This window comes from Pipra filicauda, unplaced genomic scaffold (genome assembly GCF_003945595.2).
Source record: "Pipra filicauda isolate LSUMZ 115617 unplaced genomic scaffold, ASM394559v2 scaffold201_size1378038_pilon, whole genome shotgun sequence".
Lineage (NCBI taxonomy): Eukaryota > Metazoa > Chordata > Aves > Passeriformes > Pipridae > Pipra > Pipra filicauda.
The window spans coordinates 940048-999838 of NW_024104312.1; the positions used below are offsets into that span (position 1 = coordinate 940048).

The 59791-nt window shown below is 42.5% G+C and overlaps 3 protein-coding genes and 1 long non-coding RNA gene across 5 annotated transcripts; 2 read left to right on the forward strand and 2 right to left on the reverse strand.

Annotated features, from left to right (window-relative positions):
- Positions 1-13806: 13806 nt before the first annotated feature.
- Positions 13807-14404, reverse strand: ASCL4 (achaete-scute family bHLH transcription factor 4). The gene has a single exon (XM_027715093.2). The coding sequence runs from the start codon at positions 14402-14404 to the stop codon at positions 13838-13840; it is 567 nt and encodes a 188-aa protein (XP_027570894.1). The 3' UTR covers positions 13807-13837.
- Positions 14405-14878: 474 nt separating this feature from the next.
- LOC120323162 lies at positions 14879-16927 on the forward strand. The gene is made up of 3 exons (XR_005563364.1): positions 14879-15049; positions 15687-15766; positions 16396-16927. It is a non-coding gene; the product is annotated as an uncharacterized LOC120323162 (long non-coding RNA).
- Positions 16928-20941: 4014 nt separating this feature from the next.
- PRDM4 (PR/SET domain 4) lies at positions 20942-39091 on the forward strand. Of its 2 annotated transcripts, none has more exons than XM_027715046.2 (11): positions 20942-21056; positions 22598-22731; positions 23428-23613; positions 25635-26429; positions 29526-29675; positions 30889-31007; positions 31753-31838; positions 33135-33262; positions 33823-34137; positions 36601-36769; positions 37837-39091. In XM_027715046.2, the coding sequence occupies exons 1-11, from the start codon at positions 21046-21048 to the stop codon at positions 38144-38146; spliced, it is 2403 nt and encodes an 800-aa protein (XP_027570847.1). In that variant the 5' UTR covers positions 20942-21045; the 3' UTR covers positions 38147-39091. The 2 variants fall into 2 exon arrangements, with proteins under 2 accessions (XP_027570847.1, XP_039236726.1); XM_039380792.1 differs by lacking the exon at positions 20942-21056 and adding an exon at positions 22087-22211 and having other exon boundaries at positions 37837-38146.
- Positions 39092-40628: 1537 nt separating this feature from the next.
- On the reverse strand, positions 40629-58710 carry PWP1 (PWP1 homolog, endonuclein). The gene is made up of 15 exons (XM_027715047.2): positions 58607-58710; positions 58463-58521; positions 55989-56143; positions 55471-55556; positions 53085-53181; positions 51420-51530; positions 50516-50646; positions 49848-49921; positions 47601-47697; positions 46658-46719; positions 44786-44897; positions 43419-43509; positions 42457-42578; positions 41892-41997; positions 40629-41153 (listed from the first exon to the last, which is right to left on the reverse strand). Exons 1-15 carry the CDS (start codon positions 58670-58672, stop codon positions 41038-41040), a joined length of 1485 nt encoding a protein of 494 aa, XP_027570848.1. The 5' UTR covers positions 58673-58710; the 3' UTR covers positions 40629-41037.
- Positions 58711-59791: the final 1081 nt, after the last annotated feature.

Consider the following 59791-nt stretch of genomic DNA (forward strand, 5'->3'; position numbering starts at 1 on the left):
GGCACTCACAAAACACCAATAATTATGTGGTTTCTGGTGGGGTTTTTGTTTTTTAATTGCAATATGTAACAGGACGATGAGGGTCATGCCAAGCGGGGTGCAAGGTGGGAAAGCAGAAGGCACAGAAATGCCCGTGGTCTTCCCAGGCAGATGTACAACTCAGTCTCCTCGGGCAATGACCAAGCATCTGCAGCCTGAGCTGCTGCTGAGCACATCCCCGTATCACTGCCCCCTTGTTCCCAAACCCCGGGACACTGCTTCAGGTCATGTTGTAGATATAAATTCAGAAACCAAAATAATCACTAGTCTTAATTGCAAAGATTACGACTGGGAAAGGGAAATGGAGTCATCTGCCAGCACTTAATCTAACATTTACTAGCTTAGTAAAGGACACGCAGGGGCTGGGCTGCCCTCACATGCTGAGGTGCTTGAGTCAGCCTAGTTTTGGAGTCTATTCCTAAAAAGAGGTGCTAGCAGAAGCCTGGATTGCTATTCCCCCCACTCTTTCACACCACCCACTGCCAGCGCCCTGCTTTTTCCTTGGGCTCTGCTTTATCCAGCAAGTGGTTGGAAGGGGGGAAACATTTTCCTCCCTTCTCCTCTTCCTCAGTGCCTGAGGAAACTGAGGCACTGACCCCTTTTTTTTGCCCTGTGCAAGCTGTGTCTCACTTCTGGGAGGTGATGTGGGAGCCCAGGCTCTTCCCCTCTGTTCTCAGCTGCCATGAGCCTGCATGGAGTGGGAAGTTGGGTACCTCAGGCTTTCTGCTCTTCCCTGTGAAACACAAATCTGGGGAACCAGTCCCCCTGCCATGTGTCAGGTGGGAAAGAAGAAACAGATGGGGAGGGGTCTACCCCGGGGCACCCGGTGGGGGGAGGGTTGCAGGTCCCGCAGGGAAAGATGTGCCAGTGGGTGTGTGCGATAAGGGCCCTGATGCGTTAGAGCAGCAGCCTAATTACCTGAGACAATTAAGTGGTTGGAGATTACCAAATCCGAGCACCCTCCTAGGGAAGAGCCCTCCAGGGAGAACAGCAGCCTGCTGGTGGTTGTGAATAGACACACTCAAGGATAAGACATTAGGGGTTTATGGCAAAATTTAAGGGGGAAAGGAGGGAAATGAAAAGTGATTAAATACAGTGCTGGAAATAACAGAGGAGGATCTGGATCTCTGACTCTGCCTATCCTGCAGTGTACAAGGGATTGTGTACAGCTTGGCCTTAGCTCTCCATCAGCATGAGCACTCCAGCGTGCTTCTGCCCCAGGTCATTGGTCTTTGCCCCCAAGACACAGAGAAGAACATAGACCAGCCACCAAAACCTCCCTGGGCCCCGTGGGCAGCAGCATCCCTATGTGGAAAGCAACCATGAGCCCTTCAGATTACAGCAGTTGGGTCTTGGGCTACCAGTGCTGTGTTTCCTGGGGTACAAGGAGATTACTGCCAGGTTGCATTGCCAAAAAATGTTAAAATTCCATAACTTTTCATTACCCTTTGTGCAGAAGGAAAAGGTGAGTTCCCAGCTGGAGGAATGCCTTGCCAATAAATCACCTAGTTACCTAGCTCTTCACTTTTAAAAATCATAACCTGTCTGCACTTTTAATCTTGCAACAAACAAACGAACAAATGCAAAGTGGTTGTTTTATTTTTGACTAACACTTATTATTTTTGGGCTTTATGGCATCCACTGTTTCCCTGCCAAATCCCTAACCACTTCTTGGATGAGGAAGAAAAAAGTATCACCGTAAATTATTTTTTTCCCTGGAAGGTATTTATACTGTAGCTGTTTATAAAGGGATTTTCTCCATTCACCTCTCATAGGAGTGTTTTTGTCAGGCAGATACAGAAAGGACTATGACAAGCATTTTCTCCTCCATTTTGAGTATTTTGAGTATATGTGTATTTTGAGTCAGGCCCAGAAAGGACTTTGTCCATCTTCTTCCTGACAGAAGCTGTGAGTGTCTGCAGGGCTGGAGCCCCTCCGTGGTGGGGGGACTGAGCCCAGCGGAGGAGGGGAAACCATCTGTGGAAACCTCTTTACCTATTCCAGGATGCTGTGCTGGCAGGAGGGTGTCTTTGGGTGCAGGCAGTGCTGTGCAGGCAGCGCTGGGTGCTCTCCTCCCCCAGCAGCCCCAGTGGGCACATCCATGGCACAGAAACCTTCCCCAGGAAAGGGGTCTCAGAGGGACTGCTGTGCCCATAGGGCAGCTGATCAGGCCTCAGAGGGGCAAGCAGGGAGGGAGAACCCTGCTCACAGGCACGTGATGTGCCAAGGCCTGTTCCCCACTTCAGTCTCAGGGCTGTGGGGTGACCTGGGCAAGGTGACCTGACTGACCATTAGGTTAGTTCAGGAGACTCAGAGATTGCTGGCTGCTCTTCCTGCCAGGCCCTGTGAGCTCTTCTATTAATGGTCAGTGGGTGAGGCAGAAGTTTTTTATCTTGGTTGAGAAACATGAAGCCTTGTTTGTGAGACAAATATTCATTGATGATTATCAATAGCAGCCAAAAGCACCATTGCTGTCTCCTTTCCCCCTTGCTTCTCTGGCAGAAAGTGAATCCTCCATCAAAGATTGGTTCCTGGAAAGAAAAGTTCAGCTTAAGGCTGAGGCATTCAGGTGCGTCTGCAGAGAGCAGCTTCCAGTGCCCTTATCCACCATGGATTTGTCCAGCCTGTACCAAATCACTTCATCTTCCAACGTCTTGGTGCTCTATCTGCAAAATGCAAATAAAAATCACTTCCTTTAATCTCCCTTTTTATCAGCCTTTCCTATTTAAATACCAATCTGTGATTCAGGGACCATTTCCTTCTGCTCCTATGAGTGCTCTGATCACAGCAGTACCTCTCTGTAAAGGATGGCCTCAGCTGTCTCATGCTCAGTGCCAATCCTGCAAGTGTGACATAGCCCTGCATGTTGCCTTCTTCTGTGGCTTCTGGCACTGCTGGAGGAATGGGGTCACTCCTGTCACAACCTAAACTGAAAGAAGAGCTTGTAAGCTGTTCAAAGTTTCAAGTAGTCACTGCAAAACTTAGAATAATTTTTTCATAGTCTTCTGTCTAGAAAGCAGAGCCTCTGAGCCAGATCCTCACCTTGAGTCAGTGAGGTGCCTAAATTCCTCTGTGCTCACACGAAGTGCTAAACACACCACCTTGCTTTTGCCATCTATATGCATTCATGTGCTAAGGGACAGAAGCTGAGAAAGCACCAGGTTGCTTTCTCAGAGTGGACCAGGGAAAGGGACAGTGTTTGACTGATGCTTTCAGTCAGGAAATGCTCATCAATGCATGTCAGCATGTGGGGTTTCATTTCACTTTACTTTACACTTCACACTCCTACTTGAAGGACTTCAAAAATCTGTAGATCAAACCAAAATTCTGCATGTCAGGGAGGAAAACGTTTAAGAGGAAGCTTTTGATTCCAGTGGGAAAACAAACAAAAAAAACCAAAACAAAACCCAAGCAAAACCCTTATCAATCAACTGGAAATTATTTTTTTTTCAGCTACTCATGTTTGCCATGGAACCAAACCATTAGTATTGTGCCATAAGGAGTGAAGAGCCCTGAGGCTTCCCCAGCCCTGAGACAGCTCTGCCCTATGAGGTGAAGAAGCCTCTCTGCAGCACTCAGGGCCCCTTGTGTCAGTGTCCCCTCAGCTCTGCCCTCACTGCCTGCATCCACCATCCTCCTCAGCCTCCACGGTACTGCCAGGGATGAAAGGCTGGATTCAGTTTGTTTTGTGGTTAACCTGCCTTTCACAGCGCCTGGTGGACCCATCTCCCCCCTCCCCATCTTTGATGATGCAGCCAAAGAATTTCAATCTCCACGATCTGTAGTTGTAAAATGTAATACCAATGGTTGGGCTTATTTATCCCGAAGCCATGAAACTGTTGTCAGAAGAAATTGATATACACTAGTGAAGGGAGAAAAGTGCTGCTGGGGAGGATTTCACTCAAGAAGGCACTTCAAATGGAAATTTCCCTGTTTGAAGTGGATACATTCATTCTTCATCCCTACATCTTTCATTTCTGTTACGCTGCTGGAGTGAGGGCTCGGAGCGTCTGTTCGCGGGAGAGTTGGTTACTGCTGTGGCTCTTGTCTGCAGTAGGTTTCCACCACCTGGCTGTAGGGAGTCCTCTCCCCTCAGGGGAGCCCTGGGGAAATGGTTGCCTGGGGTGAAGGGGCTCCTGCAGCTTGGATTGGGAAGCACCTCAGCCACTGCCCTCTGGCCCCACCAGGTCTACAAGCTGGGAGCTCTCCACACCTGACCAGCTCTGGGAACCACATAAACACCGAGCCTATCCTAGGCACTGCAGATCAAATAACAGGGTCTTCCCCCTCCTTCAAAGACATTTGAAGCCTAAAAGAAATAGATCAAACATGTAAATTTGAACTGGGATTAATTATAGATTAATTATACATTTGCAACTGGAGGGGAAATAAAAAAAAGCCATTAAGGTTTCTCTGCATTAACTATGCCTGTGGGGGTGTTTCTTTGTATTTGCACATGATGATACTCCATGAGATAACAGGTCTGGTTCCACCAGATCTCTGGAAAAGCCTTAGAGGCTTCAGGAAACTCTGCAAATGTGTTTCAGCAGGAGGCAGACAAGGAGAAGGGAAGTGTCGGCATTGCTTCCTCAGAGTGCTGGAGGAGCCTTTGTTGAGTGGCTGGAGGCTACTTCTCAGCTCATGGATTTCAAACAGGTATAATTATCACTTGGATAGGGTTCAGGACATGGAGGGAGCTGCCAGATCTTTCATAAGGGCGTGACTTTGTCCCACTGAATCAAGGATAAAAAAAAATTAAGAAAGAAAGGAGGGATATGATTTAACCATGTAAGTGTTGTCTCACATCCATAATTTGCCAGGTAGAATATACTCCTAGTTCTGTCTGATAGCCTGCCTTATACACACTTTGCCTTTGGACCATCTGTACTGCAATATTTTTATATATGTAACCTGGTTGAAACAAAAAGGTACTGGAGATTTCTCTATAAAACCTATTCTCCAAAGAGCTCAATCCCAAGGAGTCTTATTAAAAATTAGCACCTGATCTTCCAGGAATCTCACCGACTCTCCAAGTTTTTGAGCTTTTTTTACTCTGCCCTATAAACTACCTTTTCTTAAACTTCTCCAAATAAATTTTAAGTCCAATGAATTTCTATTCACACTTTTCATGGTGTGAATGCCTTAAGCCTTCAGATCTGCCAAGTCACGTTCCTAATTGTTGCAATCGAGTCACTGTCAATACCTGAGCATATGCTTGTGGACTTTGTTCTCAGAATTAAAAGTCAGGGCTAGCTGAAAAGAAGGGAATACTTGCAGGAAAAAATAAAGCCAAAGCTGCCTCTGTTTCATGGGCATGGCATATGTGGGCATATGTTTTTACAGTATTTCCAGTTATATTCTTTCAAACTGAAAACACTTGCAGAATTATTTACAGAATAAAAATTTTCTTACCTGCAAAACTTATTTCAGGTAGAAAATAAAACACATCATCCTGATGTGCTGCCATTGTCACACCTGACTCACACATTATACCAAGACACTGATGCCAGATGCCTCGCTGCCCTGCCCCATGCTCCAAGCCCCTGGTCTCCAACCCTTGGTGCCTGCTGTAGTAGGTGCTCTGTGGCATTTGCCCCATGCATGTCTGTGCCCACATTTGCATGCCAGGCTTTATTACTAAACTCTTACTTTACTCCTTGCAATTAAGAACTGTGTAGAAAACTCACCAGTGACTTTCCTAGGGGGAATCAACCTAAACTCTTTTTTCCAACTGTCCCTGTTCAGCTTCTCTCTGCAAATGCTTGCTCTGCACAATGCCACATTGGCTTCACCTATTCCTCACTCTGCATAACAATCTCCTGCCCAGACACACCATCTGCTACCCATCACTCCACATATGCAATAGTTTTATAGGTTTTGTGGTGATTTCTAGGTCATGAAATTACCTAAACTGTGACTTTTTCACCAAAGATGCAAATGCGAAACGTGCTCTTTAAGACAGTGACCTCAGTAAAATTCCAGTAAAGTTTGAAGAAAATAACCAATGCTAAAGCAGTTTTACCAAAAATAAATTTTAAAATGTTTAAATACAACATGTTTTTCAATCAGAGAGCCAACTAATTTAATTCATCTCTGAAAACCACTCATACTACAGAGCAACTCAGCCATTGTGTGGCGATGGCACTGTCGCTGTTTTGTCCTTTCAACACAAGCTCCCCCAACACATGCAGCTCCAACTTGGCGCCCTCATGAAACTTGCTGTTAGTAACAATTGAACCAGCTGGTAACCGAATGAGCTTCTCAGAGAGGGTAATATAAACACCATTTAATAACCTTATGCTTTATGGGCTCGTTAACGTAAATGGAAATTTTAAAGCTTTCGTAGCACTGCAAAATGCAAAGCTATGGAGCACGCGGCACATAAACAGAGGCAAATGCCTTGCATTTGCACAGCTTGTCATGCTGACATGCTGTAGGTGCTCAGCTTTGATCTGTCCTCACAGGCTCCTTGGGATGTGCCACCACTGCTTGCATGGGGGACTAGCCCTGCGAACTGGGGGTGCAGCATTACCCAGGTGTGCTGGGAGCAAACTGCGGGGGTCAGGGCATGGAGGGAGGCAACAGTGGAACTGGGCAGGGCTTTTCATGGCTTTTTGCCTGGCTTCAGCAATGGTTTGCATTAGTCAGCAGTGGGGTGCTCATGGCAAGGAGGATGCCAGTAACATCATTGTCCTGAGAGATTGGCAGGGAGATTTATTTTGACCCCACCACCCTCGCTGTAACTGTAATATATGGGAATGGGATGGAATGGAATGGAATGGAATGGAATGGAATGGAATGGAATGGAATGGAATGGAATGGAATGGAAGAGGGGAGGCAAGGTGAGGCGAGCTACAGATGCCAGCTCTGCAATACCAGAGCTGGGTAATGTGCAAGGTCGAATTTACCTACGAGCACAGGGGACTCGTGTGCTTCCACTCACACAGGAGACAAGCAGCCCAGTGAGATCCTGGCAGCACCACAGCTGCAACCAGCTCCTGATAAAGCATTACAGGGTCAGTCTGGTGATATTTTCCAGTGAGATGGGGCAGGATCTACTGGTGTTCCCAGCACAGAGGGCAAGAGGTGGGCCATGCTGTTATTGAAAGAGAGGCAAAACCCATGGCTGAAGTGATCTGGGTTTATCACTTGGCTGCTGACAGCAGATGGGCTCAGCACTGTAATTTTCCCCTCTGTTCCCCAGCTAGAGCACAGGCTGCTCACAACTGCTCAGCACTTTGATAAGAAATATGCTCAGAGGTATTTTGCAATGATGAACAAGAAAAGATGAACAAGAAGCCAAGGCAGGCAAATAAATGTGATGTGTCTGAGATTCAGGCAGACAGACTTACAGTCATGCAAATGCTGTGGTCTCAGCCATTTTTGTACAATGGTTGGTAGTAAAATCATATTGCCCCTTCTTCTGTTACACAGGTTGGGCTTTTTTTTTTTAAATTTTGCTTATCGAGCAGTTCCCTGCACACTTTCCACCCAGCTGCTGCAAGGCACGTCCATCTTCATCAAGGGACGCATGTAGTGTGATCAGCAGAGAGGCAGTAGCAGGAAGAGATGCTAAAATCAGGCTGCTGTATGAGAAGGACACAAAATACACAGCCAGGAGATGTCCCTATACCCTTGCATCTATAGCAATAGCCAGGGCTACAAGGTCAGGCAGGAGGGAGGAGATAGCAAATGGCAAAAGGTAAAGAAGGTGGGCATTATCACCATGATGTAAACACATATCTACCCTGTGAAAAACACTAGCAGCAGGGAATAGCCTTTCTTACAGTCCTCAGCTTGGTGAGGCTTTCCATTATGACCACTGGAAAGTGCCCAGCCTACAGCTCCAATTCCTCTTTCCTCTGTGTTGGGGCGAATGTTCACACAACAGACTCTGTCCCTGACCCCTCACCCCCGTTCACCCAGACAGTGCTCTCCCTTTCCCCTGTGATACCCAGCACAATGTCTCCACACTTTCCAGCAGCACTCCTAGTGTGGGGGATGGAGGAGGAGGGAAGCAGAGTGATTCCTCTCTTAAGAGAGACACCTCCTGTGCTTGGCTTTTGCCCAAAGCCCAGACTCCAGACTCCTTGTTTCATCATGGTGCTGGGTTCCTCTTACTCTTCCCACTATTCCGTTTTACTCCTTCAGGATTAAGGCTCACCCTGTAGTTCAGCCCTAGCCTGCTGCACCTCTTGTTTCTGCTTTGTGACAGATGTATCTGGCCATGGCCAAGCTTGTGAGGGATGCCCGAAGTGAGCAAAGCCTAAAGAGGCAAAGCTGAGTCCTCCCTTAACTCATGGCATCCCTGGGTCAAAAGTGCAAAATGCAAAGCCAGCCAGGGTGGGGACAGGACCACGCCTTCCTCCCAGTGGAGGAGAATAAATACATCAGGGGAAGGAGGAAAGCACTCTAAATGGTGGAAAACACCCGCAGGGTCTGACAGTGGGGCCAGGGAGGGAATCATGCCTCTCTCCAGCCCTGCCTATGGCTCCCTCTAAGTCCCGATCTGTAAAAGTCACTGCTTTGCTTGCTCTCATTTCTGCAATGCAAAATCTCACAGGTTTTTTATATCTCCGCAAGGTTTGTCTGCAAATATATTAACTTTAAGTTTTGGGTTGGGTTGGGTTGGTTTCCAGGAATTAATCCTTCCCAAAGGTGTCATATCTCATTTCTTGCTTTTTCCCTTGTTTCAGCCATGCAGCCGATACGATATCAAGCAGTGTGCTGCATGTCAAAACCCCTTTCTTCTCTCCCTTTCCCTCTACCATCCTTCTTTCTTTTCCCATGCACAAACACTGCAACACACACTCCTGTGTTTGTACATCTGGCTTATTTCATTTATACATTACACAGTTTATTATCAGTTTCATTCATTAAGCACCGGAGAGCTTTAATGCCTCTGGATGTGATGGCACATCACCTCCACGTGAGGGATCCCTTGGGATAAACCCTCAGCAGCTGAACCTGGGACTTCTTCAGTGCTTTTTACATTTAAAAAGGTACATCAACAGAGCAGCCTAGCATACCATAATGCTAACAGTAAAGTGAATACATGAAAAAATGTGAAAATTCCATTTCTTTGTAACTACTTGTTCTCTTTGTGATCTCAGTGCAGATAGAAGAGATTGGTTAGGATTCAGTGCTGATGGCTTACAGCCATGGAACACAAAAATCTGCTATATATGCCCAGAACCACACCATATCAAAATAAAATCATGAGGACAAGGAAGGTGAGCATCACAGCAAATGCAGCTTGGCTGGGCTTTGTGCTATATATGCTCCCAGGCTTCACTGTCCACATTTTCAACCTTTCAGCCTCCCACAGACCAGTCATTCAGCTTCCCCCTCTCAAATAAAAAAATCCCTCAAAATACTCATTTTTTAATCCCCTGGTCCCAGTAGAACAGGCAAGAAGCAGTGCAAAGCACACGTGCCTGCTGATGGCTGGCTGGTGCCCATGGGCTGGCTGACCACCACATGGGTCAAACTGAAAAGACAAGTCAGTGTTAGCTTTCCCCTTTGTAAGGACTTTAAATTGGCATATTTTTCTACACTGATGCCACCAGAGTTCATGGACCATGTAGTAATTTCATGTCTTTGAGACTATATCTCCAGTAATATCTGAAGTGAGCCAAGGGGTCTCCAAAATTTTCAAGGGGGCCGTCACTCCTCTAAGTTTGTCCTCTCAGCAAGGGCAACTTGAAGAACTTTTCCACTGCTCTGTTAGTGGATATATTCACAATTAGGCAGAAAAAAAAATGTGTAAGAATCATGTGGGAATTACACAAGTGAGCATTTATAGTGGATTTTTACTTACAAGCACACCTTCAGGTTAATGGAGAAAGATGCTCATCCTGTGTTACCAGAGCTTCCAGATCTGTAGCAGGACAGCCCCATGGAAATCTAGGTGCAGCTGCAGTCTTACCATTTGTCTAGAACAAATTTATTTCTTTCTCTGCAGACATTTATCTGTATGCTGAGGGTTACTAGTGAGAAGCACCCACTGAAGTTATATTTGCTTAGACTCTATTTTGGAGAGCCTTACTAAGACCTTGCTTAGCTATAGCAATTACCTCAGCTAACTTCAGCAGGGCTCTCCTGTTGGTACCACTTGAGGATCTCTCTTCAAAATGTTTTGGATCTTGCTTTGCCTCCTGCCTAAGTATGCTGGAGACAAATGTTTTCGAAGACACTTTATTTTTCTGTGGACATTCCGTGTTTATTTATTGCAGTGAGGTAGATTGGCCCTGATTGCTTTATAGTCTGAATGTGAATTTTCTATGGTGCCTTCTGGTTTTCTTTGGCCACATTATTGACACTGGGTAATATAACATGAAAGGATTGTGGATAGGCTTTTACAAAAAAGTCAGCTAAATAGCTATTAGAGGATTAAAAGCAATCTCATGGCCAGGATTACACATCTTTAAAATGCTGATAATATCAAGAAGCAAATGGATTTGTAATTTAACAGCAGAAGAGAGATGACTTCAGATGTCTGGTTTTTTCACATTTGATAGAAAGATTAAAGTGTCTGCATTTGGTGTGCAAGAGTTGGATAAAGCTGTAGCATGGCTGCCTACAGATATCAGTGTTCACCTTTCTTGTAAATAGTAATTGTTCCACATGGAGAGATTTCTTCTGGTCAACACTTTTATTAAAACTTTAATTTTCATGGTGACAAGTTGAATCATTGTCTGCTTTAAAAGTCTGATAATGATACACTTTGGAAGCTTTGAAGAAAATCTTTGTCTAGACAGAAACAGCTTAATAAAGCTTTTGAAATACAGCATTCACTTTAAACCTTTATTGATGCCTGTAAGGAAGCACCAATCCATATTTGGGAAATCTTGTTTTCTACTTCCTTGTGCTGAAATTGTGCAAGAGGTTTGCAAGACAACATGAACTGTGAGAAATAAAAAGTTACAACTTTCCTCAGGAGAGTGGCTCAATCTGTGACAGATTTTTCCCACAGAAAGAATTTCTTTTTCATCCAGAAATTAATTTTTCTATAAAATTAAATTAAAATACATGTGACATTGTGGTTTTGCGTCTCCGGTGTTGAGGTTGTATTGGGAGGTATTTTAAGGACATCTCCAGAGCCATTAAAGATGTATAATCTAAAAAAAAAGAAGCTAAAAAAGTTGAAATGTAGACTTTTAACCAGTCTCCTTGACTTGAGGTCCAGAGGCCTTTTCCAGAATATTATTTCACAAAATCCAGGTTTGATTCTGACTGCAGAATATTAAGGATATGCAACAAATAAACCAGTCCCATGTAGCTGTGCAGCAGATCAGCCTGTGCCTCACACAGGAAGAGACACCCTAATGCCGAGATGGCCAAGCACAGACCCAGGGGTTGGATGCTTTCCACTCCCTTAGACTCATATGGGGGAACATTCCACATGAGAGATAAAGCTGAAAGGGGGCAGAGTCACGGCCTACTTCACTTCCCCAGCCAGCTGATCACAGAAAAGATGGCACACCATCTCTCCAAGATTTGGGAATCAGAGGACTGAGGCTCTGTAGGGGTCACACCTCTGTGATAACAATCTGACCTAAAAATGTATTTGTGGCATTATCTGATGTATCATGCCCATGAAGTAACAGTCATTCTGACAATTTTTATTTTTAGTGGTTTGGTTTGATTTGGCTGTTTATTTTCGTTATATGTATATTAACTGCTTTTCATCTTCGGAGTGCTTTCAAAACAACTGTGTTTCACAGAATTTGCCTCTGGTACTCTGAGGAAGTGTATGTTTTTCATAGATAACAAAGATTTAATCTCTGCTCTGAGGGAGCAATTCAATTCAGGTTTGTGGACAGAATTACCAGCAGCAATACAACATTTCCAGAAATCTCAAAACTGAGTAAGAGGGAGAGAAAGGTTAAATCTTTTGCCAGAAATCACAAGGAAAATAAAAAAAGACAAAAACCAATGGAATCCAATCAGACATTCAGACCTTGTCATTCTCTCCTTTCTTGCGCGCTCAGAAATGAGTGCATTGGCTCTGGATCTGAACTGTCCAGGTAATTAGAACTCTACATTTTTTAGTCTTGGAAGCAGTCTCTACAAAAGTAACAGCCCTTAGAAAAACAAAACAGTTATTAGAAAAGGGAGCTGGCTACCATGTAAAGAATAAAGAACAATGCCCATGACTGCCACGGACACAGCAGCTAAAAGCGTACAAATGTTGAGAGTAGTCTTCTAGAAAGCAGCAGAGTATTTTTATATCAAATAATTCTTATTAGATGCCCACAACATAAACCTGCTCTTTATCTAGATTTAAAAATCTAGATTAAAAATTTAGGTACAAAAGTAGCAGTTCATATTTACTTCCTTTCCGTTTTCTCTATTCCATCCTGAGAATTCATTACTCTTGCAGCCAGCACTGTCCCGTTTATTATCAACTGAAAGTGAAAAAGACACAGCCAGGATTAATTAAATTTTTTATTTAAATGAAATACATGCACACATTTTGAGGTATTTGATCAGTATTTGTTCTTATTTATACAGGAGTATTTTTCCAGGTGTTCAGTCAGCATGACATGAAGGAAAGACAAAAAAATACAAAACCATTTCATCAAGATGAGGCTAAAAAAGCAAAAGTTGGAAAGATCTGTGGGAAGTGCACAGGTAAGAAGTTTACTCCCTATTCAAAATAGGATTTAAGGACATAGCTAAATGTTATTGAAATCTGGCTTCAGAGAAAGGAAGATTTTAGAGCAATTTGGAGACAAATTCTTATTTTAAGTAGACACAGTCCAAATTAAAGGCATTCCACAGATTTTGACACATTAATTTTAAAAAGTGTATTCTTCGAAAAAGTAATACCATATTCTAAATAAAAGGAGAAATACCTACATTTTCATACAGATGTAAACTGATATCTTCAATGTTTCCCTTTTTGTACACACCATTGTCTAACCACAACAGGTTATATTTCTAAGCATATAATTTCTGACCTGCCAAAAAGACACAATCAAGACCATTTTGTCCATGAACTCAGATTTCAGAAAAGCAGAAAAAAGGCATTTTTTCAGTATCATGAGTGAAGCTTTGCTTTTGAAGGTGCAGTTTTACAGAACTCTGATTCCCTCTTCCTAGCATTTATTAGAATGAAAGTTTCCAATTTCTTTTCCTGAAAATTATCCTTAGAATAATCACCAAATAGCCAGTGTCCAATGTATGAGCTACTTCTTTCACTTTAGAAGATGCTGTAAGAGAAATTCATTCCCAAATTTAGCCTTATTTTTATTTTTTAAACTGTTGTTTCGGAAATAGAAGTATTTCTGTGAGTTTTCTAAAATATTTAGGGAAAGACATTTTATCTAAATCTTATCTTTCCCCATCCAAGTGTTTGCAATGCAGTGCATCACAGGTTAGCAGTCAGGAAAAACAGACAATAAAACTTACTGGGCAGAGCAGGAGGAAGGGGAGGGGAATTTCCTGAAATGGATTTATCTGGTTTTACTGTCTCAAGTGAAAGGTAAAAGAAAGTAGAACAGAATAAAAGCTGAAGAAAAGTAGAATGCCAGCGTTGGTCTAGTTTAACAGTCCAAGGGAAGCTTAGTAACACAGCTGAAGCAACCTAAGAGATATCTCTTTGCTTACAAGTCATCTTTAAGTTTTGTATGGTAAACAGTTAAAGTCCTTTGACAGACTGAAAATACCTTTTTTTTTCCTTTTCCTAGTTGCTTTTTCTTTCCCTGGGATTAATTTTCATCTGTAGAAAAATCCCCAGGGTTTTCAATTTTTTTCAGCTGAACTTGAAGCTTTCTGTCTCCAGAGAAGAGACCTAGCTGCCCGTCTCCTCAAATTCACTGTAGGGGGATGAAGCTGAAGAAGTTTTAGACTCTCCATCACTGTTGCACTCCCGTGGGGGACCAGGACTGGGAACTTCTGGGAGCTCCTTGGCAGAGAGCGTTTCCTTGCTGTTAGAGCCTAAGGAATGGCAGTCCAGCAAGCTCTGCAGGTGTTTGATGTAGCTTATTGCAGCTCTCAGGGTCTCCACTTTGCTGAGGCGCTTGTCAGTGAATTCCTTGGGCAGGTGCTCTCTCAGGCGTGTGTATCCCTCGTTCACGCAGCGCACCCGCTGCCTTTCCCTCTCGTTCCTCTTTCGAATGAAGGCAGGCTCAAAGGAATAGTCATAGATGCCCATGTAGCCAGGGAATGGGATGTAGGAGATACGACCTGTGTGCCCACTATAGGCTTGCTCCCAGTAAGATGGGTCCAGATGGAAAGGAACCCCAAAGGGCTCTCTCAGGGGTATCCCGTGGGAATGCACATGGCCGTTAGCCAGAGACATAGCTCCTGGAAATGCAATCCTGTTCAATAGTCTGTCATCATCTTTAGTGTTGTCCATGCTTCTTTTTTTTCTCACCAGTGGAATGTTAGTTCCCGAATTTGGCTTCCAGTGTATTAATCCAACATTTGTATAGGTACTGTGCCCCGCAGGCTGCAGTTTCTTCCTGTGTTGTATAAAAACTCAGATCTGAAAGCACAGCTAACAACTCATGAGGTCCACTCTGTGCCTGGAAATCAGCTCTAAGCCCTGTTGTTTTTATACATGTAGGATGCCAGCTAATGTACAGACAGGTTTCGAGGACCATCACTCCACACTTTAAACCCTTCTTTTCCTCTGATCTTCATATTTCAAAAGATAATAAGAGGGTTCCTGTGTATTCCTTTTCTCTCCACTTGAAATTATGACCATAAGAGTTAATGCCAAACATAAATAATCTTCCAGGCTCTAAACACTTCTCATGTATTGTAATCCATGATATCGTTTGATATAATTGCCTCCAAAAGATGGGTAATTTGCAAAGTTTACAGAGATCTTCAAAGTTTTGGCAGAACTCCTCCCTTTCAGGAACCAAGGATCTTCTGTCATCTGAAAACTACCCAAAGGCTTTTCACAATGAAATCCAAAAGACAACTGCAAGCTTTGTTGTTTTGGCTGCTCTGGTCTAACTGAAACAGCTCACAAGCAGTTTGCAGAACTTATATGGTAAGTCTCTAGCTTTCTGGGAAAGCCGAGAAATCTTCAAAGGGAAGAGTGCTCTCTTGTGGTTGCAAGTCATGTCAGATCAAGAATGCAATATGTGCAAGTGTAAGAGGAAAACTGCTTTCTTTGCCCTAAGAGAGGCTTTTTCAACAAATGTGAGTTTCACAAATTGAACATGAGCATTTTCAAAAAATCTTCAACATTTTGAGAGTTTCTGCTCACTGTAAGAATGTCTTGGTCATCACTGTGAGCACCTGCTTCAGATAAACAAAAAAAAGGTGATGCCTTGATAGCCCCACGTGCAGCTATTAGTAGATGTTTACATAGATTTAACTCACCTGATGGACCCTACACACTGCTTTAGTGGGGGAGCAGAAAATCCCTCGACTCTGCCAGATTTATGCTGTGTCCTCCAGTTTGCCTGCAGCTTGCCCATGAAAAGAGGTGGACAAAAGGACTTTTGACAGTGTAAGGTCATAATGTCCTTGTCTGTGCCTTTCCTCTGAGATATCCTGCTGTGTTAGGATCTTCTTCTGCAGCAATTTGAGGGTCTTTGACTTTTCCCACATTTTTGTTCAAGAGCTCCATAGTTACATTTTTTTGTTGAAAACACATCTTAACAGTTTTATCATCTTAACAGAATTTCCAGACTATCAGTCTGGAAAGTGGAACATTTGGTGTGGGAGAGCTGTGGGAAGGGACGGACATGAAAAGATACAGGTATGTAGGCTCTATTAAAACTGTTCTTTTGCTCAAAATGAAAGTTTCCACCCTGTTTAGTCTCTCATGCCAAACTGCCTCAGTAGTGTGAGTAACTGAAACAACATCCTCCACTCTGATAAACACATTTGTGTTTCTGCTGAGTTAGAAACCAGCAGCAATGATGTTAGCATACATTTTCAAGTCAGCCATTGTGTCTTTGCTGGCCTATTCTGCAGCTTCAAAAAACAATGGTAATCTTCAAAGCATGATGAACGTACAGGCAGACTGTTCCAGACAGGCATGAGTGAGAAGAATCCTGGACTCTGGTTTATGTTGGGGCAGAATCAGCACCAAAATGGCTCAAAAGCCAGGACAACCACCCATTTACTTTCACCTCCATCACTGACATGGACTAGCAAGAACTGGTGTTTGAAGCTGAAGGCTTTGTAGCATCACCTAAGAGATAGCCAGTGGTTTTCATGAGGGGTTGAGATCTTTTCCAGTCACAACCAAGTATCTTTCCAAAATATGTGCCATAGCTCAGATGGAATGTATAGGTGTGAGGTAAAAATTACCGAAGAATGCCCCATGGCATGTACAATTAATTTCATAACCAAATAATTGAGAGACTTTCTGCCTTTTAAAAGGTCTTCAGAAACGGTTGATCAGGATGGATTCTTCAATATCACTTACACTATAAACTCTGTTGTCCAGAAGAAACGTTTTCAGAAATGAATGATTAAAAGAAAATAACTCCTTCACTGTAGCGCTAAGGTAGGCCAGGACTTTAAGGTTTCCTAAAACAAAGAGGATGTTGACCTCTAAGCAAATACCTGAAGTAGGAAAAGGACATTCAATCTCTGTCATCATTTGACTGAAAACGTTGCTTTCTGGCAGTATTCCTGAAGCATGCCTCTTGGGGGGTCTCAGCTGCCAGATGATTTCACAGCTCTCCATGACCTTGCCAGCAGTCTAGCCATGTTCAAAAGGCAGGGTTACGTTTCAGTTCTGTCATGCAAATGCACTATGCCCTGCTGCCAGACCTCTTTTCTATGTTTACTGTAAATGCAGGCCACCGGCACTTCCCAGAGTGTCACAATTGCACCTGTGCCAAACAGACATCTGCTCTTCTGACAGAAAATCCACATTGCTAATCCTTTAGGGAAATACATGAAGAAAAATTACAGGTAGATGTTAATTGTTAAGCTGAATGATTGAAGCTGATCTCGCATCAAATGGACTCTGAAGTCTGAATTTGTTTGTGTGCGACAAATAAGAAAATACGCCACAGACTTCTGATGAATGTGGTATCTTGTTTACAATCTAATGTCACTTGCTCGGAAAGGGATTTGCCCCTGGGAAGAGAGCCAGAGCAAGGCCAACGCACCTTATTTCTCACTGAAGGTCCTTGTTAATAGTGCTAGCAGGATTAAAGCAATGTCTCCTTCCTGCACTGACTTCTGCAGAAAGAAGACCCTTCTCAACATGTCTGCACATGCAGACACAGTGAAAGTAGCAGGTCTGGTCCACCAAAGGGAAAGGCTAATACACGTTCTTTTCAGTTTTAAGAGTAGGTTAAGACTACATGGATAATGTTCCTCTTCTAAGATAAGCCCTTGATCTTCTTTCTTACACTGTTTCTCCAATTAACTCCTCTTCACACATTTGTCTGGACGATCCTTTGACTCCAGAATGCAATATCCTCCATGCTGATACAAAGCAGATGGCCTGATTTGCTTTCCAGGTGGTAGAAATGAGATGTTGTTCACTGCTCTACAATGGCAGAGGTCGTACTGTTTGCGTACATATTGTATGTTTCGGTTTGGTTTGGTTTGCTTGGTTTGTTTGTGATCTTGTTGTCGGTTTTTTGTTTTGTTTTGCTTTTATAATACAAAGTCTGGGAGATTCCTTAAAGACTCCATTGTCTATGGCATTTGAACAGGTTTCCTTCCTTCTCTCTTTCCTTTTACTTCACTATAAACACTTAATTACCCAGCCACAATGAACAGAAAATATTTCTGACATATCTAAAAATAAAACATTAAGGCATTTTCCTTCCAGATATAACTTAGTTGTGATTTTAATTGCATATATCCTAAAACAATATTTATAAGTATGTAATCTTTGTACAAAAGAACCGTCAACATGATCACACTCTCACATGGATAACACTATTGACACTACATAGTGATTGCTTTGAACTACTTTGAATTATTCAAAGAAAGAGATTTTCCTTGGCCCTGTGTCCCTCTGTGTGTGAAAAAAAAGTCATCAGTTGAAATATTGTAGTAGAAACACAAGAGTCAGTTGAACACAGGCAAGTCCACCTATTTCCCAAAAGATGATGTCTGAACTGTTTTATCAGTAGATACATTACTGAGAAGGAAGAAGAAGAAAATCCGTGGGGAGTTTAAAAAGAAACTCTCACAACATCGTGCACTTCCTATATTTTAATTGGCTGTAATTATATTAAATTGTAGTATTTATTATACATATCATAGTTTGTCTAGGCTGCTGCAATTTATTAACAGACATAAAAATATGCAATTAACAGATTTTCTTGTTAACTGTATGCCACAGAATGACAGTAATAACTTCACTTGACACTGAGACACAGGAATACAAGATTCAATAGGTTTGTGTCTCTCTAATCCTGTTCTGTCATTAAGCATGGGCCATCTCTTTCCAGCTTTATAGCTAGAAGTGAGAGCTGCACATAAACTACCCAGGTTTCATAGTGTGACTATCACCAAAATACAGGCCTGCAAAGTGCTGACAAGGATACCTGAAAAGGTGGTGAGAAATTTGGATTTTTGATGTTAAAAAAGTTGGCTTCAGCCATTGCTTTTTGCATAATCTTCATTCCAATGTAATTCTGCTTGCTCTGAGAAAGAACCCAAGGGCAGATTTGCAGTAGCAGAAGAGAACTGATTGTACGGAGATGTGGGCGTGGTCCAGCAGGGACTTTGGCTCATGCTACAGGGAAGGACTGAAGCATGCTCACTGCATTTCTTTCCTCTCTGGTTTCATGAGTCTCCCTTATCTTTTTAGTGTCTCCAGGATCTGAAGACAACTTGAAAAATAGCTTGACAATTTGTTCCTCACGCAGCAAGTACTGCTATAAATGTCAATAAACCAAGCTTTCAGGACACATAGTGCAGTCGTCTTATCAAAACCCTTCACATATAATAAAAGTGTTTGGTATATAAAAAATATCTTTCCTTGGAGAAGAAACAGTCCCCAAATGTGTTTTATCACAATACCTTGGGCATGCAGCATACATCTCTGTAGACACAGATTAATTTCTCATTCAGTGACACTTCATATTATCACTGGCTTCCTTTGATACTTGTGCTTTAAACTGGTAGTTAAGATTTAAGATATTCTGTGTTCAATGGAGTAAAGTGACTACAAAAAAAGCTGGAATCTCAGAGGACTCACATTTGACAGTAGGAAAAAAACCACTCTTATCTGTGTATGATTACATCCAATCTGGCTCATAGGCTCAAAGTATTACTTTCAGCTCAGATAGCTGAAATAGCACAAGGATTTCAGCACCAGGGCACTTCTGCGGTAGAATTACACTATCATAATTGGCATTAAGACAAGCTGAGGGCTTGGGATAACCTAGCATTTCAGGACAGAACTGAGATGTACTGAGCATAACTGCAGAGTTGTAAAGATGAGAACAGAAAATTGAAGGTCTCCTGTCATCTCCTATGTATTAGGGAATGCAAAGTGAAGAGAGAGATTTTTGGGCTTGTAAGAATTTGCTGCAATTTCTAAGAAAGATGTGAAGTATTAGCACCATGTGAATATGTGGTACTACATACACAAAAATGAAACACACATAAAGCCCCTATCAGAAGATTATCAGCCCCTAAAAACCTGAGGACTCGATGAGTTCATTCTTGACTTGATGAAATAATGTTTGTGGGCCAATTCAGCTACAGTCAGTCATGGTTAGGGTAAGGATTATCTGGCTTAGTGGATGAGATGTTGTGGGATATGTGGTAAACTAAATGAGGTCATTCTTTTTGTCATGAGTGACAGAGGCCTGGATTTACTTTGCCTAAATGTACTCCTTTAGATGTTACATATTTAGACTAAAGCAATTACACAGGTCCCAGTTAAAGGCCATAGCTATAGAAAGGCAGATACAAAGGAAATTCTCACACATCTCAGACAACAACTTCAGGATGGAATGAAGCACTCTGCAACAGACTGTTTTCTCTCCTTCAGCTACAGAGAGAGCTTGAAGAACTAGTGTATACAAGGTGTTTAACTTTCTGACAGGTATAGCCAAATGAGGAGAGCATGTTTCCACCCCTAGAAGAACTGATAGGTTTGTACTGAACTGGAATGACTCTCTCAGATCCTACATTTTAGGCCCTTTAGATCATGGAATGACTCTTATGGATCCTACATTTATGTTCTTCAGATCAAAAGAGAGAAGACAGAAAAATACTGAGAGTTTCCTCCTGTGCAGACAGACATCTTATCAAGGGATGTCTCATTTAATGAGGCATCATTTACGTGTCAGGCACAATCAAATTACCAAACCACATTACGGTGTTTCAGGAAACAGCTGTTCACCCCGGCACTTAAGGAACATGTAGATTGACTTGAGCTGCATATGTGATGATTATCCACGTGTCAGGCGAAAGCAAGCTACAAAACTACTCGCAGGCATCAAGAGATTCCTTTGCAATGTCGCCTCAACCGAAATGCTACATATGAGCCATAAATCAGTTCATAACTGAACGATAATGTGCAGAAGGTAGCTGGTGATGGTTCCAGACGACACGAGACACAACCCTCTAATGACAGCAGACATATACGGATGTAACGGGCAGGCAGTGAGACAGCTGGGAGAATTGTGTGGGAATATTGTGTGGAACCACTGTGTGGAAAACCAGAGCACGCATCGCTCCCTTCCGAAAGGCGCGGCACGGGGAACGCTGGGCACGGGCTCTCGGTCAGCCGGCGGAGCCGGGGCGGGCGGTGAGGGGCCGAGTCCCGGGGCGGTGGCGCCGCTTCCGCCGCCGAGCGCCACAGCCAGGAAGCGGCGCCGTCCCCTCCCGCCGCCATCACCGCCGCCCGCTCCCGCCTCCCCCGCCCGCCCGCGCCGGGCCCGCGCCGCCCGGGGCCCGCCCATGAGACGGCGGCGGCGGCGCTGGGGGTTGCGGCCGGGCCGTGCCTGGGGCCGGAACCGGGGCCGGGGGCAGGCGGCGGGCCGGGGCCGAGGGCCCTGATGCGGCTGCGGGCGCTCCGCCGCCGGAGAGGCGCCGGGCTCCATGCACCCCAGGTGAGCACCTCGGAGAGGCGGGCGGGACCCCGGCCGATGGGGCGGGCAGGGGAGGGTGTCCCTAAAGCGTTCAGCGCCTCCCGCAGGCCCCGAGGCTCGGTCCCGGGTCGAAGGTGGTGGTTCCCTCCCTTGGGCATCGCCATCCTCAGCAGCCGCTTGGGCCGAGGGATAAATGCCCTGCCCCGGCGTGCAGCCGGAGCCCTCGGCACCGTCCCTGGAGGCAGGTGGCAGGGTAGGGCAGTGCGTGTGCGGAGCTGGGTGGACGCGGTGTGAAAGTCGGCGACGCCGTTCGTGCGGCTCAGCCCTCCGGGTGTCAGGTGCTGTGCGGGGGGCTGGGGGCGGACTCGATGGTCCCTGTGGGCCCCTTCCGAGATCTTCCGCTGTTAACTCGCTAGAGTTCGGTGTATTTGGCTGTTTTCCTGGGTGAGCGGTATACCTTTCCTTACTGGAATGGCAGTCTAAGGTCCAGCTCTCCATCAGTACTGCAGCACCTGGGCCTGCTGCTCGCAAGGGCCATGTGACAGGCTGGACCAGCGGGGAGGGTGTTGGGTCTCCTTGCCTGAGTTGTGGCTGCTGTGGGGTAGCTGGTCTGTCCGGCCCTATGAGCTGCTGGTTAGAGCTGCTGTGTGGGCAGGAGGGCCAGGGTGGGCAGAGCATAGGCCAGGCAGAGCTTGTGAAGTTCCGACAAGCATGAGTTGACCGTGTCTCCTTGGTGTCCCCATCCCTATGGACTGGTTTGGGCTGCATGTGCAGCCTGAGACCCCAGAGGATAGATGTGCCTGGAGCTGACATGGTTTGGCGATTTCAGGTGTTGGGCAGCGCATTGGCTCCTGCAGCTCTACGACCACTGATGTGGTGTGTGCTCACCTGAGCCATGCAGGCACTCAGGAACCAGTATTTGCTTACTCTGAAATAACGTGTCACCCATGGTGCCAATTTGTAATGGAATAGGAGCATGTAGAACCAGACTGAGGCAGCCTATTAAAATTCTGTACTATGACTGTTTTGCAGTGGTAACTCTTGTCACTGTTGGCCTGGTTTGAACTGATGGTGAACTAGAGATTTTGTGTCCATTACCAGTGGGAAGTGATCTCTCCCCCGACTTTGGTTTTCAAACGTGAATGTGGTGTCCAGAAGTCATGAAATTTAAATCAGGTGCTGTTGTCTGAGTATTTGTAACATTCAGCTTGCAAATTGATCTGTGTTCACAATACTTTAATCACAGTGGCTTTGACTGCTAGGAGCGAGACTGTGTTTTCTGAATGGTGAGGAAAAAGCTATGGTCTGATTGTCTTTTTGAACTAGTTTTAAATCCTTATTATTGCTATGTAATCTGGTCAATACGTATTGATCGTGATGTGATGACGATGTGAGTGGCTGATGTGCTTTATGCTTAGCTTTCTAAGGCAAAGTTTTTATGCGCCAATGTCTGAGTTTTTTTGCTCAGCCCTTCCTCACCACAGTACAGTCAGTAATCAGGAATGCTCTTGCATCTGTTTCTTTGTCTTTTTCCCCCTCCCCTCTCTGTTCCCTGGCTCCAGAATGAATGAAATGAACCTGAGTCCTGTAGGGATGGACCAGCTGACCTCATCCTCTGTGAGCAATGCCCTGCCGGTCTCGGGGAGTCACTTGGGGTTGGCGGCGTCCCCCACTCACAATGCCATACCAGCACCAGGTAACGGGGAAAGGCCCCACAAAGGGTATTGCAGCTCATGCTCTGTGTTTTACTGTCACAGGAATGGTCATAACTGAGTAGCAAGGCTTGCTCTGATAGCAAGTCATATCTTTAGCAGGTGGTGAGGTGATGTAGAGTTGGGGAAGGGGAGACCATAAATCGTTGCTGATGTGGGCAAAGCAAAAGGCATGAGTCTTATCAGGCTTACACCTTAGTGGCAGCCTTGTTTTGTTCGGGGTGGGGGGGTGGGGGGTGGGGGTGGTGGGGGTGGTGGTGTCGGTGTCGTTGGTTTGCACTGTAGGGGAGTAGTAGCAGAATCCTTTGAAATACAAACTATAGCTGAAGATCTGCCTCCATCTGAGTCTAATCTCTCTCAGGTGAAAATAATGATTTTTCACCTGTGAAGCAAAATTGTTTTCCTAGCTCTTTTTTTTCAGGGGATTGCACAGACAGAAGTCCATTACAATTGTAAAGTAGAAGCGAGCCCTACAAAACGTATCCAGAAAAGATCTGGCTGTATTCAGGCATACCTCTCAGTGCTGTGATAACTGATCCTTTCTTTGAAGCTTGCCACCTTACTTTGACAGTACCATGCTGTATTTCCATAGGGAGAGAGCTCCTGAGGAGCTTCATTAGTTTGTGTGTTCCTAAACTTAAGTAGTTCTGTTGAGTTTAAATTGGCATTTTCTCTTGCAGGCTTGCCTGTTGCAATTCCAAACTTGGGCCCCTCCTTGAGTTCCTTGCCCTCTGCTCTATCTCTGATGCTCCCAATGGGTATTGGGGATCGAGGAGTGATGTGTGGTATACCAGAGAGAAACTACACCCTACCTCCGCCACCATACCCTCACCTGGAGAGCAGCTATTTCAGACACATTCTACCTGGTAAGTTGTCTGGTGGTGATGGAGGGGAAAAGAAAGAGAAACTGTTTTAAGAGCCACCTGTTTCTGTCCTGAAGCCGGCAAGACTGACTGTTTTGCAGAGCTGTTATTTCCATGCCTTTGTCTGGAGGCTGTTGTGTCATTTACACACCTTTATTTTCAGGTATCTTTTGCTGTACTTGTGAATGAAGAGAATTGCAGGGCATTTTCTATTTAAACCAAACCTTTGATTGCTACTCCTGCTTTGGTTTTTAAGATTAACAGAAAACAAAGCATGCCTGGGTTCTGTCTCCAGTGTCTTACAGTTTGAAAGCTGCTTCTATTTTTCTTCTCCTATAGGCTGAAGCAGTACTTAATATGTGCATAACAGTAGGTCACAACAGTTCAAAGCTCAAAAAGGGCAAACCATCAGCTGAGGAGTTTGGGCTCTTTCCCAATGGCACATTTTTTCTTCGTTGTTGTTCAAGGTTGATTTTCAAAGGCCTAACATACTGACTTGTATCTTGATTCCTCTCTCATGTGTGCTTTAGATATAAATGTAGAATTTAACATGTTAGTATGTGAAGACACAGAAATCGGAGCTTTAAATATAGTCCTTGTTTTGTTTTGTAGCTAAGATTGGCAGGGTGGAAGGGTAGTTAAACTTCTTCAGGGTGACCCAGTGGGTGTTGTTGGTTCAACCTAGGTTAGGGAAAAAAGCTATAGCAGCCCAGATCTCATCCAGCTTCCTGTTGACTAATGGCTGAATTTTCCAGCTGCTTAGGAGTAGCCTTTCCTACTGCGTAACCTGCCTGCCTGTTTAGTGAGCAAAGAGTACATGAAGAGAGTGCATTAGGACCAAAAGTATTTCCCATTCTTCTGAGCTGGAATAATCTTTCTAGTTCCTGTGATGTTTAGTCTGATGTTTCACAGGGCTCTTCCATGAGTCATCTTGCTGCTTTCAGGGCTCCTCTTTGTTCAAGCCACAAGGCAGCATTGCATGCAGAAATATTTGATCCAGCTGATTAAATTAAACTGTCCATTTCTTGGCTTAGTCATTTTTAATGGGGTTATGCTGCAGAAAGAATATCCGTGTTTGCATCCTTGTAATAACAGACATATTTGAATGGAACACACTTACAGATCAAATGGCTCATAGGGTTGAAGGCCAAAAAGAAACATGCTGACTCAGATCTTCCAGAATCTGGAAAATCTGCCCCTCTCTCTGCTGAAAATACTGTTTACTTGAATGTGCAGATGTATTTCTTCCAAAGATTTTGTTTTTGTTTTAGTGTGTAAATACAGGTGTTTCTTCATATCGTAAGTTTGAAGGTTGTTTGATTTTTTTGAGAGACTTTCCAGAACTACCAGAAAAGATGTTAGGGTTTCTGATTTAAATTTAACCAAGCTATTGTTTTAGGAGAAACAACGTATTTTTCATGTAAGGAAAGAGAGCAGATGAGTCATGATATCTGTGAGAGACCTTATCTGTGTCCTTCAGAACTGCAATTGATGATCTCTGAGGTGGACAGTTGTGCCACTTAGTCTTAGAGGAAGGAAGTAGTCATTGTTAAAACTTAAATACCTAAGCAAAAATGATGTATCCTGGAGAATTGTTTTTTCTTCTAGTGAAGATGAACCAGGGTTATCAAATTATAGATTCCTCTAGCAGTCCTTCATCCTTTGTGAGCTAGTTCTTGAGAATGAAAAATTAAGCCTAAAATGTGAAGAACCTCTTTCTGATTGAGTCTTTGTGCTGAGGAGCTAAGGTTACATTCTGCCAAAAACTTGGCTGTTCAGAGTTTGAGAAATAACTAGAGACTTGCTCTGTTGAATTTGTTGTCAAATGATATTTTGACAAGAGTGTTGGGTTCATGTATGTTTGTGAGGCATGTTTTAGATGTAATGGATTTTAATTGGAGATAATGTAGAGAACGCCTTCAGGGATCTGGGTCTCAAGGTGCTCTGCTGGGATTGATTTTTGTTCGAGATTTGAAAACTGATGTAACCTCACTGTCTTCTTTTTCTCCCTCTCTTCCTATCAGGTATCTTATCTTACTTGGCGGACAGACCACCACCTCAGTACATCCATCCCAACACTATAAATGTTGACAGCAATCCAGCATTGTCAGTCTCCAACAATCCATCGGCTCTGGATCCCTACCAGCCCAGTGGAACCGTGGGGCTGGAACCAGGGATTGTCTCCATGGACTCCCGCACAGTGAACACACATGGTCCTCAAAATCTGCATCCTAGTGACAGCCATGAGGTAGCACTGGATACTACAATCACCATGGAGAGCGTTTCGAGGGTAACCAGCCCTATCTCCACAGATGGGATGACAGAGGAGCTCACGATGGATGATGTAGCCGGGGATCATTCACAGATCCCAAATGGCTCCCGGAGCCATGAACCTTTATCCGTAGACACAGTGGGGAGTAACTTGACATCGGACGCTGTGGGACACGGCGGTGTCATTCCCATTCACGGTAGCACTTTGGAACTCCCTGTCGTCATGGAGCCCGACCACATTGGCGGGCGAGTGACAGGGATATCGGACAGCACACTAAATGACTCCATTCATACTGTGGCCATGAGCACCAACTCCGTGAGTGTGGCGCTCTCTACCTCACACAACCTCGCTTCCCTGGACTCAGTAGCCTTGCATGAAGTGGGCCTCAGCCTTGAGCCAGTGGCGGTGTCTTCCATCAATCAGGAAGTAGCCATGGGGCCAAGTCATGTGGATGTGTCTGCAGACAATCTTGCCTTTGTACCACCCTCTCTGCAAATGGAAGACTCCAATTCGAACAAGGAGAATATGGCAACCTTGTTTACCATATGTGAGTGGACATTTCCTGCTTTCTTGGGGTAGGGTTTGTCATGCAGCTATTGTCGAGTGGGATGACAGGACTCTTGTTGCTAGTCTTACAGATTAATGGTAAAAGAAATGCTGTTTAACAAGTCCACAAAAGTTGGAACATTTGCAGTGCCAGATTAACTGTGCTGAAATGACAATATTTGGAAGTAGACATAGTAGGATGTTTTAGCATAATTCTCTTTGTATCCATCTCCCATGTTGCCTTGAGGTTGAAAGCTGAGTCTTTATGAACCTCTTGCCTTCTGTGGATATGCAAATATTATCGTTTGAAATGAGAGATTTTTGTTTTTAAAGTCACATCACAAGTGCATGAAAAATACACAACAAATACCACCACAAACCGTACATTCAGTCAAGTGGGTATAATTGTTGAGTATGACATTGTGTGATTTTGCAAAATTTTTATTAAAACATGAGCAATCATCATGAAAATGTTATTCTCAACAGGACCTGCTGGAAAAAAAGAGCAGAGAGAGAAGGAACATTTTAATATTTCTAATTATTCTCATCAAAGCACTTTAGTCCAGAGGTTAGTTGATCTCATAGGGAGAGAGGAGCACTGAGTACTGCACTCTCAATCCTGTTATCATTCAAGGAGTGGTGTTTGAGAACTGTGAAGTTCTCATTTGCTGGGACAGAGATTTGAACTTTCACCTGCAGCATGTCTGGATTCTCGCCTCTAAAGCATAAGGTCAGCTTTTATAATCATTTTTATTAGCTGTGGTAGCATTGCTGAGGGCTGCTCTTTATGCAGCCTGGCCCTACAACTGCCAGGACCTTATGGCTAGCTTTGCCTGCAGAGCATACTTTAAGAAATTGGAAGACGGAGCGCCTTGGTTAAAATTGGGAGAGGTGCAGTTTGGTGCAAAGTGTCTAGTCAGACAATTGAATTAAACTTTTTGTTCTGTGGGATAAAATATAACTTAAAATCAGGTGGGCATAGAACTGTGATGAATTTACCACTCCTAAAGGAAGAGTTTTGCAGTTAATGCACTCAGAAGTTCCTACAGGCATCTGTTGCGTGTTGAGCAAATAATGATCAAAATACTGTGGAATCCAACATGCTTGTGGTGAAATCACTTCTCTTATTCAAAGTGGGATTGGAAGTGCCAGTTTATTGTTGCTATACTTAACACAGTCCTAAGCTGTTTCCCAGATGATGCTCCCCTTTGGTAGGATAATAAAATGGCTGTTGCATGCCTAGTGCTTTCATGTGATTTGCAAAACAGATTCTTGACTTGGGAAGGTTTAAATTTTAACTTTGTATTGTTGTTTCTAAACTTCTCGTGAATAAAACATGAATTTGTGTCCAGACAGGTGACAGCAAGGACAAGGAGTTGGTTTAGAGCCCCTTGGTGGTTTTTCCTCACTGAGAAGACAGGAGTCAGGGCCTTTTTCAGAAAACTTTTTACACTGTTCTTAAGCAGGAAATAAGAAGTGTGCCTTTGCTACAGTCTTGAATGTTTGTGAAACTTCTAAGTAGCCCCTTTTGTGGTCATCTTTGTTGACAGTTCTGGGTATCCAAATCAGTGAAGTAATGACTGGGTATTTTTGTTTGGTTGTTTTTTTGGGCATTATTTGGAAAGGACAGGCATGGAAAGTGTATTTGACTTTCTGTAGAATGTGAGATTTTTTTTTTTCAACTTCTTAAAAATATATGAATCCCTGAACCTTTCCAAGTGGAAGTGTCTCATGCCTAGAACTTTTCTTCCCTGCCTCTCCTTGGAGCTGTAGTTGGTGTGTGCTAGGCAATGCTTAAAAGCAGCTGTTCCAGATAGTGGTTCTCATACTCAGATCTGGCTGTTGTCATTGCTTTACTCCTGCATATCACCTGTGCACATGAAGCAATGCTTATATAGACTCTACCTAATCATTTTTTGAATACCTTGCTGTCTGTAACTGTGTAGTTGCTCAAACTGTACTTTTTGGGGGTCCGATTCTGGTACTCTGATGTATGAAGGGAATGTCTGAAAATTATCTTTAAACATGTAAGAATGGAGCTGCTGTTTAGGCCTGCCGAAGACTAGTTCTGCGATAGGTCTTTTATACTGGAGTTGGGTCATCAACAGGCCAAAGAAGGTCTTTGTGGAGATCCTGATTAGTTAGCTGAGCATCTTTCTTCTTCAGAATAGTGATTCATCAGGAGAGTGGTTGCTGAGTAGGTGTTGGTTGCTCCATCTGTAGAGAATTAAAATTACATAGTTTTTCTAGATGAAATAATAATGCTGTAGAGAGCATTTTATGATGTACCTTTTCTCAGAGTTATTAGACTGAAGACTTTCAGTGGTTTCTTTTTCAGCAGTACTTCTGCTGAATGATAGATTGGGAAAGCGATGGTACTGATTCTTCTTGGGCTTTTGTTTTTGTTCCATTCAGTGACATACTCATACTGTATGAGTTTATTGCAGTGAGTCCTTCAAAAGTAACAGTAAAGTGAGGTTTTTGCTGCTGTAAAGATTTACACAGTCTGAATTCAAATGAAGGTAAAGGGATATCTGAGTTCAAATTAGAAACATTTTAGAAAGAAGACCTTTCTGTCCCCTTGCATGGATATCCTTGAGGTTCTACGTGCAAGAAGTGTTTCCGGTAAATTCCAAAAATGTATCCAGTTAGAAAGTGTTTGGTTTGGTATGTCTTAGATTTTTCTGCCAATAAAGTTCATTGCACTCGTGATCAGAGTAAAAATGGCTCTCACATCATCAGCGTTGCTGCCAGCTCTGGGGAGACTACTATCCATTTTGCAGTAAGGTTGATGAAGAGTGGACTCTGTCCCATTGCTAGATTCCCCTGCAGGGATACTCTGGAGTCTAGGAAGGTAGGTAGAGATTCTCACATTTGATCTGAATTGGACAGGAACAGTGACATCTATGTCAGTGCCCATCTGACTGTAATAATATGGTCTGTATTCTTCTGAGTAAAACATATTTAGTGGACAAGTTGAACCTGATAGAACCAGACTTTGTCAGGAACTGAGCCGAAGCATATTGGTAGAGAGCTGATTGCACCATGGGAGCTGTTGCATCTTTTTAATCCCTGTTGTCCTTCTCCCTCTCCGCAGGGTGCACACTGTGTGACAAGGCGTATCCGTCGGACTGCCCAGACCACGGGCCCGTCACCTTTGTCCCTGACACCCCGATAGAGAGCCGAGCCCGGCTTTCCCTCCCTAAGCAGCTCGTCCTCCGGCAGTCTATCATGGGAGCTGAGGCGGGTAAGAATCATGTTACTGTGTGTTTCTCTGCAGCAGTTTAAAATACACTCACTGCCTGAAATCCAAAACCATGGGGATATTAATGTGGGAAAGAAACACTGGAGAAGAGAGGTGCTTCCCTCATCCGTAATCACCCTGACTTACATTATCCAAGAGCTTCTTGTGCTCTGGTTACTGCGTAGACTTCAACTATACTGTAGGGCTGTTGCCGTAGTGTGGCACATCGTAAGGTCAAGCACAAGCAAGATACGGTGTTTATTTTTATCGTGTTGGACAACTCAGGCACAGCTTTGATAAGAAAACATTGCAGCAGTTGCAGTTTGGGAGAAGGCAACAATTAGAAATAATAGAGGAGATTTCTGTCTGCTCGTTCATCAGCTTGGTTTGCTACCTGTGGGTCTTCTGGACTTCTGCACTCTCATTGGAGTATTGATCATAAGTGCCTCTATTTTTTTCCCTCCCTTCATTTACATTTGGCATGTAGGCTGTGACCTTGTCACTGGATGTGGACCTTGTTACTGTATTTCACGCCATTGTCACCTGGAAATCGAAGAGTACAATGCAATACCCTAAGGATCTGAAGGCTAGAGAAGAATGTGATTATTGGCTTGCTTAGTGATGCTGCTTGTTGAGAGTAGATTACATCTGTTCTTTTCAAGCTGCACTAGTTTCCAGTTTATTCCTAAAAGCTACTCAGTGTATTCATGTAGACCTATATATATAAATGTTTAATAATAAATAATATACATGCAGGAATCCCTCTGCCCATGACAGAAATACAGCTGCCTCTGGGGAGAAATGCAGAAGCTGCTTAACAATGCCCAGCAACAATTCTGGAAATTCCTGGGGATTAGGTAGGCAAAATGTAGTTAATGAAACTAGTATTTTCTGCTTCTGCAGAAAGTGCCATGAAAACTTTAATTGGTAGAAGTGGCTAGGATGTTAGTTTTATAGCTTACTGAAAAGTAAATTACTTGCTTCTGACAAAATAAATATTTATAATTAGAACAAAGCGGCTCCCAATGGTGTCATGTGGTGGTGGTGGTTCTTGTCTCCGCCTTAGGTGTGTTTCACATGTGAAGTAGAAGCTTTGATGATCTTATGCCTAGATATTATCCCTGGAGCATTATCTCATAAACCTTCCACTTCCTTATTATGCATGATTAGTTGTTTAAACCATTGAGTTCTTCAGATTTGGGTCTTCTCCTGATAGGTGTGTGGACACGAGAAACCATTCCTGTGCGGACTTGTTTTGGACCTTTGATTGGACAGCAGAGCCATTCTCTGGAGGTGGCCGACTGGACAGACAAAGCAGCCAGTCACATCTGGAAGGTCAGTGGGTGTTCTGGCTCGTAGATCTGCCAACATGCCTTTATCTGGTGAAACTTGCCACATGACACAGCAACTTCAACGTTATCATCCTTGCCAAAAGTCAAAAGTAAAGCAATTTGATTGTTTAATGCTTAATATCGGCATAACAGAGCTGTATACCATGTAATATGCTGGTAATCAATTTTGAAGTACAAAAATCTTCTTTAATGCCTTTTTTTTATAGGGCTATATGTGGTTTCCACTGTTTGTGTGGAGTTGCAGCAGAGATTATATATGATTCACTAGGCAGCACTTGTTTGTTTCGTATCACTGTTTATTGAAAGTTCCCCTAGGTGATGAATGATTTGTTTTAGGAAAGATGCTTTAAAGCTTTCTTTTCCCCATCGTTTCATGTTCAGAAAATAAACTTGATTTATATAAATAAAACATGTACTGTTTGCCCAGATATTATTATTCACAAAACTTGGTTTGTAAGAAAAGCAGTCAAATGCATTTCTGGTGGGAGCTAAAGGTGATGTGTGGGAAAGATGCTGATAAACAGGTTTTCTAGCCTCCCGGGTAGCAGAGAAGTCAAGATTGCCGTGTGAAGAGGAAAATAAGGAGTAAAAACAGGGCTGTGGTCTTGGCAATGGCAATGGAGACTTCTCAGCTTGTTCTAGGTAAACACGTCCTCTCTTAAAGAAGCTGGCTTTGACTGCATTTATTGCTGTACTTTATCCTAAGATTGCATTTGTTTTCCTGATAGATCTATCACAGTGGTGTCCTGGAGTTCTGCCTCATTACAACTGATGAAAATGAATGTAACTGGATGATGTTTGTACGCAAAGCCAGGTGAGAACCACCTGTACTGTGCTAAGTAGCTTTGAGTCTTGAGCTGCAGGCTCATGAAGGCTGTACAGAAAAGAGAAAGATAATGATCACAGAATATTCTGAGTGGGAAGGAACCCACAAGAATCATCGAGTCCAGCCCTTAAGTGAATGGTCCATAGGGGGATCAAACCCAGACCTTGGCAATATTAGCACCACGCTCTAACCACCTGAGCTGATCTTGGGGTGTACTGGAGAGTGTGTCCACTGCTGCACTGCCTGCCCAGAGGGGGGTGAGCTTGGGGCCAAGGGACCTTCAAGAGTTACCTGGGCATCTTGAACTGGTGGGGAGAATGAAACAGAAGACACAGTGGAGAATGTTACAGGAGAACTGGTACACAAGCTGTCTTAAAATAGCCCCAGACTTGCCCCCATACTTTGTTTCCCTTGTTCTAAAGCTTTAAACCAGGTTCTTTTTATGGTAACTTATTGTGTATTAGGTTGTTACTGCTTTCCCTCCCTATTCCTTTTGGATATGTCTGTGAAGGTGATGTTGATTGTCTTTTTGATTTTAATACTTTATTAGCAAAGTGTGCCTGAGTTCTTTTGGCCAAGTTCCAAGCTCTTACAGCTTGCAAAAGCTGTCCTTTTCAGTCTTTCCAGAGCCTGCAGTGAAAACTGTCTGGACTGGCTTAAGTATTGCTCCATCCATAGTCCACTGAGAAGGCTTTGCTCTGTGACACAAAGTAGGTTTCTCCTAGAGTTCACTTCATTGCTCCCATATGCAAGAGTCAAGAAATGTAATGCTTGATCTCCCACTGCAGTGGGGCAGTTTGCTGGTTTCAAACACTGGGAACAAACATATGCAAGATACTGCTTCAAAAGATCAATGACCACATCTTGGAAATGGAAATCAAGAGGATTTTTTTTAAGATAATTTTGCTTTAAGGCATTACTGATGTTTTCTCCCTCATGCATTCTCTTTTTCTTGAGGGAGTTAATATGAAAAATACATAGATTTCTGTAGTTTCTTAGGAGATCATAAACTCTCTTCTCTCAGCCCACTCCAATGTGTATTAATAATATTCTCAGCAGTAGTGTGAAAAATGCATCATTTGGTGGAGCAGATTGGCTCTCAAGGTCCAGTTTTCCTTTCCCTTAATAAAGAAGGACAGAAGTGACAGACATGAAAGTTTTTATAATGTGCTGAGAAGCACTGAGGTTCTCTCACTACCTATTTATAGGAATCTCCATCTTTTCTCTCTCAAAAAGTCAATACTTCTGGAGGGCTTTTATTCATACCTCTTGTTATTGCTATAGGAACCGGGAAGAGCAGAATCTGGTAGCTTATCCTCACGATGGAAAAATTTACTTCTGCACCTCTCGGGACATCCCACCTGAACATGAGCTTCTCTTTTATTACAGTCGGGACTATGCACGACAGCTTGGTAAGTAAGCACTCGTTTTTGTTGGCTTTGCAGGGAGTACCCACCTTGAATTCCCTTTTAGTGCCATCCCTGGGTGCTGTGACTTGGGAGTGCATTATGTTCCTTCTCAATTCCTATTTGTGCATGTCATAGTTTCCTTTTACATTTCATGACTACAGAGTACCATCTTTTAAAAGAAACATTCCCCTATCTAATTCCACTGATCAGGAGTAAAAGATCACAGTTTTGAAGAAAGAGCGTTGTTTTTCTTCTGTTCATCCACTAAGGGATGCTAAGGGAGTTTTGCTAGCTGAAGATGTTCCTATCCTCCCTCACCTGTGGTTGTGATAATTTTGATTTGGTGGAGCTGTGCTCAAAACTGTTTCAAAGTTTGGCCCCTCAAAACATTTGAAATGACCTACCTAAAAGTGTTGAAAAGCAAGCACTGTAGCTGAAAGGAACAAAGGTGAAAAAACCTCTGCAGCTGGCTTTGCTACCACAGACAAAGTGTTTACATGGATCTTGCTCATGCTGTTAGGCCTTACCGTGCCTCATTAAAAGTGATGCTTTTGTGCTCACAGGTGTCCCTGAACATCCAGACGTGCACATCTGCCACTGTGGAAAGGAATGCGCTTCCTATGTGGACTTCAAGGCCCATTTGAGCAGCCATATTCACAACCACCTCCCCAGTCAGGGGCACAGCAGCAACCATGGGCCAGGCCATGGAAAGGAAAGGAAGTGGAAGTGCTCCATGTGCCCCCAGGCTTTCATCTCCCCTTCCAAGCTCCATGTCCACTTCATGGGGCACATGGGCATGAAGCCGCACAAGTGCGATTTCTGTAGCAAAGCTTTCAGTGATCCCAGCAACTTACGGACACACCTCAAGATACACACAGGTGAGGGTTGGGGGCTTTGTAGAGATGCCTCTGCTAGGAAATCATTGGGGCAGGGTCTGTTTTCTCTGATTCCATGGCCAGTTGGCAGAACAGAGCTTGCGTCCGTAAATATAAGCTCTTAGAAACACAGAATCATAGAATATTTTGGATTGAAAGGGACCTTTAAAAATAATACTCCAAAACCCCCCACCATGGACAGGGACATCTGCTAGATCAGTCACTCCGAGCCCCATCCAGCCTACCCTCGAACAGTTCCAATGGTGGGGCATCTGCAACTTCTCTGGGCAACCTGTTCCAGTGCCTCACCATCCCCATTGTAAAAAAAAAAAAGTCTTCTTTATGTCCGATTTAAATCTGTTTTCTTTCAGTTTAAAAGCATTGCTCCTTGCCCTTGTTACTACAGGCCTTGGTAAAAAGTCTCTCTTTCTTGAAATCCCCCTTTAAGTATTGAAAGGCTGCAATAAGGTCTCCCTGGAACCTTCTATTCTGCAGGCTAAACAGCCCTAACTCTCAGCCTGTTTTCACAGAAGAGGTGCTTCAGCCCTCTGACTATCTTCATGGCCCTCCTTCAGACCTGCCCTAACATCCCCATGTCTTTCTTGTACTGGGGACCTTAGAACTGGATGCAGTACTCCAGGTGGAGTCTCAAAAGAGCAGATAAGAGGAGGAGAATCGCCTCCCTCAACCTGCCTTTCTAAGAATGGATTCTTAGATTCATGTCTGTCTACAGGAATGATCTCCAGTCCATGTTGACCCCACTTAATGCCTGAGCAGTGCCTGAGAGAGCGCCGGTTGGGTGGGATAGGAGTGAGCTGGATTCAGTGGTGTGGGTGCTTATAGAACAGTATGTAGACCTGTGATTTGGTTGATTGTGCCACGTCTAAAAACATTTGATGATTGCATCTAATTGGCCTTCATCTGGGAGACAGAAAACCTTTGTTCCCACACAGCAGGTCCAGCGCTGGTAGCTGCGATAAAACAAGGGTTCCCTTCTGCTCGCAAGAAGGACACCGGGTTTGAGAGCTATTAATGTGGCCAGTTGTCCACTTAAATACAGGCCTGAGATCTTTCCTACTTGAATTGTTTTTTGTCTTAAGGAAATGGCACAAAACTGAAATTGGCAACTGTAGCATCAGACTGTTATGGATTAGGCTCAGCTGTGTCACTCATCAAAAGTAAAGTCTGAACATGCTGTTGACTTCTGTGGGCATTGGGGTATCACTAGAGACTTTGGGGATAAAGGGGGAATTGCCAGCAGATCAGGGAATGAGCACTAACAGAGGAAAACAAAATAGAGATTTTTCAGCTGTGTAAGAAGAGAGGAAATATGAAAAGGCATGGATTTAACACTGAGGGAGGACAGGGGAGAGGGTGAAGGTCAGGTTACAGGCCAGCAATTGACAGTTGGATATTTTTGCCTATTGGGAATCAAAGAATGGAAGTCACTGAACTGGAAAAGGAATAAAACTGGGGGTTTGGTGCCTCAAGTCAAGCATAGAAAGCTGTAGGCTTAGTAGTCAGGAGTTTTAATAAACTGATCAACTACAAATGTGATATACACAACCTCAGAACACTCAGTGGGGTGGGATTCAAATGGTATTCAAACTTAGTGTGAATTCAGTAGTGTGCAGGGCTTTTGAACTATTTCTGGCAAAGAATAGTGGAAGAACTACAGATAAGTGCAAAAATGGGATAAAACATAGGAGTTATCAAAGGGCCAGTGAGCTTTGTACCTGTGTGTTTGTTAGATAAGAGAACTTGTTTTTGTAGACAAAGGCAATGCAGTGCTTCAAATGTGGCTGGGCTCTGGTAAGGCATCAGATACGGTTCCTGTGGGAAATGGGATGTGGAGATGGGGATGTACTAATGTACAGTAACTAGATGGTTACCATGGTTACTATTACAAAAGAAGCTAACATTGTTTTTACTGAAGAATTCATCTTGGATAAGACTAGTCCTGTTAAGTGTTTGCCTGAATTTCTTCACTCAAAAATTTACAGACCTGCTGGGGCTGTTCTGATGTACAGAACAGGGAGGCACAGTTGGTGTGGAAGAAGCAGAAAGCTGATCGCACAGGAAAGACTGACTGACCATGAGCAGTGGAGGAAGAGGAATCAATGGTGTTTAGAAGGACAAAGTGCAGAAACGTGCATCACACAAGGGGCTCGGTGGTTTGAAACAGTATCATGAAGTTTTTTTGGCTTGGAGGCATGGGCGATTGAAAAGCTTTGGGAATGTTGAAGTCAAATGCCTGTTTTTCCCATAGCTAAATCTAGACTGTAGAACTAAGTAGGCCTTTATGCTGAGTCTGAAGGAACTGCAGGAGGAAACAGGTCCTCTTCACAAAGAAAGTGCCTTTCTTCGGGGTAACATTTTATTTTTCAGCAGTGGTTAGGCTTGTTTGCTTCCTGTATTTCTTGGGACACTGACTGTCAACTTGTGGGTGTATGTGTGTAATCCCAGGTCAGAAGAACTACCGCTGTACCCTCTGTGACAAGTCGTTCACCCAGAAGGCCCACCTGGAATCGCACATGGTCATCCACACCGGGGAGAAGAACCTCAAGTGCGATTACTGCGAGAAGCTGTTCATGCGGAGGCAGGACCTCAAGCAGCACGTACTCACTCACACGCAGTAAGTGATCTCACAGGGTGAGTGCAGTAAATGAAGCTGAACAGCCCAAGAGAGAAGCTCCAGTTTGCAAATAGTTTGGCCTAGGGAGTACAGATCAGTTCACTCTCTAAAATGACAGAGAAGTCAGTCTGGACAAAGTCCTTGTTGTACTGGCTGCAGTTGTCCAGTTCTAATGTTTGCAATGTTTTAATGACACAGTAAATTCCAAGCATGCTACTTGTCTTGTGAAATGGCTGTCTGAAGTGTTCATCATTTTGAACAGAGAGGGGGTTGTTTGACTTACACTTCATTCTCTGCTGAGAACTGCTTACACATCCCAACATGACCACAGAAAGACCATAAACTCCTCACTGCTATTCTCGTCAAGTAGCTTGTTAGTGAACTCTGCCTCTATGCACTAGGGATGGGGTGCTGCAATTCCCAGCCCTTTCTTCCCTGCAGGTCTCACTCAAGCACTTGGTCTCCTGCTCCTCCTGTAGGCAGATCCCTACCCACAGCCCTGTGCCAGGCCAGGTCTTTTGCTCTGAGAATCTCTCCATCCTGTATATTTACTCCCAATCAGAAAAAAAAAAAAAAAAAGAAAAGCCTAGTCTCAAAAACTTACTTCCCCAAAGCTAGTTCCTTTGCTTATTTCATTTTTAGCATCTGGTTCTTGTACTCACTTGGAATCCATTGCTGCTTCTGTCATGCTGCCTAGGAGACAGTGTATTGTAGTGAGCATGAGTGAGAGAGGCAGACAGACTTGCCTGGTTGCTTGTTCCTACAGCCTGAGCCAGGAGCACTACTGCTGGGAGGTATTTTGCACTGTCATCTGCAGAATTTGTTGCAGTCTAGTAAGGTCCTCAAGCTTAGCATTTATGGCTGAGGATTGTTAACACTCAGCAACTTTGTTGTCTTATTTCTTCCCTGTTCCCCCTGCTCCCCATTTACGAAGGGTGGGAAGGAGCGAGACTGACCTTTCCATCAGGGCAACATCTTTGCTCTTGCCAAAACATGTGCCTTAACCAGTATTTTAATATTATATCAGCTGCCTTGCAGGAGCAAACTCACTTTTTTATGTCTTGCAGAGAACGGCAGATCAAGTGCCCCAAGTGTGACAAGCTGTTTCTGAGGACAAATCACCTGAAGAAGCATCTCAATTCACATGAAGGAAAGAGGGACTATGTCTGTGAAAAATGTTCCAAGGCTTATTTAACCAAATATCACCTCACTCGCCACCTAAAAATATGTAAAGGCCCCACATCCAGCTTGTCAGCCCCAGACGAAGAAGAGGAGGAGGATTCAGAGGAAGAATTAATAGACTCTATGAGGACTGAAGACTGTAGGATGAACAATGGAGTCTATTCAACAGGTGATGCCCTCTCTGGACACAAATGAAGAAGAGAGGGACATTTTCTTGGATAAGTAGGGAAGGAAAAAACCCTCTTCCTTGTTTCCCCAGTCAACAATGTATGTCAGGTGAGGAGTTTTCCTTCTGTTTTGGTCTCCACACTACCACCACTTAATATACTCTGTAGCCAAAACACTGACTGAGACTGGATCATGCCTGCACAAGTGAAGAGTTGCTAAGAAGGAAATGTGAGGCAAGGAGATTTTTTCACACACGCTGTGCATACTTCTTTTCCAAATCACTCAGATTAATCCATCCAGTGTTGGGACACGTCACACCTTGCATAGCCCTTTAAGCAAAAAGCCACAAACCAGAAATGTAGTTGAGTGATTGCAGTGAACTGTAAGCCAACTGTCCTTAACTGCCCAAGCCATGACATGAAGAGAAACAAACAAAAAATGTATTTTGTTTTTTTAAAACTTCTTAACTGGAGTATGTGATTTGGCACAAAGCAAAGGCTTAACAATGCTCAGGTTTCCTTCTTAAAACAAAACACTTCGGTTTAAAAATAAAAAGAAAGGCCAGTGAAATCAGCCCTTGCAAACAATGCCATTACCCCACTACAGAGAATCAAAGATTGGCTTTTGGATAACAGTTATTGCCTCCTCTCCCTCGAGTTCACTAGAAAGTGTAAGCAGGTGAAGAGATAAAGACTGTATAGACTCAGTAAGGACGAGGCTTACAGATGATCAGGCAGTGTTTACAGTATATATTACTCCTTGTGCTGTAAACCTTTTACCACCTAGAATGATGGGAGGGTTTGCTGCTAATATTATTTATGGAATGAAGATTATTACATTTGGTTGTTTTCTTTTGAAATAATTAAAAATGTGGCTCTTCTCAAATGTTCTTTTTTTAATATTTACATATTCTGAAAAAAAAGTTCCTATTTCTATAAATATGCTAAGAGAAATAACAACACTTTTTAATCATCTGCCTCTCACAAGCTTTCCTGGGACATGAAGGGGTAGGAGCACCTCCATGAATAGGTGCAGCTGAAGAACTGGTCTTTAAACTCTGTAGATTTCCTGCGTCACTCCTCTGGCTGTGCTGCAAAAGAAGAGTCAGCTGAGCTCTGTGCTCTTGACAAGGTAATTGGAGGTTTCCTTGTGAAAGAGGCTCTGCTTCTTGCCCTAAATGGCCCAAGCTCAGCTGTACCTTTCTCTGTCCCCTGTATTTCCTTGAGAGCTCCCAGGGTTCTTCAAACCTGAAAATGCTTGCCCTCAGATCAGTATGTGACTAAAAAGCTCCAGAGAGACAAGTTGTGGGATTTTGTTACGTCAAGGGAAAGATGTGTTGCTTTCAGTAATGCAATTTCTTCCTGAAACACAAAGCAACTTCTAGAGCTGCAGTGCCAATTATAATACTAGAGGTATAAGAGAAGTCACTACCCTCAAAGAGCTTAACACAAAGCATTTATTTCAAATTAAAGCTTTAAAAAACTTTAAGCTTTTCACTGGAGAGCACTTGAACAGAAGTGGTTCTCACTACTGCTTGGCAGAGACAGGAGGGAGGCAGGAATTCCAACCCATCCAGAGTATTCCTGCAGAGCCATGGTGAACACCTGTCATCAGACTAGAAACAGCTGAAGTGGATTTAGAAGCAGCCACTTACCCTCGAGGGATAGGAAGGAAAGATCTAACCCTTTTCCCCAGCCTTTTTCCCATCTGCAGTTTGTAGTGTTACAATTTACTTGCTTTACCTCACCAGAGTGAGTTACAGTGCTTAGGGTGGAAAGCAGTGGGGAGCCGTGACAGTGCAGCTGCTTTGACACCAGTGGCTTTAATACCCAGGGCATTTTGCAGACACCTTCAGTGTGGGAAGCACTTCACAGGAGGGTAAGAGTATCATTTAACTTCTTGGTCTGGGGTAAGGCACTCGGGTGCTCCATTTTAAATGCGAGGAAATTGTTGGAGTCACAATCCTTGATTAGGTTCCTGATGCTGGAAACAAAGTTCTTAAGTTGGTGGCTCAACTGATACTCAAAACATTCCTGTGCCTTCAGGTGTTGGGCAGAAACACCTGGGCGGGGGGATGAACATGAGTACATAACACAGAGCTTTCACCAGAGACAGGGACCTGCTGAGATCCCAGCCCTCGCTTTGTGTCCTGACAGCTTCTCATCCTTTCCAACTAGCAGCTCCTTCTTTCAGTTCAAATTCTCTTAAAATATATTACAGTTGGAGCTTGAAGAAAAACTCAATACCTTGTGCAGCATCAGTCAGCTTCAGGTGCTGTGGAACCGGGGAAAAGAAACACCCAATCTTGATGGATGGAGCTGGGATATTTCTGGTTTGATATTGGTGAGCTGAATGTTAGAAATACGTTTCAAGATTCTACTGGGGATGCCATTTTATTACCTGAGAACTACTCTGGATATTTAAAAAGATACATGGAAGATATTTTAAAATCTGTATTAGAAATCTGTAAACCTAGCCTCAAGGATAAATTATCTATTTACACTTGTCATTTAATTCAGCTTTTGTTTATTTATTACACAACTGTTGGGTGAAGTATTTTTTCTTGTACCTTAGAAGGTAGAAGATCAAAACCTTTGCAGTATTTAACAAACTTCTGGTAGCCAGAATGCTTTTCTAGTGACTGTTTCATTTTATATGTCAGCTTTACACATGGTAGCCCCTGTTTCAGGGATCATTATCTCAGGCAAAAGCAAGTGATTTAATCTTTCAAAGCCGGTAACAGAGGCAGGATCTTAAGAGCTTAATCACCCCACCATGTTTCTTTGTCTGAGATGAAGAGGCCTGCAGACTGCAAGACACTAGAGCCATTTCCATGAGCTCTCACCTAACAGGGGGATTTGCAGAATACATATTAGTCGTAGTCCCGTTAATTAGTCCTTTTTTTGATGTTTGGTCCATCATGATTCCATTGCTGTCTCCAAGTCGTTGCTGCTCCTGCTGGCTGTGGAGCTGGAAGCCATGGAGTTGGCACTAGCCAGAACCAGTCTCTCTCTGTTTCCAAAAACTTCATTCACTGCAATACAGACAGGGGATTGCTTACATGTTACTCTGATGAGTACTCAAGATGACTACAGCAAGTATAGCATGGTGAACACCATGGAATGGAATGGAAATCCTAACCTGGTGCAGTTTCAAAGCTTTTCCCCTTGCTCCGAGTAGGGACTTGAAGGTTACATGTCAGAAAAATCATCTGCATATGATACTTTAATTACAATTCCTGTTATTTTTCCCTCAGAGCATTTAGAGGTTTCCCTCTGCATAATTCTGTACCCAAGTACTGTGAAATGGATGAGGTTTGAAGAGCACAACATTAAGTTTAAATAATTTATTTCTGGCTTGAGTCTCTCTGGGTTTCCACCAAGCTCTTAAAAGCCTTCTCCAAAAATTCATGCCATTTGGTTACATGTAGCTACAACAACTGATCAACCCAGTCCTCACTTTTATTCCCACAAGTACTCAAAGAATGTGGTACCTGATTACACCAGGAACATTAAGAAAAAAATAAAACAGATATAAGAAATCGGGTGTTACGCTTCAGCTACAAGAAAATAAATCATGTCAAACAGTTCTCCAATTTAGAAAAAAAAAAAAAACACTTTTTGAAGCTGAAAATGTGAACACCATAGGCAGTCATTGGGTATGTAAAAATACTAACCTACAGTTTCTCTCAGAGCCACAATACATTACTGAATACAAATACATCCTGCAGGCAAGGGGAGAACCACAATATTCAAAGAAATGAGAACATTACCTGCAGAAAGCTTGCTTATATCCCAAACACGCAGCCCTTCTCGCTCTCCTCCAAAGGCAAAAACAAATGGGAAGTCAGGGCAGCAAGCTGCACAGAAGAGAACACCCTGGGAGGGTGGAAGAAAGAAGAGGATTATTTTTTTAAATGTCATCTTTCTAAAATGAATTTGTCATCTGAAAATACTTTCTACCAAGCAAGTTGTAACAAATGTAATCTCTTTAAGTTTCCCGAAACTTCTTTTGTAAAGACACAAAATGAAAGTCAAGAGCTGCTAAGTATAAACAGTAAATCACATCTTTGTCTTGAATGTGGCAGGTGCAGGCTGGAGCACCTATAGTTCTACTCAGAACATTGTATCTGGAATTTGGGTCTGAGGCTTTGAAGCAGTCTGCCAATTCCATGTTGAATACTGCACTGGAATGAGAATGATTTATCCAGAATATACAGATGTTTTTTCCCCTAAAAGATGTTAGGTAAAACAAAATTCAAACCAGACAAAAAAAGAATAAGCAGACGTAGTTTATATATAAAACTTACTGGAATCAAGAAATAAATATTACTATACCATTTTCATATCCCTGGAATGGACTAAACTTGGTCTGTCTCCCAGGATGTCCCAAATTTTCACGTATTTGTCAGCAGATGATGTCACAAGGCACCCTTTAACCTGACTGCTTAGCTGTAGCCCTGGAAGATTAACAGTGCAGCCGTGTGAGAACCGCTGTTTCACAAAGATGAGGATACATTTTGAAGTGAAGTCATGAGAACAACCTCAGTATTCTCCTCACACAAAACTCTGTTCCAGCACAAAGGAGCAAAACATTAATGAAAGTTTCATCCTGCTCCCTGTAGTGAGATTAAAAGCACCGTGTAGGCCTATTTTGTCTCTCAATCCAACAACGGTAACACTGCAAAGACATGCTTGTTCTACTTCTTACTTAACATAATCTGCTTCCCCAGGTAGCTTTCTTCATTCATTTGCCAAAGACCATCTTGCTTGCTGTCCAAGATGATGGGGCATGTTCATACAATCTCATTTTAGACACCTGATCAGGGACTTCAGGTTCCTTTTTGAAGCTCCTACACTGACCAAATTAAAGTAGCCTAAAGGAGACAGTGTGAAAACTTTCCCGTGTGCCATACCTAAATCATCCTCAGAGTGAGTCAGTATAAAATAATTACAGAGAGAGGAGGTAAACATTATAGTTCATAATCCTAGACCAGATTCCATCGTTTTTGTATTTCCTCATCCAAAAAAAAAAAAACCACAAGGAGTGTGTCCCAAGTGAATTAGTCTGTTTTTACATGCTTATTCATGACAGTCACTGAGGAAAGTTCACTGTTGTTAAAATACTGTGCTTTCAATGGCTTCTCAGCAGAGATTTGCTTCACATGCCAGCTACCATGATTAGCATGCATGACTTAATTGTTAAACAAGGAATCACTACCACCTCAGTCCTATAGGTTAAAGGCATCTTCCAGATGTGCTTTGCCACTGGGGACAAACAGGACATGCAGGCAGTTTACCTGACACCTCTTCATCATGAGCTTTCAGAGTAAACAGGGGCTTATCAGACCGAGCATCCAGACAGTACACAAAACCATCCTCTGTGCTTGCCTGAGAAAACCACAACATTTAAAAAACAAACAATCATCATCATTCATTTGGAAAAAAACTTCCTATGAAATAATACCCACCCTCAAGTAAATCCCTGAGGCAGACACTGCTCTGTAGGGCACGTTACACTGTTCCCAGGCCTGAGCCTCTGAAGTCAGGCTCCATCCACTTGCTGCCCAAGCCATTCTACATACCTAAACTATGCTGCACTGGATTACATGGAAGTCTTAATCATATACAGATTTCTTGAAGTGTACTTTGAAGACAGTTGCCCTGCTAAGCTTGGCCCCCATGTTAGGCAATGAAATACAAAGCCTTTAGTCTCTTCACTGTCAGTTCAAAGTTTTTGGAGCCATCCAGTGGTCCTGTGCAAAGCTAAGTGTGATTATACTGAGAGATCTACATCATAAACCCAACAAAACTAAGCAACCACTTCTGCTGGCTGTATACACAAAGCAACAGAGAACTAGACAGCCACTGAGATGATAAAGATTTGGTTTTAAATTATGTTGAAAAGTTGTATTGTAAAAATCTTGACAAAACCAAGCTATTTATACTCCAGGTGGGGGTTGGTCTCTTCTCCCAGGTAACAAGCAATAGGATAACAGAAAATGGCCTCAAGTTGCACCAAGGGAGGTTTAGATTGGATATTAGGAAAAACCTGCTGAAAGGGTTGTCAAGCACTGGCACAGGCCGTCCAGGTAAGTGGTGGAATCCCCACCCCTTATTTAAAAGCCATGTAGATGAGGCACTTACAGACATGGTTTAGTGGTGGACTTGGCAGTGCTGGGTTAATGGTTGGACTTGATCTCAGAGGTCTTTTGCGACCTGAACAAGTGGATCATTCCATACTAGCCAGGAGGACGGTGCCCTCTAGCGCTGACTTGAAACACTGAATCAACATTCGGGATCTTAGTTCTAATTAGCTGCTTCTCAGTTGCATTTGCCTCATTACATGAAACACAACAGCAACTATGCAACAAAAAATATATCCCAGCCACTGAACACTGTAACAACATGACAAAGATGCCACCTCTGGAGTGCAAAAGCAGCAGCATCAATAGCTGTTCTACTGTCACAATGAAGATACCAAATAAGTAGCTGGTCTAAATATACCTGTTGAAAAAACTACTTAAAAACATCCTCCCCTGGAGCATTTTCATAATAAGCAGCACAAACCATACAATTGTCCATCAGCTCCATTATGATTCAGAAACATTATGAACACAAAAATACAGGTTAAAAACAGCCCAAGAATAGAAGAGCATGTACTCACTAAGAAATGACAAGGTGAAAAGTGATTCCAAATTACTCTCTCAACCTGACCACTAAACCTCCACACTCGATGGTTATCTTGTGGGTTTCTGCAATCATACAGCACCGTTGATCTATGGGAAAAAGGGACAGGAAATAAAATCTAAAAGAAAAAAAATCAGGGCAGAACACTCTGTGACATAGTTTGCTTTACCACCGGCATCTGAAGAAGCTCCATGTAAACTATAATTAAAATGGAAACAACTTCACTACTTAGACTTCCAATTCAATAAGATTAAAATCTCGCAGATAAGCACAAGCTTTTTTCATGTGCTTCAAAGTTTCATCTTGGTTATGAACAGTCATTCTATTGAAACTAAGCAAACAGAGCTTGAATTTACTCAATACATAAGATACTTATCACACAGGAGACCATAATTATGCAAATATATCACTTAATGAACAGACCAAAGTCTGTAAAGTCAAGTAATGATGTACTAATTAGGAAATCATTTTGTGATATATATATTAACACATTTTCAAATATGCTTTAATAAAAAGAAATTAAAAAAAAATAAAAATCAATCTTTACAAGTAGTTAGAGAAACACTACTCCAAAAAGGAGAGAGTAGATGGAAGTTAGAGGATCCTCTGGGATTCTTTACAGACGTGCTCAGCCCAGTGGCTGCAGAATCTGTCCCAACTCAAAAAGCTCCTGGGTGCAAATGCAAGGGAGGAGTGGTCATGTCACTGCAGCGACATCTCACCGCAATCAACATCCACAGCGTAACCCACTCCCACCCTATCCTGTAATTAAAGCAAAAGAAATGCAAAAGAAATGTGATCTGGGTTTCCCAGCTCTTTCACCAGGCATTTCACACAACAGCTTTTTAACAGTCTGATTTTCAGGCTATGAAGGCATCTGCCAATATTCACTGAATAGCCTGTGGTCCTGGCAAGGCTCTGCAGGAAAAGTCCACAAAGGCAGTCTACTGGTTTACAGAGGTCCATGGTATCAAAGGCATAGCTAAAGAGGGATTGACTAGCTGGTCTCAACATTTGGACTTTATCCTTTTATCAAAGGAAGTCAAAGGGAAGGAAACAGACACAGCTTCCTAACAGCAGCAAAAGGTTTTTCTCCAATACTTTCACTTAAGCAGATGTAGCAAGAGCGTAACAGAAGCCAGAGAAGACCAAGGCTTGGCTAAAGATTGACAAGTCTATAAATATTTTAACACAAGGACAAAGTCTTAAAAGCAGAATAAAAAATTCAGCGTAAGAAAATCATGGTTATAGAACAAAATTAAAAGTTACCCCATTGAGACGGGAGAACAGAGAGGAAGTTTTTTGGCTGGCAGGGCTTGTAAGAACTGGCAGTTACAGAGCTAGTCCAAGTTTGCAGACACAAACCTTTTCTGAGCATATCCAGGCTGCAATCAGAGGAGACAGCCCTTTACACTTTGGCTATGGCATGGCTAGAAAGGCTGTAGGGAGTGGTCTGGGATTTTAAAGTCCCTCATCCCCCCCAAACCTGGCCTTACAGGTTGGCAAAACCTGGGCAAGTTTTCACAGGAATAAAAAGTGACACAGTTCTAATGCAGAAAATCCCATAAGGACATATGAAGAAATAAGTTCAGTTTGGAACAGACACCTGGCACAGAAAATGTCAGTCCAGATGGTTAAAGCATTTGGCTACCTCCAAAAAAGAGGTAAGGAAAACCACATTTTGGCCACATACAAACCTGGCTAGCTTGCTGGAAAAAAATAACAGCATTACTCAAATTGGCAGAGTTATAAAAAAAATGAAAAAGAAAACACAAGACAACCTAATGTGCTTAACTGAATACTAATACCCTCCCTATGTGCAACATTTGAAAACATTACCCTGACATACTTATCGAACGATCCAGAAATAAGGGTCTGAGTTTCAAACGGATGAAACTGCAATGTCTGCACCTGGATAATGGAAGATTTTATATAACACACATACACAGGAACTTTCTTGGAACAAAGCACAACCACCCCTTCCCCAAGCCAGCACATTTTCCCCCCAAAAAACCATCCTAATGAGCTTGTTGATACTCTAATTGCTTATAAAATAGTGCAAGAGATGCACATTGCTTCAAACACCCCCACCTGGTGGAAACAATGTATTTTCCAATATAATTTAACTGAACAGGACCCCCTGCCCCCTTTCTGCCCTAGATTTAAAAAAAAAAAAAAAAAAAAAAGCTAGAGGAGGTAAAATAATATCTGCTTCCAGTTTGGGGAGAAAAAGCAGATGTTAACAAAAAAATGAAAATCAGGAGTTTGTCAAGGGCAGTGACTTTGTTAGAAGCAAAATAAGGTTACAACTCTTAATAGCTAGCCTTCACATTTTAATTACTATGAGATTAATTCATTTCTGATGTACCCACCACTATGGTATTTTAGTCTCATTTATTTTAAACCTTTTTCACCTAGAACAAACTGTAACTGACACTCATTGTTCCCTTAAGAGAGAGTTCTAGTTTGACCTCTGCTCAGACATCTATTTTTGTAGCTTATACCAGCATTATTAGATTCTCCATCATTAGGCCTTTCACAAAAAGGCATTTTAAAAACTGCTGTAAATCTTTGCTAACTTTCTAAAGGATAAGTTAGATAACATTTTAAAAAGCAAATGCAGTGTTGTTTACAAAAGCAACTAATTAAGAAATTTAAACAATTCTGCACAGTTGTTAGAACATTACAGAATTGTTGTTCTGAGGGTTCAGGACCAAGCAGTTAATGAAAAACTGCAGGTATTTTTTTCCTCTGTATTTTACCATGGAAGAAACATAGCAATTATTACATACCTTGTCTGTATGTAGCGTCAGGCTGGCTGCTGGCTTACCCACAGACATATCCCACAGAATCACAGTATTGTCAGCAGATGCACTTGCTAAAACATTCCTGATAATGGACCAAAAAATCAGTTTTAGAAGTCTTTACACAAACAAATAATGGTGAAAAATCCAAAATACATACAGAGCCCAATTCTGAGAACAAGTACACTCTGGTCTATAGACTATGTCTCTCAAGCCTGAGGACTAACTCCTGGAAGGCAATTATAAGTTACAAGTAAAGACTACAAATAGGCTATATTACATTACATTAGTAGAACACTCATAACAACAACAACAGTTCTGCTTGTAATTCCCCCTGACATCACTTAAAATATCATCTACTCAAAGATTTCTCAAAAAACCCCGAAGTAATAAAGGCTTTTAGGCACTTTCTTTCCTTTGACATTAAACAGCATTTTATCACCTATGCAAAACTTAGTTTTATTTGCGTATGCATACAGCCAAGAGCCAGACAAACCTGTTTTTAAAGTATTTTGCTAATATCTGACTGTTTATATAACCACTGAAGACCCAACACAGTACACCCTTCATAGACTGCTGAAAGTAATCACTAAAATTTCAGTTAGTTTACAGACCCCACATTTCAACTTGAATTTGACCAATTGTGTTAAGAGCTATAAACACAGTTTAAAAGTTTAATCAGAAAAAAAAATCAGAACATTCCCAAAAGCCTGTCAAATACACAGTATAATTTCTACCATTGCTTCATTGCTCTTAAAATCAGATCTAATACCTCAACATGTTGCTTCTGATTGAAACTGCTTCTCCCTCCACTTTTTATATTAACCAAGTGTTTCTGACTGAAAGAGTTAATATTCTCCTGGAAACGCTGTTTTCCCAAGCAATGTTACAAGGGAAAGTTAAGAAAATGCACAGTGAAGGCTGTAAGAACATTTTACAGTAACACCATTGTGACCTACAGGCAGAAAGTTATTTGTAGAGAGCTGTCACAACAAGCCTTGCTTAAAAGAAAGAAACAACAAAAAACACATTTGAAATATAAGCTGCTCCAAGGAGTTCCTTGGTTTGTTCATAACCTTCCCTCTTCAGGGCTGTTTTTATTTCCTGAGAGATCTACCAATATCAATGAATTGTAACTCAGCACATTACAGAATTATGCATTTCAGACACTTAGCAATTGAAACCATAATTTTTTCTATACTTGTCTGTGTATTATCGCCAGACAACCATGAAAGGTACATGAAAGCTACTCTTTCTGTAAGACTGATGGACTGATCACTACCACACTTTTTGTCTACATGTATAATTTAAGAACAATAGACATTACCCTGTAAATTAAGAGTGCAATTTATGTACACTTACTGAGGTCCACGTGGGTGTTTTATTCTTCAGTATCTATATAAGAAAGCCCTACAAGTGAAAGCTTACACCTGCTCAGAGTATTCAGAGTTGACTATGCTCATCTTCAGAGGAAGAGGCATCTCTGACAGCAGGAATAGAAAAATTAAAAAATTTACAAACAAAATAAATGAGCCTGTGTCTGACTGGAGCAGTTTCAAGACCCATGCTGAGGATCCTCTGATAGATGAACTCTTCACAACCACCTAACCGATAAAAACCCAGCAGCATCTTTTACTTCAGTCAGCACATTGTCCTTGACCCCTGCTCCAAGATGGGCCAGATTTGTGTTGCTTCAATAGCAGCACTTCACTGTTAGTTGATTAGGGCAACAGGGAATTCTCTCTGCCAAGGATAACCCAAAGGCTAGAAGCATTTCATTTCTGTAACTGTGCTATTAGGGCTTTTACACTTTCTTTTCTGTTCACAGCTCTGGGGCAAAAGCTAGAGGGAAAAAACCAGAATAGCAAGACTCTACTTGTATCTCTTTAAATGGTGTCTTAGGTCACTGGCAGATCAGTACAGCTCTGGGGAGCCCTTCTGCTTCTCCAGTTTGTACATGTGAAATGTAGGCGATTTATCAAATGGCTCAGATCTACCTCTGCCCTGCCTTTAGCTGGAAAACCTGCAAATAAAAAGTGATCTGCAGCAATATGTAAATACTTAAAAAAAATAATCAAGAGTTCTAGTTTTGAAAAAAGAATAAAATGGGGGTGTATTTTTAAGAATGGATTAATTTCAGAAGGGCTTTCAAATTTTTGGATTTTGAGTGCACATTGTATGCCTAATTAAGAATGCAAATTTGTAACATCCATTGTTATTCAAGTGTTCTTTTACCTGCTTTGTTTATTCCATGAAAGATCAAGCACAGCATCAGTATGTCCTTCCACGGTCCCTTCTGAAGACAGACTCTGTGTACACACATACAAAATAAACAGGCTTGAAAATTACAGCTTCAATGCAAACCAAGCATCACCCTGCATTAGCAAGAGTTCCTAAATGTCTTCACCAACAATTTCACATTAAATTACTCTCACTTGCTGCAACACAGCTTTTGAGAGAACTGTCTCTGCACTGCCTGCACCTTGCCTCCTACCCCAGATCTCAGATTGCTCCATTCACAGCTGGTGGGGCTCACAGAACTGGTTACTCCCTTCAGGCTAGTAAAAGAAATCCCACTGTTTCCAGCGACCATGCAACTTCTTCAGCTTGTTTCTAAACACCCCTGGCAGATCCCTCTCTCACCTCCCAATTAACTGAGCTTTAGGTCCTTGTAACTGCCAGCTCCTAGAATTCCAATTTCAAATGGTTAAGATGCAAGGCTTACTGGGACAGCAACTGGAAATCAACCATAAGCCACCCCACTCCTCTTCTGCTCTTAATTCCAGGCTTTAATTACTCAGAGAACAATTAGCATTTCAAATATTGTAGGAAAAAAAAAAAAGGCATTCTCTCTGCCCTAAGTTTCCTCCATCCAAGCAGACAAATAATTTTACAATACTTACTTTCTTTCCTTTCTTTTTCTTCTTTTTCTCTTTCTTGCCTCCAAGAGAAAACACTGGTTCTAAGGATTCTACTACATCAAGGTCCCAAATGTCAATAACTGGGGTCATGTTACCCACTGCAACATAATTTCCTACAAGCAGAAACGCAAATGCAACCGCATTTATTTAGAGTTATGAAATATCATATTTGGCAATGCAGTTGTTGCTTATTTCTTTGATTAAGTAAAACTTATGTGCCACAGTCTTCTACTTGAACATATTTGATGTTTATAACTGACAAGGAGCGATTTAAAAATATCAGCTGACAGCAGATGTTGCCAGAAAAAAAATTTACTTGGTTTTCTTCCCCTTCAGTACAAGTAACTGATCAAAGAAGCTGTATAAAGTTCCATGTTTTGTTTGTTTTTAAAGGAAAAAACAAACCAAAACAAAACCACATCCCCTGTACTATGGAAAAAGAAAGTATCTGTAAAACACAGGAAAAAGGTTACTAAATACATAAATATATATAAATTTTTCTGTAGTTTACAGTTAATCACTGCATTGGACATAATGAATTTAAGCAAAAGCAACCTTTCATTTGCAAATGGAATATAAAGCAGATCATATTATATAAAGAGAAGAGCTTGCTCTGGTCTGCTAACTGACAATAACTTAAATATTTTTATAAACCCAGTTTATTTGTAATAAACCCAGTATTTTAGTCAAATCACTTGTTACAGAAACATCACTAAAATGACTGTATCACCAAACCAAAACACTTGATATTCAGTTTATCCTTCTTAACATCTTGGGCTTATTTCTGTTTGTACCTCTGGAAGACATTATTTAGTGACATTACATTTATACACTTTGCAAGTAAAAATTATTTAACTGGACATTTACAGTATTCTTTGTAATTTACCTGTTGATTCATCTGGATTAGGATCAAAATTCAACCACTCCAGACTTAGAGGGTAAGCAGGCAAGATAATATCGTGATGTACATAAAATGAGTCCTCTTCATGATTATAAACTGAAAAATAATTAAAGTTAAACAAGACATCGTTGAAGAGGAAAAGCAAACAACTATAAAGCAGTTCACTTCTGCAAAAGGCAGATGTGGCAAAGACTAAATTGTAAAGGAGGTCTAGAATATAAATTTGGAACGTGTTCAGAGTTTTAGTGTAGAGGCCAGACCCTCCAAGTATGAATGTTATACTTAACAAAATTACACAAAACAAACACTCTCCTGTGTACTTTAGATAAAGAAGTGACAAGTTCAGCAAAGATGCAATACTTTATTCCTAGCACACCACACTACTTTATTTGTAAGATCACTTCAAAATAGATGCTCCATATCCAGCACTTTCTACATCAGAACACATTAATGGAGATTCAGACATTCACTTTACAGAATTAGCAATTAAAAAAAAATCATTCCAGATGAAATTTAAGTGGAAATGAAAGTAAAAGACAAACAGATTTTAAAGTAGAGGAAGCTTAAGAAGTCAGAAGAAGTTGCCTTTAGTATGTTGTACTGAGACACAGGAAGAGTTGCAATAAAGTAACCATACACTAAACACAGCATTCCCTGCAGCCAGCTATTTTTCTCATAATAAAATAACTTACTAGCTGGATAGCAAAGAAAAAACATTAATTATTTTAATAATATGTTACCATCAAACACACAAAATTACTGCGCCATTCTTAAGTGCATGTGACAGATGTTCAGATAACTAAAGTTTTCAGTTAACGAAGTTGCCTTAGTAGTTAACCAAGACAGGGTTACCCAACGTTAGAAACTGCAGAAGCCCTTGCTATTGTTTTGTAAGTTAACATTTGGGAAAATGACACAGTTAATAAAGATGTTGGTATCTGAAGAGATGCTGTCAAACATTTTGGGCGTGTTTCTTGCTTAAAATGAAATACTTTGCTTGCAGAAACATGGACCATCACACAAATAGGCAGAACCACTCCCACAAAGAACCATGGTAAGAAAAGATGATAATTTCAGCACACTCAGTAGTACTCCTTGCTGCAACACAAATACTCCTTGCTGCAACAGGAAAATCTCTTACACAGTAAAAATTAAACCTATTGCTAGAAAAAGCAGTATTCAGGCCATATTAAGGACCATCTCTTCTAAAACTATGATGATAAAAGTGCTGATTCTTCTAGTCCTAGCTGTGGAAAGCCCATTTAAAGAAGCAAGGAGAAAGATGAAGGGAAAAACCCAACAAAATAACAAACTATTAGGGGATGCTTGCAGGATATGGAAAGACTGGAAGAAAGATTGTATGTTCAGAGAATAAAAATGCCATAGTATTTTCTAAGTCTCATAAGAAATTAAATAAGGAAAAGAAATGCTATATAGCCTGAAAGAGGCTAGCTATCCTCTAAATAACAATAACTCCACATGAAATATTCTAGTCCTGGAAAGTGGCTTAAGAACAAAACACAAAGCAGAAGGGGAGAAAAAAACCTTACAAAAACCAGCCCACTCCCTCTTTGACACAACCATATGGCACAGGCTAGGCAAGACATATTCACTAAGTTCACTGTAAAGAACAAATCCTATTTTACTTACCATGGACCTCCAAACTACAGCAGTCTTTATCAACTCTGCCGCAAAGGACAAGATTGTCATCGGGCTTAATCAAAAAGTCCTCCTGTTCATATTGCTCCTGAACAGCAAAAAGGAGAGGACAAGGGACGTTAAGCAATGCACATGAATGCACAGAACTACGTACGTTCAAAAGGCTGAACCAATGAGTAATTTTAAACCATAACAGAAAACAGTCGAAATCCAACACCCCAATGCCCACCCACCTAAAACCATCTTATGGTGATAAACAGAGAAAGGCAGGAACCAGACCCCGATCACAGGGAGACTGAATAGTCATTAAATAAATTGAAGGAGTTTGTATGTGGACGTACCTGGATTTGTAAACATGTTTAATTACCAAATATGAAACCATATTTCAAGGCTATCATGATGCAGCCCACTGCTGAAAAGCACCACCAGGACATACAAAGCAAGCTTATTTCCTTCGTGCTCCTGCTTCTTGACCATTTATATAGTATAACAGCATTTTACCCAACAAAGATACTGCAATTGCTCCTCACATAGAGGAAGAAATTCCAAGAGCATCAAAACACAGTCTACTTCCTGCAAAATATTTCCCAAAAAGTACTGCCTACAGCTCTACTGGGCATTCAGCTATACCAGAACAAATGTAATCTCTCATCTGACTTTCCCTATTACTGAGGAATGAAAGGCATCTGGGAATTTTTGTCAGTGAAAAACAAAGAACTGTACATAAGTCAATAGTCTCACAAGAGTACCATCCTTCAAATATACACCACATCCAAGACTTCTTGGACTTCTCGTTGCAGGTTTTTAATTTCTTTTTTATTCACTTCAAGCATATTTCAATATTTGAATTCCATCAAGTCCTACAATTCTTTTAATTAATTAACTTAATGTTACACAATACTTAGTCTTCAACAGTACTAGTAGTAAATACCAAAAGATAACACAAAATCCATGTTGAAGAACTTGCAGAATTTGAGGAAAGAACTTGAGCATAGGAAGAAAGGCCTGAGAAAAAGGTGTTCACTTACTGTATCTCTGGAAAAAGTTAGCTATTCTGACACAGAATAAATGCAGATCATATTCTCTCTGAATCCTTGTGTGAATACCTCTTTGACTATAAAAATAACTTTTAAAGCTTTTCTCTCCTCCACTGATACACAGGAGCAAGAAAAATCATCAATGGAACACAGAGAAAACAAACAGTGCCCCAAAGTGCACATAGCAAGTGAACTCCTTTTAGAGATAAGGTGAGTGCCTTCCTCCCTGAGCTTTGTTACAGTATGTGAAGTCACCATAACAACTCCTTGTCATGTTTGACAGAGTTCCCTGACACAGAAACTAGACACTGTGCTGGAAGACTACAGCTAATATTTTCTTTCAATCTTACTGGCTTTGTAAAGAATCCAAAATACTGTAGAGCAAGGACAGCACCCAGAAAAATCTCAGGATCTTTATGCTTAGAAGAGGTGACAAAAATTCACCTACTATCACCCTGCCCCAGATGATCACAGTTTCTGCTGGTTGCTCTCTGGATTGTCTCTTCTCACACAACCTCACCTTAGTTCTACCTGATTTCTGTAATCTTTCCATGTAAATTAAGTCAATCAAACTGCAATCTAGCCTTCTGAACTAAATTGGAGGATATCCTCTGGAATCTCTCCATATCCCAGTATTTTAGCCAAGGCAATACCAATGTTAAGTACAGTAGCAGGATTACCTTGTGTCTTGCTTGCATCTTGTGCTGCATCCCTGTCCACCAGAAAAAGGCAAACAGCCACATAACAGGACAGTACTCTTGACACAACTTGTGTTAGGCTGCAGCCAGAGACTTCTTCACCCAGAGCAGAGCTCCTACACACCCAGCTCCTGCAAAAATGTTCCCCCTCTGACAGGTGGAAACTAACACAGGCAGAAGCAGCCAACAACACAGCACACTGTGCTTCTCTGTTTAACAGGGATGTATTTCCTCATGCCATATCCCTAATTTGACACGTAGCCTGAGTCCACCTCAGCCCAATTTCTTACACAAACTGGTGGAAGGTGCAAGAGTCTTGCAGACTAGGAAATTTTCTAATTTGGGCCATTAGTGGCCTTAGATTTGTTATTTTTTCAAGCATTTTCTGTGTTCTAGATAGGTGAAAAACCACTCTGCATGGTTTAAATAATGAGCCTTAACCTCCTACTTAAATGCAAAAGGCACACAAAGAAGGGACTGCACAAAGCAACCTTAAAAGAAAAAAAGTTCAGTCTGATCAAAAATCTGGCACACCTGTGAAAAAGGACTGCAAGCACTTACAGACCCTAAGCCAGCGTGGAAAATTCAACTGATTTTTAAGTTTACGCTGTTTAAAATATTAAACATTTTTTAAGTACTTACAGTGGTTTTTAGGGTGATGTAAGGATCATTATCATTACTCCCATATACTGCCAGAGTAGCCAAAGAGTCTCCAAGTTGTAAATCACCTAGACGGGAATTTTAGAACACTTGTCAGTGACAGGTGAAGTTAGAAACTCCTGCACTGATGCCTGTATTACCTATAATGCAAAATATCAGGAGTGGGCTAAATGAACTTCCAAGTTTCAAACCCAAGTACCTCGGCAAGCTAAACTGATTGGAGCTTTCAGGGACTTCTGCCGCTCTGCTCCAGCACTACAGCAGAGGGAGTAACAATCTTTCCAACATGCTCTTGCTTTTACTGTCAGGGAGGGGGACAGTGAATTGCTTCCCTCACTAAATGACTTCTGAAGCTGGGACAAGCGAATTATTAAAAATGTGAATTTCCAGCATCTGAAACTTAACACTGTGTAGTTTTAGGATATTAAGGTCTTAAGTACAACAAGAAGTGGAAAAGTTCTTCCCTTGCACTGCATATCTGATGTATAAATTTTTCTTACCCGTGTATTCCTCTTTATCATAATTTTCCAAATCATATTCATCCAGTTCATGATCAGACAGGTCTTCATTGTTATGGGAAGACTGAGAGCTGCCAGCAACAGCCACATTCGTGTCCCCTGCTGTCTGATCTTCATTGTTGGCACCAGCACCATCCCTGTGGAAAGACACACATCCTTGAGAAATTGTGACAGACATGTACAACACTTCCAGGTAATTATTTAGGGCACTGCTGTTAAGATTTCAGCACACAGTCCTAGCTGTTCACATGGGTTTCAAGTCTTTATGGCAATCATTTGGAAATCCATTCACTCCTTCCTGATCTTTTCCCATAATTCCCACCGTTATTCTCAGGCTTTCAGAGAAAGTTTTTCATTGAAAGTTTTCATGACACAATGTGGCATGAATTTTGCTCAACAAACTAAACTGTGTGTCTAAATCTGTTTCTCTTACACATTTCTTAACCTCACTTCTGTGCATTCAGATGTCCAATTCATTCTTTCCTTTTTCTCCCCCCCCACCAAGGCCCTGTCATGTGTGAGGACTCTTACATTTCTAAAGATTTTTAAAACTTCACTTCCTCACACTTTCCATAATTATAATAGAAGAAAAAAAAACCCAACATAAAATTTATTAGGTAGGGACATTTGTGGATTACTTCTTATGGGATAAACTATGCAACTTGGAAACTTTATGGCAACAATTCTGTATGCACAAATTCATTCAGCAGAAGGAAATGTACACTAAACAAGGGCTGAGAACATAACAGAGGTGTCTTAATGGAGCATGCTCCATAGAAACTCATCCCTGCTGAATACACTGTATTTCTGTCCCTCTGCATGTAAAATTCCCAAGCAACAATGAGCCAAGGCAGTTCTCAGATACGATCTCTGAATTAAATACCCCAAACCCATTTTTCTAATTTGTTCAGTAAAATAAAAACTTCGTATTAATAAGATAACTAGAGATAAGTAACAAGATAATTAGAAACCCTAAATCTCAGTTTGATTTGAGATCTCTGCACAGGAAAAAAAATTGAGGTGTTGTAACAAATTTTACGAAGTACCAGCAATTATAAATAGATTATAACATCTTTGGTTGTTTCAGATGGTCGTTAAATTTCCATCCTGAAGTTTTACAGACTGTATAACAACCAGCACCTCAAATCTTTCCATGCTTTTGTAATTGCAAGAGAAAGGAAACCACTCAAAAAATCAAAAGTTCACAGACATAAAGGGAAACAAGTAACACTACAGACAACAGAAACATTAAAACTTCATGAGTTAAGAAACTAACATAAAGTGAGAATCTTCCAAACGTTTAACATGATTTTGGAACCATTAGAAAACAAAACCAGAACAAAACACATTCTGGGATGAGACACTATTCAGCAATGAAGTCACTGCTTGATCCAAGAGAAATGGGGTGAATGATATTTGCCCAACTCTAAAAGCTTTTACAGTTCAATCACACACATCCTGGTACAACCACACACCCTACATAACTGAAACAGAATCAGAAATCCAAAAATACAGAGAACAATCTAACAGAAAAAGACCAGAAAATAGAATAATACCTTGATCTTTTTCTAGACAAAAGAGAGCCAGTTTTCCTTGTTTTCTATAGGTTGTTTCATAAATATGTCACTTCTGTTACTCTTTTCATAAATACCTTTTCCTTAAAAGCAGAGTGACAAAACGCAACTACATAACTAAGACCTTCCAGTGCTGAGAGTTGTGATGTCTCTAGGTTCATCTGTGAGCCATAAACACAGCCCTGAGTGATGTTCTGCCTTCTTTGCCACAGCATAAACACCACATCATTCTGAGCCCCACTGCGGCCTCCAGACTTCCTTAGATCGTCAAGTCACACCCTCAGCATCACTTTTTCACAGTCAGTTTGGGATTTCCATCTCGGTTTGCCACACCTCCAAAGCACCCACGGTTACAAACCCAACTTATTTTTCACTCCAGGTGGGAATGGCAGCTCCAGAGAGGACCAGGCCACAGACATCACGAGAAAAGCTCAGGGAGTCTGACAGCACCACAGCTGACAACTGAGGAACCACATGCGAACGCAGCCCACGCTGTCATGGCCACGACGACTGCAGGATACGCTTAAAGAACCACAGGATATTCTGAGCTGGAAGGGACCATAGGATCATGGACCGCAACTCCGAAGTGAGTGGCCCATACGGATATCGAGTCCACAACTTCGGCATTATCAGCACCGCGCTCCGACGAGCTCAGCTAATAATCTCAGGGGAATTCCATCTCCGCACCGCCGCTCCTCCCGGGACGTCAGGCTCCCTTGGCACAGCGCTCCAGGAGAAACTCGTGCTGGCTGGTACCGTCTCCACTTCTCGCTGCTGCTTCCCAAGCTGGCCCTCCAGGAGCTCCCCGGGCTGCGGGCAGGGCTGCCCGCGTTCGGCTCCAACCCCGCACCCAGCAGAGCCCCTCCCGCCGCCCCGGCTCACCCCAGCCTGTCCTGCGCTTCCTCGATGAGACCCTTCAGCTCCTCCTCGCTGAGCTGCACCTGCGGGGCGGACACAGAGAGGGGTGAGGGCGGCGGCGGGGAGAGCGTGTGGGGGATCCCCGGCCCAGCCCAGCCCCGGCCGCACCTTGTCGGGGGTCTCCTTGGCCACGCCGCGCCGCACCCAGGCGGCGCAGGGCACCGGGCAGCTCATGGCGGCACCGCCACCACGTGCGAGCGGGCGCGGCGCGCACCACTGACGTCATGAGCGGAGAGGGTCCGCCCGCAACGGTGAGAACGGCGGGGGGCGGAGACAACTGGGTGACGTCATCATAGAGCGACGAGACAGACAGGGCCTACAGGGAGGGGGCGGGGCCTGCCCGGGGGGAGGGGCTTGCGCGGGAGGGGCGGGGCGCGGTTCCTTTCAGGGAGCCGCCGGGCTGTCCTGGGGACGAGGAGGGGTACACGGCCCCATCTCCAGAGTTTTCACAGAATCACAGGCTCAGTTAGGTTGGAAACGACCTCCAAGATCATCGAGTCCAGCCTTCCAGTCCTTCGCTTCCCACACTGGTTCGCGGCTTCCCTTCGCTTACTGGGAGAGATCTGCCCCGCCTGATATTCGCTTCCACTGAAATAACCCGCCCAAGTGAAAAGTTTAGAAAGGCCTTTTTTGTTAGAAGCCAGCGCGCAGTCGGGAGCAGCAGAGGGGTGCAGGAAGTTGGGAGGGCCTGGCGTCGGCACAGGAGCAGCTGCTTTTTGCCCTCCCAAGTGTCAGTGTCCTGTACCAGCTAACTCCTTAAATCGGGGCAATAGGATAAAATGCCAGCTGGATTGTACAGGAAGGTTCTCTCTTACTAACGTGCAGAAATCACTGCTTCCATCACCGGAATCTTAATTCAGGGGGTAACTGCAAAGTACAGGGACGGGAAATGGGGTTGGGCGAAGGAGGGTTTCCCAGGGTAAAGCTCAGGGACTTGGCAACCAAACTGCAGCTTGGCAGACACAATGGCCACATTATTTCATCCACATGTCACTAGACGACACCAGTGTAGCATTTTCATTTTTCTTACCCTGACTCTTCTGTGGTTCTGGCATGACAAATAAACATCTATCAAATTATTACTACTTCTTCACTACCCTGTTCTTTGCACCCATATGCAGTGTTTTATCTTAAAATAGACATAAACATACCAAGGCAAGAGTTGTGTCTTTCCCACTCTTCCTTGTAGTACCCTGGGGCATGGGCACCCAATCCTACCTGGGATCTAGGTAATTACTGATCTTGCATTTTTGTGTGCTTGCCTTTTTGCTGGGATGTTATTATTTGCTTTGC

Bases quoted from the DNA above. Each gene is read 5' to 3' on its own strand.
- PWP1 (XM_027715047.2), bottom strand. From the start codon at position 58,672: ATGAGCTGCCCGGTGCCCTGCGCCGCCTGGGTGCGGCGCGGCGTGGCC. The intron at 51,531-53,084 runs GTAAGTAAAATA...ATTATTTTTCAG, and splicing joins CTGTAGTTTGGAGGTCCATG to TTTATAATCATGAAGAGGAC. The intron at 43,510-44,785 runs GTGAGTACATGC...TGGTTTTCTCAG, and splicing joins TTTCACCTTGTCATTTCTTA to GCAAGCACAGAGGATGGTTT.
- ASCL4 (XM_027715093.2), bottom strand. From the start codon at position 14,404: ATGGACAACACTAAAGATGATGACAGACTATTGAACAGGATTGCATTT.
- PRDM4 (XM_027715046.2), top strand. The intron at 23,614-25,634 runs GTAAGTTGTCTG...TCTTCCTATCAG, and splicing joins TTTCAGACACATTCTACCTG to GTATCTTATCTTACTTGGCG. The intron at 33,263-33,822 runs GTAAGTAAGCAC...TTGTGCTCACAG, and splicing joins GGACTATGCACGACAGCTTG to GTGTCCCTGAACATCCAGAC.